The sequence below is a fragment of the Ambystoma mexicanum genome, chromosome 2p (genome assembly GCF_040938575.1).
Source record: "Ambystoma mexicanum isolate Mex_15411 chromosome 2p, UKY_AmexF1_1, whole genome shotgun sequence".
Classification (NCBI taxonomy): Eukaryota; Metazoa; Chordata; class Amphibia; order Caudata; family Ambystomatidae; genus Ambystoma; species Ambystoma mexicanum.
This window is the reverse complement of record NC_090923.1, coordinates 454,509,187-454,581,275: the sequence shown is the minus strand read 5'-3', so window position 1 is coordinate 454,581,275 and position 72,089 is coordinate 454,509,187.

Here is a 72,089-nt window from a genome sequence, read left to right as displayed (position 1 = left end):
ATGTTACAATTACGCCGACGACACACAACTAATTCTAAAATTCCTGAACATGAGTCCTAACTCACGACCAGACCTGGCATCCTGCCTCCTTGACATTGAACGCTGGATGACCCAAAACCACCTCCTGTTAAACCCCTCCAAAACAGAAATCATGGTGTCCGGCAACCCAGATCTTCTCCCACACCCTCTACCCTGGCCAACCACCATGGGCAACTCACCGATACCCTCCAACACAGTGAAAAATCTTGGATGCACCCTTGACTCTGACCTAACACTCTCGCGCCAAGTCAACAATGTCTCAAAGTCCTGCCACTACCACCTCAAAAACCTCAGGCGCGTCTTTCCATATCTATCATTTCCTAACAGAGTCTCTGCGGTACAATCAATCGTCATCTCACGGCTGGACTACGGCAACCCCCTATACCTCGGAATCCATGCCTACCAAATGAACAAACTTCAAAGAGCACAAAACGCAGCGGCCAAAGTGTTACTTGCGCTTGGTCCAAGAGACCACGTATCCCCAGCCCTCAAGACACTGCACTGGCTTCCAGTAGCCCGTAGGGTAGCTTTCAAAACCTTATGCCTCACCCATCGAGCAGTACATAAAACTGGACCGCAATATCTCCAAGAAAAACTAATAGCTTATCACCCCACTCGCACCCTCAGATCAAGCACAGCCGGCCTCCTAGTAATTCCTAAGACTAACTCAGTCAGGTTAGGCGGAGCAACATTCTCAGCCCTAGCCCCAACCCTGTGGAACTCTCTCCCACCCCACATCAGGCTAACCGAGGAGCTAACAGCTTTCCGCAAACTACTGAAAACCTGGCTCTTTCCGTAAACCAACCGGTTCCGTGCTAGCATCATCATAATAACACCGACCCAGCGAAGCACCTAAAACGATACCAAAAGCAAAAAAAAAAAAAAACGGATTGTATCAAATGTTCACAAAAGAAATTAAAACGAGTAATGTAGATCTAAACAGTGAAGTCAATAACACTAATTGATCACTGGACAAAAGAAAAATAGAGTGTGGACGAGCTTGGAAAGCCGATGAGTGGGGTGAACGGATAAGTGAGAAGGGCGAATGAATAAAGATGATTCTAGACAAGTATAAATGAATGTGGAGGATGAAAGCGGTTGACAAGTGCGTCTGGAAGACGGTTGGGTCTGGAGACCCGATGAATAATACGAGCAAAATCAATGGGGGTGACGGATGAGTGTGTAAACCAATTGACTGTAGAAAGCGGTCCGAGTATGGAGAGCGGCTATGTGTAGAAAGTGACTGTGGAGGGCGGATGACTGTGGAGGACGAATGACTGTAGAGAGCGGATGGCTGTGGAGAGCGGATGCCTGTGGAGGGTGTATGCCTGTGGAACATGACTGTGGAGCGCGGATGACTGTGCAGGGCGGATGAATGTGGAAGGTGGATGCCTGTGGAGAGCGGATGTCTGTGGAGAGCGGATGTCTGTGGAGAGCGGATGTCTGTGGAGAGCGGATGCCTGTGGAGGGCGGATGACGGCGGAGGGCGGATGACGGCGGAGGGCGGATGACGGCGGAGGGCGGATGACGGCGGAGGGCGGATGACTGCGGAGGGCGGATGACTGCGGAGGGCGGATGACTGCGGAGGGCGGATGACTGCGGAGGGCAGACGACCATGGAAGGCAGATGACCGTGGAAGGCAGATAACTGTGGAGGGCGGATGACTGCGGAGGGCAGACGACCATGGAAGGCAGATGACCGTGGAATGCAGATAACTGTGGAGGGCGGACGACTGTGGAGGGAGAATGCCTGTGGAAGATGGGTGTGGATGGCGGAAGACTGTGGAGGGCGGATGCCTGTGGAAGATTGAGTGTGGAGGGCGGATGCCTGTGGAAGATGACCGGGGAGGGCGGATGACCGTGGAGGGCGGATGACTGTGGAAGGCGGATAACTGTGGAGGGCGGATGACTGTGGAGGGCGGATGACTGTGGAAGGCGGATAACTGTGGAGGGCGGATGACTGCGGAGGGGCGGATGCCTTTGGAAGATGAGTGTGGATGGCAGATGACCGTGGAAGACGGATGACTATGGAGGGCGGATGACTGTGGAGGGCGGATGACTGTAGAGGGCGGATGACTGTGGAAGGCGGATGACTGTGGAGGGCGGATGACTGCGGAGGGCGGATGACTGCCGAGGGCCGATGACTGCCGAGGGCGGATGACTGCGGAGGGCGGATGACTGCTGAGGGCGGATGACTGCGGAGAGCGGATGACTGCGGAGGGCGCATGACTGCGGAGGGCGGATGACTGCGGAAGGCGGATGACTGTGAAGGGCGGTGAGCGTACAGAGCGAACGAATATGAAGAGCCAATAAATGTGGTGGACAGATGAATGTGGAGAACACACGAGTGTAGAATGCGGCTGAATGAATATGGAGAGCACATGAATGTAGAAAACGGTTGAGTGTAATGAGGGGAAGAACATGGACCGCGGAGGAGCTTAGGGAACGGCTGAGTACAGCTATCGGCTGAATCTGACGAGCGACGGAATGTAGCGAGCGGCTGAGTATCGCAAGCAGCTGAGTATGTCGGGCGACCGAGTGTAGTAAGCGGCTGAGTATGGCAAGAGAACGTGTATGCGTCGATCGAACGAGAAATAAGAGCGAGAAAACGAGTGTACACAAAACAGTTAAGTACATTGTACGGAAGAGTGAACGGAGCTGATGAATGCAGAACTGACAAGTGGCGGATGAGCATCTGATGCGATTGAGTGCGTAACAGATGAGCCTGGGGAGCGGGTGAACGCACGAAACAAATGAATGAATGGACCAGAGCGCATGTTTAGCGTACTCCTCCATGCTAGATGGTGGAGTACGCTATACGGAAGAATTCGCCGACCCGATGAATAGTGCATAAGAGCAGATGAGAAACAAAACACATCGCACGGACCGGACCGGTCTGCGTAATGTGCAGACTTTGATGTGGAACGCAAGGAACCGTTGTAAGAGCATACTTCATTTCACACCCCACGCTTACTCTCTCCTTACACCACCACTCAAGTAGAACACAGAGATACTATGACACCATTCGGTATATCTGTTCTCATATCAACATCCGCCGCTCACTCCCCATCACTCTAAGTAAACACTGCTGGTTTCTCACCCCCAGCTAAGCGTTCTCGTCAGGCCTAATGCTGCCGCACTCGGACTGGATAATCCTGCCAGACCGAACACATACTCCTGATTCCTCAACCACCACACCTATCGCTAGGAAGCAGCTACCACATAAATTCTGCACCAGCTGCACACATACCTGGTGCGCACACGCACCCTTGACCCTCTCTAATCTCTCCACTGACCCGAACCTCGGTTCCCAAGCGCGTTCAACCTACCAGCGCCTTCAGACCATACCAATGGTATATAAGGCGCTATATAAATGCAAAATAACAATAACAATAACAATAATCAACCCCTCCAGCACTCTATAGGAAGATAGTGTGTGCTGGGTCTATGAATTTAAAGAGACTAGTAAAGTCAATTTAACTTTACATTCACTGGGAGACAGTAGTCAGTCCCAGAGAAGGTATTAAAACTTTAGGAAGTCTGAAAGACTTCCCTGTGCCACTGCACTGAGGGTGCTGTGTGACACACATGAAAAAGATGATGCCTATGGAGTTGTCTAAAACTCCATATCCAAAGAACACAACAGTAAATCACACATCAAAATACATGAAAGAGTCGGAAAAAAGGCTCACACTCTTTCCAGGTGAAAATTTAAATCCTAGAAATCCAGCAAAGTCACTGGAGGTCTCAAAAGGTAAGGGAAATTAGCACATTCTCCCTAAAACTCGTCTCCCCCCAGAGTAAGGGACTGGAGGATTTAAACAACTCCTGGATGAATCTCCTTACTCCAGTCGGTCAAACATCCTGGAGGAACCATCAGCATTTTGGTGGTTACACCCAGACCTGTATTCAATGGTAAAATCAAACCCTTGCAGGCTGATTGACCATCTCAGTAGTTTAGGGTTTTCCCCTTTCATTTGCATCAACCAACTCAAGGTTTGGTGGTCAGTCTGATTCACAAAAGTAGATCAATACAAGTATGGTCTAAACTTCTTTAGTGACCACACAATAGCACAACATTCTCTTTCAATGGTTGCCCACCTTGTTTAAGGTTCCTTCAGCTTCCTGCTGATGAAGCCAAGGTGGTGCCCTACCTTTCTCATCAGCTGACTCAGAACTGCACTTATACCTGTATTGGAAGCATCTGTTTGCACAATGAAGGCTTGGTTGTAGTCAGCACCTCTTAAAACTGGAGCTTGACAAAGGGCTTTCTTAAGTCCTTCAAAGGCTTGAATGCACTACTCATTCCATCTGACCTTTTTAGGAAATGTGGGTAAGGAGATCACATTCAAGGGAGAAGCTATGGCCGCATAGTTCTCAATGATGTTCCTATAGTAACCAGTGAGGCCAAGGAAGGCTCTCACTTGGGTTTGAGTAGTAGGGGTGGCCCAGTTTTGTACAGCTTGTACCTTGCTAGGCAATGGCCTGATTTCACCTCCTCCTAACTCATGTCCAAGGTAAACCACTTTACTCTTACCAATTTGACATTTACTTGCCTTTATGGTCAGATGGGCCTGCTCAAGAGCCTGCAAAACATATCCTAAGTGGTCAACATGTTCCTTCCAAGTAGGGCTGAACACTGCAATGTCATCCAAGTATGCCATGCAGAAGTCCTCCATCCCATTCAGAACTTGATTAACCATCCTTTGTAATGTTTCAGGTGCATTCTTTAGTCCAAAGGGCATTACCCTCAACTGGTAGAGGCCTGCTGGGGTTGAGAATGCAGTTCTCTCCTTGGCATGGTCTGTCAGTGCTATTTGCCAATAGCCTGAAGTGAGATGAAATGTACTGAGGTACTTGGCTGAACCAGGTTTGTCCACCAGTTCATCTGTCCTTGGTAAACCAGTTCATCTGTCCTTGGTAAAGGATGGGCATCTGTCTTTGTGACTGCATTAAGAGATCTATAGTCCACACAGAATCTCTGCTCCTTGGATCCTGCCTTTGGCACTAGTACAACTGGACTAGACCATGGACTGGTTGAAGGCTCTATTACCCCGAGATCAATCATCTTGTTGACCTCTTCCTTCATGTGCATTCTTACATGATCTGACATCCTGTAACCTCTGCTTTTAACAGATAAACAGTCACCAGTGAGAATATCATGCTTGCCCCAAGGGGTCAAGCCTGGTGATAGTGAAAACAGGGAGGAAACAGGGAGTAGTGCACGTTTCTGATTTAACAGAAACGTGCACTACTCCTGTTGTTCCAGTGTCAGATTAGAAGAGTGATTGACTTCTTCTATCGTCTCATCTAAAGGCTGTCCTCTGAGTAGGTCAGGTAGAGGTTCACTCTCCTCCTCCGCTTGTGCTGAAGCTAGAAGCAAAGCTCCCACTTCTGGTCTTGAGACATAAGCTTTTAGACAGTTGGTGTGAAAGACTCTGGGAGCCTCCCTAGGATTGCCTAAGTCCACCAGATAGTTGACCTCTCCATGTTTTCCCACAACCTTGAAGGGTCCTATCCATTTGTCCTGGAAGGCCCTCTGCCTTGTAGGCACCATAACTAAAACTTCCTGGTCTTGAGTAAACTTATCCATGTTGGCCTTCTGGTCATGCCAATGCTTCACCAGAGCCTGACCTGCTTTTAAGTTATCTGATGCTTCAGCCATCATGTGTGACATTCTCCTCCAGAGACCTATCACATAGTCAGTAACTCTCACTGGCTTGGGGGAAGAAGCACTCCCCAACCCCTCCTTAATTAGGGCCAATGGACCTCTAACTTGATGGTCATAGAGAGGCTCAAACGTACTAAATCCAACTCCCTTCTGAGGGACCTCTCTATAAGCAAACAGAAGGCATGGCAGTAGAAGGTCCCACTTTCTACTAAGGGGTTCCTCTAAAGCACCTATCATGCTCTTCATTGTTTGGTTAAACCTCTCTACCAATCCATTTGTCTGTGGATGGTAGGCAGTTGAGAACTTGTAAGTACGCACAGTTCTTCCACATGGCCTGCATGTAGTGGGACATAAAATTGGATTCCCTGTAAGAGATGACTTCCTTGGGAAAGCCTGCCCTGGTAAATATACCACGTAGGGCCTTAGCAACAGCCTGAGCTGTAAGAGTCCTCTTAGGTATTGCTTTAGGATACCTAGTAGCATGGTCTACTAAAACCAGAATAAACCTGTTGCCTGAAGAGGTTGGAGGGTCTAAGGGACCAACAATGTCGATTCCTACCCTCTCGAAAAGGGACTCCCACCACTGGGAGAGGCACCAAGGGTGCCACATTCTTGGCTCCAGTCTTGCCAGATGTCTGACAAGTGTGACAGCTCCTACATAATTTACATCTACATCAGACCCCAACCTAGGCCAGTAGAAATACAGAGAAAGCCTTTCCTTAATCTTCTTGAAGCTCAAGTGACCAGCCAAAGGAATCTCATGGGCTAACTGTAGCAACTGGTGTCTGCTTTCCAGAGGTACTACAAGTCTTCTGTAGTCCCCTTGAATATACTCAGTAGGTTCACTGTAAAAGAGGTCATCTTCCCAGTATAACCTGTGCTTCCCTGGCTCTTGCCCTTCCAGCTTGGAAGCAGCCTGTTGGCAAAGACCTTCAAGAGTGGGACACTCCCTTTGACCTTTGCTGAAGTCTCCCTTAAAGGTCCACCTTCTGCCAGTAAAGACTGCAGCTCAGGATGGTCTGCAGGATCCAGATCTCCAACAGGGGCAAGGTCTTCTTCCAGCTCTGATTCCTCAGCAGCTGATTCAACCATACCAGGTTGTTCCTCATACTCAGCCTCAGCTGGTGGAGGAGTCACAGGTGTGACTTTGGACAGTCCTCTCGGGGAAGTCTTTGTAGGTAGCACAGGAGTGCTGGCTGACTTCTTCCTTGAGGTTTTAGGTTTACCCTTTTCCTCCTTGACGTGCTGGAGTGTGTAGCTGTGTCTGGGGTCTCAGCCTGTCGTGCCAGAGCACCCTTCTTCCTCTTCTTTAAAGGTGGAGTGGAGCCAGAGTGCCTTACACCGCTCTGGTCAGTAGGGGCAGAATCACCGGTGGACTCGGTAGTAGGAGTGTGGGAATGCACAACGACCATAGCTCTTGATGCAGGCATTGGTTGCAGGGTAATGTTGGCAGGGGGAACGTCAGTTTGATGGACCTGGACTGACACTGTCCTGGCTGGGAGAGTCAGAGCTGGGGCGGATGGAGCTGCAGCTGCCCCTGCAGCCTCCCCACCCTGCATACTTGGGGCAGCAGATGACATAGCTGCCCCAGATCCACGTGGCTTGGTGACAACAACTTGCACCGCCACATGTGGCCTAGACTTGCTGACCTGGAAGTCAGCCTGGGAATCATCCTCTGCCAGGTCAGGTGCCACAATGGGCTGGTCCAACAGGGGCTGAAATGGGATGGTGTCAGCCACGTTTCCCTCAACAATGGGGAGGCATGGGTGTCCCTGTTTGTTCCTCCACTCATGGGGGCATAGGGGCACCCTGCAAATCCTGGCCACGTCCCCTACCGCGCCCACCACGCCCATCTTTTGAAGGTCAGCCACCTTTGCCTCCCTTACCGCTTGGTCGCCTCCCAACCATGGCACTGATGTTGTTGTGCATATGGGAGTTGCAGTAAACTATTGTCCTGGGCAATTGGGGGTCAAAGGGGTAGGATACTAGATGGAATTTGTACCCTAGTGCTCTAACAAGGCTGTCTGAGACCCCTGGGGGAAGATGAATGGTCACGCAACGCACAGGAAGCCCAAAATCAAAATTAAACGTGCATGCAACCCCTTGTAGACCACGTGCGTGAAAAAATGAACCTACACTACGCTGTGGCACCCAGAAACACAAAAATAGGCGTACGCATAATACACGCAGCCTACAATGACCTCTGAAGGGGAACGCGACACACGGGGCAAGCACAGTTGCTAAGTATGTGCGGAACTCACCGTCTGCCTGGAAAAAGAACGTGAAAAATACGCGTGTGTGCGCGTTGGCAACACCCCCGCCAAAAGAAGAATTGTACGCTGTCTGAGGAGACAGGACAAAAGGAGAAGTGAACTCTGTTTGAGGAAACAAGCCCAACAAAAAATCAGAAAAGAGCTGTCAGAGGTAACAGGGAGCACGAACTACAAACGCTGTGAAGTAATCACGTGTGAACCGACAAGAAGTACAGATTTCACCCACTCGCTCTCCACGAAAAGCACGTACAAAGAAATGGCGTCCTACACGTAGCTTTTACACTGGCCCACACGTACACATCAGATACGCGTGTACACTGGCCCTTTCCTCCAATTACACGCAATGACACTCGGACGTGCAGTTTTTCCATGTGTGCTCTGTAATCACGTGCTATTAGGGAAACGCTGGCGCGCGTAATGTAACTTACGCGCTTACGCGCTAAGGCGATGACACTCATACGTGTAGTTTTTCCACGTGTGCTCTGTCATCACGTGCTATGAGGGAAACGCCCGCGCACGTAATGTAATTGGTCCAATGAAATTGCGTGCGTGTGCTGATGCGCTTACGCGCTAAGGCCGTTCCTCGAATTACACGCTGACGTGCAATTTTTTCACGTGCCAAATCACTCCGTATCAAGCTGGCCTCGTGAAAACACACGGAAGACCACGCTCCTGCCCAGAAGGCCGAATTACTGCCCCCCATTCCCCCGAGCACGCTCCCACCTGCCATCTGCTGCTGCCTGACTGCCTGCTGCCCACGTGCCCTGCCATTTGATGCCTGCACGTCAGCCAGGGGTGTAGTTGCTGTGACCACCCCTGCTGGAACCGAAGACTCCTGACTGGGATTCCATCGCTCCACAGCCCAGCCCCAGGACCCAGTTGCCCACCCACTCCTGCCTCTGGGGTTGCCGTGTCCAGCACAACACCATCTGGCAGCACTGGCAACCCCTCAGCTAGAGAGGCAGAGGGCCACCAGCTTCACTTCCACCGAAGTTGGTGTCCTGGTGGATCAAGTCCTGGGGCAGTATGATGCCCTCTTAGGAAGTGCGCGCACCGACAATGAAGGATGGACCAGGATCTGGATGGACATCGTGACTGCCATCAACGCGGAGGGGGTGGCAGTCCGCGACTTACATCATGTCAAGAAGCGCTGGGAGGACTTCAGGTCCAGGACCCTCAACAAGGCCCGGTGCCTCGCTAAGGCAGCGGATGCCAAGGGGTGCCGGGGCCAGCTGTCGAACCATCAAATGAGGGTCCTGGAACGCATATGCCCACCGCTCTACGTCCAGATCCTTGAGAGGCAGACCTGTCTGGAGTCGAGCGATAAGTGTACATGCATGTTGATAGTACGCTGTGCGTGTCGTGGTGTGCCAGTAGTGTGCAGGTTGCACATTTTTTATGTAGGGCCATGTAGGGATGTGTATGAACATGGGCGTGAGGCTGCCACATGTGAGTCCTCTCAGTTGTGAGACACATTGATGGTGTATGTGTTGGTAAGCATGCTGGGCAAATGCAGGTTTGGGAGCGCACATGTTTGAATTTCTTTGTATGTACATTGGCATGGTTGTGGCATGGATCATGGTTCATAATGCATGTATCTGCACTGTGTACATGTGCATGTATGTGTATCTGACAAGTGTGCAACTGTGATGCAACATGGATGCATGTGACACTGAAATGTAGAAGGATGAATGGCAGATGTGACATGTATGTCGATCTCATCACTGCAACAGTTGGAGGAGATGTAGACATGCATGTAAGTGTGGTGGCGTGTGTGCATGTCTGGTGCACTCCTTCTTTTCATGTGATGTCAGGCTCACCTTTGGCTGTTCATGCTGTTGTATGTGTATGGATGGTGCTGCCTGGTGCAATATTGCTGTTGAAATGTTCATGTGTGTGAGTTAAAATGAAATGTGTGTCGTGGAGTGTGATGCCATGTCTGTAGTTAAACAATGCCACTCATGTGCAACTGTCATGTGTATATCAGTCCATTGTACAGTGCCCTGATGCCTGTGTTTGATCTCTCCCTGTCTGCAGCGTCAACTGAAGAAGAGGGCGGAGAGGGTGCTGTGGAGCAAAGCGGCAGGGATCATCCCACCAGCCAGAGACGCAAGGCCCGGCTCCACTCCCAGGTTGTCATCTTGTCAGGGAGTGAGGAGTCCGGTGCCGCGTCCCAGGCCGCAGCTGCCGAGGGAAGGTCCAAGAGGCGGAGGTCGGAGTTGGACTCCTCAGCAGCAGAAGGGGCAGCTGAGACCCCACAGGGTCCGACGGAGGAAGATGGCACGGAGTCATCCAGGTTGGTGGGGGTTTTGGTGGAGGAGGCCATGCAAGGGACAGACACGGGGTCTGGAGGTGGGGATTCGACTGGCGCTAGTGGTGCAGTGCAGGGGCAGGGACAGGAGGCAGCACAGGCCACCACGGAGGTGCCTGTGTGTAATCCTGTCCCCGACCCTGTGACTGCATCATCCCGCACCAGCAGGGATGCCTATGTCCAGACCCGTTTTCAGGGAGGGGATCTGCTTACAACAACTGGCCTTCCTCTAACCTGCGGACGTGGCTATCCGGGACCGGGTTGAGCCTGTCCTGGGTGGGGTGGCGTTGCGTCAACGGGCCATGCGAGGTGACCTGCAGTCTTTTCATGAGGAGACTGCACGTCATCTCGAATGGCTCATTGACCGCATTGACCTACTGGGATAGCTCAACAGGGCCAGATTATTCCGTTTGCTGGACCTTGTTACGACCCCCTCCTCAACTGAACCTCCTATGCGCCAGTCGTACTCCATGCCATCTTCCCACCCATGTATCACTTGGGTACCCTGTGGAGCTGCCTCTGACCCTGCGGCCAGGCTGGTGGAGGACACATCCCTGCCACAGTTGGGAGTCGGACGTCCAGCAGGGGTGGCCACATCAACAACTGCACCCCAGCCGGTGGAGGATGTGCAGGCAGCAAGAGCCAGGGCAGAGGCAGAGGCACAGCAGCAGTAGCAACAAGGTGGGAGCCATGATGGCTCGGGGCCTTCGTCATCGGAGGGGCAGGCATCGGCCAGAGGGCAGGAGGACCCAGGACTGGAAGTGTCTTCCGTGTGGCAGCGGTTAGGCCATGCTATAGATGCGGAGCAGCAGCGGGCATAAGAGGCACGGCTCACGATGGTCAGGGCGGAGAACTCCATGCGGAGGGCCCTGAGGTGGGCCAAGTGCCTCGAGGCAATTCGCGGGGAGTTGGAGGAGAACATGTCGTTGTCCCTGCGAACCCTCGGGGCCATGGAAGAGGACCGCCTCCAGGACATTGAGCAGAAGTTCAATGATGCCCTGGCCCGGGACATCCAAAAGTGAGCCGTCGGACTAGCCCGCTGCCATTGAAAATAGTTTTTAGAGTTAGGTTTCCTTTTCGTTGTCCTTTTATTTGTGGTCAATGGACAATGCCACACACATTTGTATATAGTTATATTTTTAGGTAGTTTCTTATGTAGGTTTCATTTGTTTAGTTGGGGTCATGGACCCTTTACATCGTTGGACAATGGATTGATTTATTTTTGGGATTTTTGCACATGGATTAATGGATTTTTATTTTGGACAAAGGATTGTATATAGTTACATCATGGATTCATTTGGATTTTTTTTTTCATTATGGACATGGAGTAATGTTTTTTTTTCAGGACAATGTATTGTAAACAGTTGGACTATGGATTGATTTCGCATTTTTATTTAGCATTATGAACATGAAACAATGGATATCTTTTTTTTTTACCTTTTTTTGGATTTGCGTTGGTGGAGGGAGAGTTTGGACTGTTTTTCTTTTAAAAAAATTGCATTGCTTATCATTTTCATTCTTTCATCTTTTTCACATGCTTTTCATTTCATGTTTGATATTTTGTTATGCTTTCATTTAATTTATTTATTTATGTACATAATACATTTTCATATTTTAGTTCCATGTGTGGGATTTGCTCATTGGGTTGATGCATGTGAAATTGTGGGTTTACACAGGCAATGCCAACCAGTGTATGTGTGTGATGGACATGTGTTGATATACATAGTTGAGTTTTGGTTTGTATCTTGAGATAGGCATGTCAGTGTGGGGTGGATTGGGAAATCATTGCGTCTCAAGAATGGGGTGGCGTGATGTGGTATTTTTTGGTGTAGAAGTGGGCCATGACTGTGCATCTTTATTTCGTGTAGGGGGGGACATGAGTGGGACATTAGTGGGGGCCTGCTGGCAGGTGCCCCTGACTGCTGGGGGGGTGGGGGTGCAAAGGGACATGAGTGGGGGCCTGCTGGCAGGTGCCCCTGACTGCTGGGGGGTGGGGGTGCAAAGGGACATGAGTCGGTGATCAGTAGTGCAAGCTGACATGTGGTTTGGCTGGGGGGCATGCCCATGGTAGAAGGGCTGCCTGCGGGACATGACCAGGGGTGCAGGGTAGTCCCCTGTGGTGTGGGCTGCCTGCAGGGGCCGTGGGGGGTGAAGAGGGAACACCTGGGAGGACCCACACTGCCAATTTACGTGTAGGACTCCCAGCGCACCCCCCAAATTCAGTACACCACTCTGACAGCAAAATCGCGTGTGAAACTTCCTGTGCACCCCCGAAATACACGTACCCCGCTCGCACAGGGCCTATCGCGTGTGGAACTTCCCGCGAACCCCAGTAATACACGTACCCCGCTCGCACAGGGCCTATCGCGTGTGAAACTTCCCGCGAACCCCAGTTATACACATACCCCACTCGCACTGGCCCTTTCGCGTGTGAAACTTCCCGCGCACCCCAGGGATACACGTACCCCACTCGCACAGGGCCAATATTCCTGGGGTTCGCGTGAAGTTTTACACGCGTAAGGGGGCAACGCCCGTGCGTGATACGTCACAGACGCGCTTACGCGCTAAGGGCCTTTGGTCCAATGAAATCGCGTACGTGTGCTGACGCGCTTACGCGCTAAGGGCCTTTCCTCTAATTACACACTGACGTGCAATTTCTTCACGTGTCAAATCACTCCGTATCAAGCTGGCCACGCATACACACACGGAAGACCACACTCCTGCCCTGAAGGCCATTTTCCTGCCCCCCAGAGTCCTGAGCATGCTCCCACCTGCCATCTGCTGCTGCCTGACTGTCTGCTGGCCACGTGCCCTGCTATTTGGTGCCTGCAGATCAGCCATCTGCAGGGGTCCAGTTGCTGTGTCCACCCCTGCTGGAACAGAAGACTCCCGACTGGGATACCATCGCTCCACAGCCCAGCCCCAGGACCCAGTTGCCCACCCACTCCTGCCTCTGGGGTTGCCATGTCGGGCACATCTCCATCTGGCACCACTGGCAACCCCCAGCCAGAGAGGCAGAGGGCCACCAGCTTCACTTCCACCGAAGTTGGTGTCCTGGTGGAGCATGTCCTGGGGCATTATGATCCCCTCTTCGGAACATCACGCGCCAACAAGGAAGGACGGGAGAGGATCTGGGACGACGTAGTGGTTGCCATCAACACAGAGGGGGTGGCAACCCGCGACATCAAGCACGTCAGGAAGCGCTGGGAGGACTTCAGGTCCAGGACCTTCCACAAGGCCCAGCGCCTCGCGGAGGGGGGCCGGGCACGCATGAGTAACATCCAGATGAGGGTCCTGGAACGCGTAGGCCCAGCACTCCACGCCCAGATCCTTCGGAGGCATACCCGTCTGGAGTTGAGCGGTAAGTGGCCAAACATTGCCGTGTGAGACAGGGCATGTTGCAGTGTGCTGGTAGTCTGATGCTTGCCTGTATGTGTGACATAGGCCATGTATCGATGTGTGTATGCAGGGACATCATGGTCATGCATGTGAGACCAGTTATGTGTGAACCACATGGTTGGTGCATGTGTTTTAATGCAACATGGGGAGCTCTATGCAGAATGCACACATGAAAGCATGGCTGTCTCTGTTCCTGTGAACCAAGAGATGCCACTAAGAACAGCTACCCGCCTACACACGTACTAGGTGTGTCGAGTTGCAACAAGTGCTATCAATCATGTGAGTCATTAGATCACAACATGAACAATAGAGATCAACATATTTTAATTTGCAAGTATAAAAACACTAAACAAGTTTCTAAAAAAGAGACAAAAATGCATTATGTAGACCCAAAACATCACATAAAAACAATAGTTTTTCAACCGACTAAACCTAACAAAGTCACTAAATCAAGACCATATTGTGAGGTTAGTAGGAAGGTGAGATGAACATATTGCTGTTACATGTATCCTTAATTAATCATTAATTTGTCCTTGACTGTCGACACAGAGAAATGTGTTTCTGTGTTCTGGCAGCAGTTTTTTTAAAACACTCTATAGCTGACTTAAACTGCTATGGGATGTGTGCTGGACCCGTCTTCAGGACGTTAAATAGTAGCATCAGAGATTAGATGACAAGAGGAAATTCATTGATTGCCTTTTCACAGTGTAGTGATCTAAAAAACCAAGACAAAGAGGATTGTGTTGGTCGCATAAGTTAAAAACCAAGTGGAAGTGCTGCGTCTCTATTGGTGTGCACATGCAACTGTTGACACTAACCTTTTCATTGCTTCTGTGTCGTGTGTTGCATCAAATTGGATTGACATCTAACCCAAATACAATTGTTGAAACTGTGGGTTCTCACAGTTTTTTTAATACTGGAAGAAAAATATGGGGTAAGTATTAGCTGCTCATATTGATCGTGTTACTTATTTTATCTTTTTAACGCAACTTGACTATTTCTATTAGAAAAGTTGCTTATTTTTTGCTTTTCTGCACAGTTTTTTACATATTCCTAAAAGCACTGACACAAGGCAAGGCTTTTTGTTCAATGTTGGGAAATGAAAAAATGGGCTGCCGCAATTTCAGATATCATACGCCAAAGAGAGTAGCTGAGCTCTTTTGGCCAACTGAATGGTTTTTAGATTTATGCAATTGCACATAAATAAAGGCAAATTTTACCTTTAAGCGCAGTAGATGGTGTGACTGCATAGGATCTTGATTGCCATAATTTTCTTATATTTTGTTCCACTGTCCAAGCGCTTTTTTAGCTACGAACACCGTCTGTGAATGTAAATGTTTTGAATGATTAATTCAAAACCTCAAAGTGTATCCGAAGGTTTTGTAATGCTGCTCAAGCACTCGCTATGCTTACCTTGTTAGTGTGTCCCTCTCGACAGCTCTCTGTCTGCCGTGTTGTGAATTGATTGCGGCGACTGCGTTTACCGGCCGGATCTAACTGCTCGGACTTGCTTTAGCGACTAGAGCGTTGTTGGAAACACAAATGAGATCTTATCTGTACGCCATCTTAGGAGGAAAAATGGCGGATCACGCAAATGCATTTTTTGTTTAAAGCAAGGTGCAGGCTTGCCTAAGTATAATAATTTCAGCTGGGAGCCCCTGCAAAGGGATTGCTCATTCAGCTATGGGAGAGATGTTTTAAATTAGTGGAACAGACATGTAGAACATGTTGAAATGTATATAAATAGAATAAATGGCCGGAGATGGTTTCGACTAGTGGAGCAAACATGCAGAAGATCTTACATAGTTTTAATGAAAAATGCTCACATGTATGAAAAAATGACGGCAAATATTGTTGGAATTGTTAAACATTTGAAGAATTTTAGATGGATCATTTATGCAAAAAAAGGCTCCATTCGATTCCAATGTTTAGGCCAGCTTAGACACTATTTAGATAATAAATCCATTTTTGCTCAAGCTGTCTCAGTTTGCGGTCTCTATCTCCTCCACGAGGGTGGGCTGGAACTGTTTGTATTATAAACCACTGTATATCTTTAGCGGTATGTTTAGCTTTTACAAAGTGAGCTACTAGTGGTTTGTCGGGCACTGAGTTTTTTATGCAGGAGCGATGCTCACAAATCCTCTGCTTAATGGGTCTTTTGGTTTTGCCAATATATATGAGCCCACATGGGCAGGTGATGGCATATATTGCCCATGGTGTGTTACAGTTTGTGAAGCTTTTTAGATGCCAAGTGAGACCGTTTAAATCAACGGATTTAAGGTTTTTCGTCAAGTCACATACCGAGCAATTGCCGCATTTGAAGTGCCCACTCACTGATGGTAAATGCCATAGTGTCCTTTGTTGTGAAGTGGATGGTGTCTTTGAAACTTTGTACGTATGTACCAATTTGTCACGTAAATTGGGCATACGTCTAAATGCAAAGCGTGGTTTCTGAATTGCAAAGTCTTCAGTTTGAATGAGAGGCCAGTTTTTTAAGATACAGCGACATAGGTCGTTGCTAATTGGAGAATAGGTGGAGACACATGTGATTTTGTCTTCACAAACTCTCTCTTGTTTCTCCAAACTTTGAGGTCTATTAATGTTGCGTGCTCTTTTCATTGATTGTCTAATGATATATAGTGGATATCCCCGTTCTTTTAATTTCTGGGACAGATTTTCACTATTGCTGTCGAAATCTTCCTTTGTTGAACAATTACACCTGATTCTTAAGAATTGGCCAAAGGGAAGGTTTTCTCGCAGAGATTGAGGGTGAAAACTTTTGAAAGACAGCAATGTGTTTTCGTCTGTTGGCTTCTTATATAGAGTGGTATTTAATTTTCCCAAAGATGTTTTGTAGATCTCAAGATCTAGGAAACCTATTTTTTGATGGTTGAAGTTCATAGTGAATTTTATGCATGGATCTTGTGACTTTAACCACACAAGGAATTCTGTTAAAGATGTTGTGCTACCATGCCATAGCATGAACACATCATCTATATAACGATGCCAAGCTTTAATTTGCGTTTTGAAGGGGTTTTCCTCATGATCTTTGTTCTAAATTGTCCATGAATAAATTTACTAAATCGGGAGCAAAGGTAGCACCCATGCTTGTCCCGTGTAGCTGTTGGTAAAAGGTGTTTTCCACCATGAAGAAGTTGTTGACCAATGCTATCTTGATGCATTCGCATATAAAGTCTGATGGAACTGGCAGGTCTTGTCTTTGTTCGAGATATGTGTGTATAATCTCGATACATTGTATTTGTGGGATGCTAGTATATAACGCTTCCACATCTAATGTGACCAAAAGTTCCCCGGGGTCAATTGCAAGGTCGTTGACAATTTTGATCATATTAGTAGTGTCTTGGACATATGACTTAATTTTTAGTACAAATGGTCTAAGGAAAAAATCTGTATAAATGGACAGAGGTTCCAACACAGAACCAATCGCAGCTACAATGGGGCGTCCAGGTGGATTGAGGGCGTCTTTATGAATTTTTGGAAGACAATGTAGAACCGGAATTGTGGGATGACTTGTTGTGAGAAAACCCTTTTCATCGTCATCAATCCAGCCTTCATTAGATGCATGTGACAAAAAGACTATTAATTTCATCTTGTATATTGTTAGTTGGATTGCCATTGAGCTGTCTGTAGAATTTTTTTATTGTCCAATTGTGCATTCACTACAGCTTTGTACTTTTGAGTGTCCCATAACACTACTCCTCTGCCTTTATCTACTGGTTTAATAACAAATAAATCGTTGTTTTCTAAACCAGTGAGGGCTATTTTTTTCTTCTTTTGAGAGATTGTCAACGCATCTGTTCTTGGTTTTAATTAGAGTTTTCATCTCTCTTAGCACCTTGTTTTCAAAGCTGATGATCTCGGGCGAGACAATCGAAACCAGGGGGTTGAAGGAGGAGGGTGGCTTAAGACCTGTTGTGCTAGTTGTTATATGTGCTGCAGAGTCTTTGTCCGGAAAGAAATATTTTAGTCTTACGATGCAGAAGAAATTTCACATCTCAATTTCAGTTTGAAATAGATTGGCACTGTCAGTCGGTACAAAAGACAGACCTTTACTCAAAAGGTTGATTTCAATTGGAGTTAGATTGTGTTGACTCAAGTTAAAGATTGGAGTTCCTAGCTGTGGATCTACCAATTCTGTGGAGGGGGTTGCCATTGGCGAGTGCGCATTCCGTGGTTGCTCGGCTGTCGCATTTTGCCTCTTTTGCCCCGTCCTTGAAAAAACTGGCCTCGAGAGGAATTGCCTCCTCTGTTGTTGGGAGCATTATTGGCAGAACCTGAATCACTGCTATTACTCGAATTCAAAAACGAGACACATTTTTTGTAAGGTTTTGGCCCATTAGGACCTCACGGGGGCCCTTGATTAGCATTCATTGATTGGAAAAAACCCGGGGACCAAGTATGGATAAGTGGTCTCTTCTTTATAATATTGTATGTCTTTTTTTAGCTTCCAATTTTTTTTGTCTATGGTGAATGTTTTAAATTTCACCATTTCTTCTTGTAATTTTTCAAGCAGTGTTTTAGTCTCTGGAATAACAGATTCATCTAAAATCTTTATTTCTAGGATGGCAAGTTCTTTTTTTTGCTGTTTTGCCTCCTCTTCTGCCGTGTAGATGACCAGAATGACCCAATCCCTGGAGCATTTGTTGCCCACCCCACTGAATCCTACCATGAATTTCGGATTTTCTAAAAAGACTTGAGGGATATTTTTCACCTGGAGACCTTCAGGAATAACTCCTGCCTTCAGATATTCGACCATAAATTGACCGTGTGATTCAGTTCGAATACGTTTCTTTTTCTTTTGTGTTAACAGGTCCAGGTCATTGGTGGTAGGGGGTGGTGCAGCAGTTGCACCCGGTGTTGGTGCATCCTTAATTAATCATTCATTTGTCCTTGACTCCGTCGACACAGAGAAATGTGTTTCTGGGTTCTGGCAGCGTTAAAAAGATAAAATAAGTAACACGATCAATATGAGCAGCTAATAATTACCCCATATTTTTCTTCCAGTTTTCAAAAAACTGTGAGAACCCACAGTTTCAACAATTGAATTTGGGTTAGATGTCAATCCAATTCGATGCCACACACGACACAGAAGCAATGAAAAGGTTAGTGTCAACAGTTGCATGTGCACACCAATAGAGACGCAACACTTCCACTTGGTTTTTAACTTATGCGACCAACACAATCCTCTTTGTCTTGGTTTTTTAGATCACTACACTGTGAAAAGGCAATCAATGAATTTCCTCTTGTCATCTAATCTCTGATGCTACTATTTAACGTCCTGTAAACGGGTCCAGCACACATCCCATAGCAGTTTAAGTCAGCTATAGAGTGTTTACAAAAAACTGCTGCCAGAACCCAGAAACACATTTCTCTGTGTCGACATAGTCAAGGACATATGAATGATTCATTAAGGATACATGTAACAGCAATATGTTCATCTCGCCTTCCTACTAACCTCACAATATGGTCTTGATTTAGTGACTTTGTTAGGTTTAGTCAGTTGAAAAACTATTATTTTTATGTGATGTTTTGTGTCTACATAATGCATTTTTGTCTCTTTTTTAGAAACTTGTTGAGTGTTTTTATACTTGCAAATTAAAATATGTTGATTTCTATTGTTCATGTTGTGATCTAATGACTCACATGATTGATAGCACTTGTTGCAACTAGACACACCTAGTACGTGTGTAGGCGGGTAGCTGTTCTTAGTGGCATCTCTTTGTTCACATGTGTACACCTGGTCCTCAGCCACACAGCCCCACTAAAAAAGAGGACCTCCTAGCTCTAATTGCTTTTTTCACTGTCTCTGTTCCTGGACATGAAGGGGGGTGAGGAATGCGTGCTGATGTCATGTACATGTATGGTGCACATGTGTGTGTGTGTGCCTGAGAAGTGTGTGTGTGTGACTTTGAAACTCCATGGATGCATGTGACTTTGAAGGCAACATCTTGGTTTACAGGGGCCCTTCTACATGGATGTTGATGTTGATTGCAGGCGCCGGGACTGTTTCTGCATGTGTGTTGTGTGCATTCACCCATGTGTTGTGGAATGACAGGATGGAAGTGACATTTGACAGTGCCACTCTTGTGTTATTGCTTCCTGTCTAGGGTATTTTGTACTGTACCCTGATGCTTGTGTTCTATGTCTCCCTCTACGCAGCGTCAAGTGAAGAAGATGGCAGAGACGATGCTGTGGAGCCAAGCGGCGGGGATGCCTCCACTGGGCGGTGACGCAAGGCCCAGCCACCCTCCCAGGAATTACCATCATCCGGGAGCGAGGGGGCTGGTGCTGCGTCAGCCACAACGGCTGTGGCAGAAGGGCCGGGTGAGCCCTCACGGGGGCTTCCAATGGCGGAAGACGGTGTGGAGACATCCAGGTTGGTGGTCTCCACAGAGGAGGAGGAGCCCGCTACTGAGCCGCACATGGGGCCTGGTGGGGTAGCACCACTGGTGCAAGTGTTGCAGTCGAGGGCCAGGGTCAGGAGGCAGCACAGGTCACCGCAGAGGGTATTTTGAGTTCGGGCCATTTTCAACCAAGGTCAATAATCCTCAGCACAAGTGTCTTCAATTATTATTTACCAATGTGCGGCTTCCAATATAATTCAGAATAGCCCAGTACTCACTCCTAGTTTTTCACTGCATGTAGTTGCCTGTAGTTGCTGGCTCCCTCCTTCTTGGACCACTGACCGTGGATCGTAGACCGCTCCACTTTGACACCACTTTGTACCTGCTTTGCGGATCCCATGAGATTTTGCAGAATGAGAGATGAAAACAGGGAGGAGTTAGAGCCTGTGCAAACTCAGGTGAGAAACAAATGCACGCCCAACCTCCAATGCAGACCGCAACACTTTTCCACCACTTTGTGGCCGCTTCCTGGATCCTACAAGATTTTGTAGAATGAGAGATGAAAACAGGGAGCAGTCGGAGTCTGTCCACCATCAAAGCTCAAGCTCAGGGGAGAAACAAATGCATGTCAAACCTCCACCGCAGACTGCTACACTTTGCCACCTAGTCCATTTAATAGTGGAGAAGCCCAATGCACTAAAAATATTGCATGTATTGTGGAGGGGTAGCAGAAAGCCAAATTATAGAGAACCATGCATGTTTTTACTCAGGGGGTCAGAAGGCAAAAGCACTGAGAACCCAGCATGCATTTACTAGGCAGAGGAGTAGGCCAGATCACTCAGCATAGCAAATCAATTTAGTAAGCATAGGAGAAAACCCAGTTTCTGAGAATCCCAGGAACATTTAGTGGGCACAGGAGAAAGCAAAGCACTGAGAATATCATTTGCTTTTTGTAGCCAGAAGAGAAGACCAAAGAATTGAAAATCCCAGGAGCATTTAGTGAGCACAGGAGAAAGCAAAGAACTGAGAATATCGTGAGATTTGTGGAGGTAGGAGAAGACCAAAGCATTGAAAACCATACTTGCGTTTAGCAGGCAGAGGAGAAGGCTGAAGCACTGAGAATTCCACATACATTTTGTAGGCATAGGAGAAGGCCACATTCTGGAACAGTTCACATTTATTTACTAGGCAACGGAGAAGGCCAAAGCACTGATAGTCTGTCTTGCATTGTGTAGTCATATGAGATAGACAAAGAACTAAAAAGTGGATAAAGACCAAAGGAATGACAACCCTTTGTACACTTACTAGGCAGAGGAGAAGGCCAAGGATCTGAGAACCGAATGTGCTTTTTGTAGGCAGAGTTGAAACCAAAAGCAATGATAAATCAACATGCACATTCTAGGCAGAGAAGAAGTCCATGTTCTGTGGACTCCATGTAGTAGTCATAGGAGCAACCATTGAGAATTCATACATCTGATGGGTGAGAAGGCAAAATCACTGACAACCCCAAGTGCATATTGCATGGGACAGCCAGAGAACTTAGACCCCCACAAGCATTTAATAAGCGAAGAAGGGAAAACACTGAGATCAACATATGTATTTTGTTTGCAGAGGAGATGGCCAAAGCTCTTAAAACCCCATGAGGAATTTCTAGGCAGAGGAGACACTACAAGCACTGAGAACCTCACATGCATTTATTATGCAAAGTATGACAAATCACTGGAAACCCTTTTTGCATTTTGTAGGCATTGGAGAATGAACAATAAGTACTGCATGTGCATGTAATAGGTGAAGAAGAAATACAATGTACTGAGATGTGCATATGAATGGTAGATGGAGAAAGCCAAAGCACTGATAAACCCATGTGTATTTAGTAAGCAGAGAAGAAGGCCAAGTACTGAGAACCCCATGTACATTTAGTAGTCATAGTAGAAAACATTGAGAATCCATGCACCCGATGGATGTGAAGGACAAATCACTGAGTATACCATGTGCATATTGTAAGCATCGGAGCCAGCCAAAGCATTGAGAGCCCCACATGCATTTTATTTGTTGAGGAGAAGGGTAACACACTGTGAAACCATATGCATTTTTTCGGCAGAAGAGTAAGCCAAAGCATTGATAACCACACAGGTATTTTGTAGATGGAGAAGAAGGGAAAAACACTAAGTCCATTTATAAGGGTAAGGCCAAAGCATACAAAATATCCACTTGCATTTAGTAGTTGGAATAATAGGGCAAAGCATTTTGAACCCCATCTGTATTTACTAGGCGAAGGCCAAAGTACTAATTTCTTCAAATGCATTTTGTTGGCATAGGAGTGTGTTTTAAGTACTGATAACTCAATTGTATTTAGTAAAGTTGGAGAGAGCCAGAGCACTGAAAATCCGGCTAGCATTTACTAGGCAGAGGAGAACATTGAATCAATGACACCCAAAGCCAAAGCAGGTGGATACTCATATGCATTTTGAAGTGGTAGCAGAAGGATAAAACACTGATTATGTCATGTGCATTTACTAGGTAGTATAGAAGGCCAACGCACTCAGAATCACAATGAAATGTACTAGACAGAGGAGAAATATCCAAAGCACTAAGAACACCATGAGCATTTATTAAGCATAGGAGAATGACAAATCACTGAGATCCACATGTGCATATAGCAGACAAAGGAAAAGGGCAAATCACTGAGAACACTGCATCCATTTGTTAAGCAGCGATAGATGTACAAACTCCTGAGGCCCCATGCACATTTTTATGGCAGAGAAGGACACCAAAACACTGAGAGCCCTGCACATGTTTTGTAGAAGTGTGAGTATGCACTGAGAACTTCATGAACATTTGCTATGCAGAAGAGAATGTTGAAGCACTGAAAGCGCTATGTTCTTTATGTAAGGTGCATGAAAAAGACAAAGCACTGAGGACCCCATCTGCATTTATGAAGGCATGGGAAAAGTCCAAAGCATTGATAAAATCTTGTATATTAGTAGTCAGAGCAGAAGGCTAAAGCACTAAGAACACCAATTGCATTTAGTAGTCATAGGTTAAGGGCCAAGAAGTGAGATATCCTTATTAATTTGGTATGCAGGAGAAGGAAAAAGCACCAAGAACATCATAAACATATACTAGGTCAAGATGCCAAAGCACTGAGAACTCCATGTAGATTTAATAAGTATAGGAGAAAGACCATTTAATGGGTAAGGGAGAACGGAAAGCAGCAAAACAAAAGAGGTGATGGTTGGAAGGTTTGGAATTAATCCTAACCTCTGGCATTGCTCTGGGCAACCCTACAGACCATTGTTCTTCACCTGCCAAGCAATTAAAAAGGGGAAAGGCATATGCAAATCAGGCTTGGTCCCACCCCAAAAGGGGCAATCCTGCCCAAACTGCTTGGTCACATCCCTTCTGCACAAGACCACACACATCCCCAAACATGTTTCAGCCTTGGGGGGACCAATGCAACTTGCGATCACAAAAAACTCCTCCCGCCCCCCACCAAACATCAATAAACTTTCTGATGTGCAATGGTGTTACGCTCACCTGGTATCCACAGGGATGCCACCCAGCCGGGTTACTCGCTGGTATGCTTCTCAGCTTTGCCCTGATGTGGTCTGCGGGGAAGGTTCTGCCTTGTGGTAGAATTAGGCGTGCTCTCCGTCCTGTCTTCTTTGCAGGGGCGCGTTGTCTTTCATGGGCGAGTGCGGTCCAGTTACTTCACTGATGCCGGCCCGTTTGATATTGTTCAGGTAGGTCTTATTGCTGTTCTTTTGTTTTGTTGCTATCCTGCATGCCTTTCTTTGTTTAAAATGTCTCTTTTTTCTCCCTTAGGTATGCGGAGCTTCAGCGCGGCAAACTGGCTTGGTTGAGCCCCGCTGGTAAATGATGGCCCATTAAGAGTGCTATGATGCGGTAAGTAAGCGCTATGCACAGCGCTGCGAAGTCTTGCCTTTGCTAACCTGTGTTTTCCTTCATTGTAGGTCGCGGTGTTCTTCAGCGCGAGTAGAATGTCTGGAGCGGTGCCAGCCGAGAGGCGACCAGCCAGGTAAGCCTTTTGAGCAGTTCGTAATTTGTAAATGTCTCTATAGCTTTCTTTAGTGTTGCCTCTATCTTCCTCTTTCAGGTTGTTCTGTCCGGGAGGCGTGCAGACTCAAGGATTCGAGGAAGCTGTTCTCAGTAGCTGCGAGTGTTTAAATATGAAGACTGCAGGTAAGATGCTGCTGCTAATGATGTTCCTTTTGTCTCCTTGCAGGTTCTGCTTCTCCGAGGTTCGAGGGAATAGCTAGACACGATGAGCGTCAAGTTGCAAGCTGCAAAGTAACACGAAGCATGTTCTGCAGTCAGGGTGTGGTTTATTTAGCCCAGGTAAAGTAGTACCAGGCAAAGTAGTTCCAGGCCTGCCATATCCAAAACACTAGAATGCATAGCTTGGATCTTAGGGGACCAAGCTATGTGGATGCCTCCATGTTGGCTGACAATACAATAAAGTAGTTCCCAAGCACATTGTTGTTCATGGTGTATGAGCCTGGCGCCAGGACTCGCCCCATGAGGGCTTTTGAAGAGGATGCCAGGTTCTAGAGGCCTTAGTCCTGACTCCACCTGGCCAATGGGTTTGCCAGAGGGGGTTTTGGGCGAGGGTCATGGCAGCGGCCAATGAACATGTGAAACTTGTCAAATCGTGTAGTATAAAGCATTCCACCACACCATTCCGCATAATCATTGCTGGAGTGGACTACTATGGATGCCCCTACTACAGATGCATATGTAACCTGCTGGCTTGTAACCTGTGACCATGACAGCTGCAATGATATATAATAAGGCACATTGTGCCTTTGGCCAGATTTCAGTACATAGGCAACACACGAAATGTGAATAGGTTCACAAAATGACACGAGGTACACAAGTCATATGCACAATAGGACCACAACTCATCAACAAGTGTGTTACCCATTGCACCTGGAAACATAGCACTCATGTGTCCAGGCATGGGATGTGATTTTAGCATACTCTGTGCCACACCCAACAGTAACTGTGACTCAATCCTTCATGCACTGTGCATCAAAAACTGACACTTGCAATACCTGTGTGAATGTGATGAGTAAATTGCTACCACTTATCTCACAAAGAGATAACCCTCTGTGATTGGGAGGCCTGATTAACTGTCAGCAAGCAGAATCGCTCTGTGATGAAACCATCAACATGCCTTTAGATCTGGCCTCACCTTCTCAACTCTATTTTCTCTCCCAAACCAACCTCCTGTTTGATGCCACAGAGCCAGTGTGGTGATGGAGGTGGGAATAGGGAAAGGGGAAAGGTGAAGGAAGCCCATAAGCAAACCTGCAACATGCCTATAGACTCTCATGGAAAATGGGAAAAATAGCACATCAGCAGCATTTCCAACATTCTTTGGCGTCATGTAGACAGACAATAAGTGGCATGCATTAGCACCACATTAAAGAGCACAACAAAAGAGATGATGGCTGGAAGATTTAGAATGGGCAACCCTCCAGACCATTGATCTTCGCCTGCCCAACCATTACAAAAGGGGAAAGACCATATGCAAATCAGTCATGGTGCCACCCTCAAAAGGGGCTGTCCATCCCAAACTGCTTGGTCACATCCCTTCTGCAAGAGACCACAAGCATCCCCAGACATCATTTTTAGGACTCGTTGGGCCGCATCAGTGAAGAGTGGCTTGGGTCTCTAGGCCCAGCAGGCACGGGACCCATGTCTGGGAATACCTGACACACTTGGGGTGACTAAGCAAAACAAAAGAGGTGATGGCTGGAAGGTTTAGAATTAATCTTAACCTCTGGCATTGCTCGGGGGAACCCTTCAGACCATCGTTCTTTGCCTGCCAAGCCATCCAAAAGGGGTTTTACTGCCACACTAAAAAGACCAAAAATGACTTTATATAGGTTATTCATAATCATATGATATGATATGATATGTTTATTTATATAGTGCCTATACATAATGTGTTTCAAAGCGCTTCAAGGCAAAGGAGGGAACAAGGGAAAATACAATGACATTCTTACAGGCCTTGAACAGTAAGGATGTAAAACTAACCATTGTACTCAGCCTGATGACATTTCAGATAGTGCAAGTGCTAAGACATAGAAAAGGAAGGGAGGGGGGGAGTGGGAAGGAAATGGAAACAGACAGGCGATTACCATACTAGGCCTGATGACATTTCTGGTAGAGCCGGAGAAAAACAAAAGGTGAGCGAGAGGGGTGGAGAAAGGGAGGGGAGGTACAAAACAAGCAGCTATCGTACTAGGCTTGACGACATTTCAGATAGTGCTGGGGGGAACAAATAAGGGGAAGGGAGGAGACAGATGAGGTTGCTATAATACTAGGTCGAGTGACAATTCTGATAAAGTAAGTGCATTGAAGAAAGTTAGGGGAGGTGGGGAGGAGATAGGAAAAGGGAGAAAGGCAGAGGAGGAGAGAACAGAGAGTAAGCAGTCAAAAAGAGTGGAGAAGCAAGAGGGGAGAGTGAATACAATTGCAGAAGTCAGTAGTAACACATAATGTTGCAAGCCAGGATACAGATGAAGATGGGAACAGCATTCAGGGCCACCATGAGTACAAGATGCAAAGGAAGTCCAGCATGAGAGTTGAGAAAGGGTGAAACAATGAAGTCCATAAAAGTCAAGTAAAGCATTGGCCTCAAGACGGTGATGGTCAGACCAGAATGTATCAGGACAGACTCCTGCAGAAGTAGGCTGGAGGGGGAGGTGGGGGAGCAGGGTAGAAGAATCACGCAAAAAAGCAAAACCTGTGCGCGAGAAGGGTGGGGGGCACAAGGGAACATGTGCTAAAACACAACATGGCAACTGTGACCTCTCACTGTCTTGTCAAAGGCAGACAAGTTAAGGTGTATGCATCATCTGAGACAGTAGGACATGGCAGATCGCCCATGCCACAACCTCATTGCACTGCTTGGTATCAAAGTCAACAATTTCACAGGTGTTCAAAGGAATGATTCTTCTGCTCAGGGCTGGGGGCAGGAACAAGTGTTGACAAAGTTTGCATATGGTATGCAGACTCCTCATGGCTTATATGAAGGTGTTAATGCAGGGGGGCGGGAATATTTATCACATGAATATGTCCCCAAAACACCTACTATAAGGGGACACAAACTGTAGCAGACATGGCCCTCCTTTTGGATTCCCAGTGATGCTTCAATGCCACTAAATGGCAAGGCCACATTAGTGCCATAGCACAAAGTAGTGATCTGTATACAGTACAACGGATGTACAAAAATCCATCAAAATCCCAGACCATGAAATGGGAATTCCTATGGCCAATGTTTACTCGTGCAACCTTAACAGTTCATGAAGTATTCCATTCATGAATGTACAGCATATACTGTTGGCAATGTAGATTTGCATGTACAATACACCTAGAGAATGCACCACCACTAAATGTATGTTTGCCCCATCAGTAGTGCATAAGCACACTCCTGAGGGGGGAGATCATGGAGATGATAATGGCACACACACAGTGGATCAAGTTACCAAAAGAAGAATGTTTAATATCTTTCTGAATCTCCAGGGGACTGCGTTTCACCATCAAGCCCCCACATGGAGCCCCAGTTCACATCCTGCAGGAGACAGCAGCTGGACAGCCACAGTGACCGGGATACACACCTGAGAGTTCCAGCTACACAGGACAATATCACTACGGCTGTGACAAAATGACTACTGCTCTGCTACTGATCGGCATGCGTACAGGGGTGAGCAGTGGCTAAAACGCTTACTCAGTCCTCACACTGTGTAGAACGAACATTAAAGTGAAAACACTCTGTATACTACTGCATAAGGTGTAAAGAGGTAATACATTGTAACAGCGTCACCTTTGCAAAGAAGGTCTTTGTAAAAATGTGCAAAAGGGTGGCTTATCTGACACTATAGTGCCAAAAGTTGACCAGGGGGTCTGGGCCTCTTAAATGAACCAAACTCTATTCTTAAGTAACCCGAAGGTATTTATTACTGGGAACTTCAATCTCCAATATGAGCCAATGACATTGACCAATGGCATCTGCGAGGAAGAGGACAGACTCTGGAATGTGGAGAGCCTCAATGATGCACTCCTCAGATGGCCAAAAAATAATTCTATTGTGTTCACAAGTACTTGTATGTCTTTGAACATGCTAGCATATAACGGGAGGTCTGGTTGGAGTGCAAAAACATGGATCAAGGAAAACCTCCGGTGTAACGAAGTAAGCAGACTCTTTGCTGACTCTGTAAGCAATGGGAGGGAAGGGAACTATTGGGATCTGAAGCAGACCTTTGGATATGAAAGGTATTTAGATGTTGTTTCTCCAAAATGTTCTGGGGCCCTATATCTCAAGCTTAGGTTTGGTACGTTACCCCTGGCTGAATTATTGCATAAATGGACCTGTGACCTCCCCAGAAAATACCACTCATGTGATAACGAGACTGAGGACGTAATGCATTTTTTTTTTATTCTGCCCCTTATGCTATTACACTGGGAAGAGATATCTGAAGCTGCTTTTCAGGCGTAGATCAATTAGAACTGTAATTAATGCCATAGCACTGTGTGTATCAACTCAAAAGATGCTTTAGCAGTACATTTGGTTGTGAATTATGTGATGAGTGCATGGAGGGCACAATCACGTTGTATTATTTAAACTTGTTAGCTGTATATCAATGGGGTGGAAACAGTGTGTTTTCTAGTCAAAACTGCTCCACTCCAGACTCATATTATTATTCCGTTCATTACTCCTAAATTATGCTCTTTTTGCTTCTATACATAAGTGATTTTATAAAAACTATATGAACATTGTTATGATCATGCTTTATCTTTCCAATCTTTGAAAACATATTTGTGAAATAATAAATAGTTATGAAAATGTATTATGAATCTGTTTGTGGTTGTGATTGTTATTCTTTTTGTGTTGCTTATATGGGCTGTTGCCCGAAAAAAGCTACACTGACTGTTCTTAATAGTTCAAGAGTGTCAACCCTGGCGTTCTGGTGCTGTTCTTGCAGGATCAGACCAGATTCGAGTGCAGTGAGGCACAATGATCCAGGCAGAATGTTTGCATTGATCATATTTTGATGCAAAGTTGTGTGCAGTTCAATGCATTATCAGAATGGTGCAATTTGAAGAGACCACCAGGTTAGATTCGAAGGTCCAGCGGTTCAAGGCGATGAGTACCACTGGAGTGAATCTATAGTGACACAATGCTTCCAGCGGCTGGAGAAAGTGTTGGGTCATTTCAATCAGAAAATCCTGAAGATTGAGGTACAGTTCAAATGCATGGCAGTTCAAAGACTTCCTAAGTGGGGAGCATCAGTTTAAGCAAAATCAGTGATGAATGCGACTGGTAAGATGTGGCGCTGAACTGGTTTGACTGATGCAAGCAGTGGTTTGAGGTTCACTGAGAATGCCAGAGGCAACTCAGTGGCTCCTGATTAGTTCAAAGGTTTTGAACATGGTCAACAAGGTTTCTGGACAGTTTTAATCATAGCAATCACGAATCCAACTGCATTGGTCTTCTCAATCGAAGGGCTCTGGGACAAGGTTATTCAGTTTCCCCTTTGCTCCAAGTCCAGGGAGCTTTCCTGGAACCTGCAGTAATCCTTCACCTCCAGTGAGGAGCATGGGTACTGGTGCATCTGAAAGAGTGCAGGCCCAATATTTCCTGGATATGGTTTGTGTTTGATTAAAGCTCAACAAAATAATTATCTGCAAATTGTCCAGCAATAACATCTCTAGATATTTTATGGCATCATTGTGATTTTGTACATTGAACATGTCTTGATTCAACCTTTCAAAGATCTGCCATCAACTGGCAGAATCAACTGGGATTTCCCCATTTTATTTTGTTTCAGATAGCTGTGCAAATGCATGAATGCTCTTTATAATTTGGGGAAACTCCAAACCTGAATTATTCAGGCATTGGAGAATGTCATCAACATACATCATTCCCTTTACCTCCAAATGGGTTTATATGTAGTCCTGCACATACATATTGCCTCAATTTAGTCATAGGCGAGTATCCCTAAAATTACACTGAACAAAAGGAGTGACATTGGGCAGCCATGCAATAAGAGAATATTGACCCTCAAACTAACCTGGCGCGCAATGCAAAGATAAAGCTTATCATTCTAATCTTTAACATATACATGGCATCAATCATTACATTCTACAAATGGCATGGACTTAACAGCATCAGTTATGCAGTTGAGATGCAAATAATATTTGAAATTGTTACCAACAAAGATACAAGCAGCATCATCACCAATTGCCTTGTTCAATTCTAACACTAATCATAAACTAAACCTGTACATGAGGAAAATCAAGTTATTTTCGCACCATGTCACACTACAAGCAACTATACTCTGGCTCACAAACATGGGTACCTGCCAAACCACCTCAACGTTGATCAAGAACTTTAAGGTTCAGATTAAGGATAGAGTGATTTGGGACAGTGAAGTTGAGTTGTGGTTGTTGAGTCTTGTGAGAGACTAAGGTCATCCATTATGACCAGAAGGAATCCAATGTGGAAGAATCAAGTAGAAGAGAAGAACAGGTTATGGGTGTCCAGGTGGGCTATAAATTAGGAGAATGGTGAGAGAGGTGAGGTCAGAGATCCAGACAGAAATGTGTTCTAAGGAGGAGGACTGAAGTTAATGTGGGGAAGTGAAGTTGGTGGTGAGCTCTTTCTGCTCATAAGGCTGACACCACTACCGCTTTTGAAAAATAAAGGTGTTGTACCCCCAAAGATATAAAATATAGTGACTTCAACTCTAATTTAGAAATCTAGGTAGCATTTTTATTTATTCTAACATATGAATCCTATAAATATATCACATTCATAAGGCAATGTGTGCTTCTCCATATGCCTCTTCACCCACTTGGTCAAGAGTGGGAATGGGTTGTATCACCTGCCATCACTTGCACTGTGAAATGGTGTAGAATGGAAATATCTAGCAATACCTTAGCTGTTTCTCCCGCTATTGCATGTTCACTTGAACTATGGACATGCTTAGGGTTCGGGATCAGCCTTCCTGCTAGTTTATCAATGGCTTTGGCTACTAAGGCTGGGTCTGTAGTGAGCACTTGTCTTGGCAAAGTAGTAGTTATCCAAGCTAGGCAAGGGGGTCCACGGATGGTGCACCTAAGTGTATTGTTGATGGTAGAACACTCAAATTTGCCCACTCTGACATCCAAACCATGAACCCCTCCACCTCCTTCCTGCTCACGTATTACTATTACCTTTTTACTGAGTCTAGGCCAAGCTTGTCATTTCTGTAAGGCCTGGTCTGTTACGCATCATGAGGAAGAAATGAATCAACTATCAGTGGACGCAAATGAAATATCCTATAATCTATACACGTGACGACTCCCCAGGTTTGTTGAGGAGATCATTATTTCACAAGTTTCTTCTCCCCAAAAACCTTGCCCTATTGTTTAGTGGAATGTAATCTGTAAAAAAAGAAATTGAACATGAATTTCTATACCCATACAATATACGTTGGGTCTCTTTCAATTACACTTCTCTGTTATTCACAGGATACCAATACACCAGTCAGAGGCCCAGCATGACAGTTGATGTGCCACACACGCTATTCCACTAGACTTCCGAAATATACAAGGATTGGCACTGGCTAAATACTAATAACAATTGTGCTGTTTTCAGGACAGCTAATCATCAATGCTATTACTGCCAAACATTGTCTGAAGGTATCAAACTTAATACAAAGCATCATATACAGAACCAGTGTTGCTGCATTCCCTATCTCCTAACTTACAGAAAGCAAATGAGCTGCATGAGTAATGCAATGCTCTGTCATCAGGCTAAGAGCAAAAATGCACATCTTCGGTTGCCATGCCTTATATGACTAGGATTTCCATTCTGATGTGTGCGTTTTTGGAAAATGAAGTTTTGAAGTACAACCCTGCTAAAGCAGCATTGGTAAAAGCTGATAGACGTTATGTTTCTTAAGTGCTGGTGGGGACATTAATGTCGCCCTCATGCTATTTTCTTAGACTGATATTCTGTCACATTAAAGATTTTGTATTTGAGGCTCACATATATCTCCTGCTATCAGATCTTCGGATCTACTCTGGCAGCTTTAATAAGACACCATGAGCAATCATGCCTTCATTTGGAATCAACTCACTGTCATCATGGGTGGTGTTTCTTTAGCGGCTTAGCATCTTCCCCCTCGCTTTTTGCCAGAGCGGCATCACTTCATTGTACATGATTCCCATGTACTTTGTGAAATGTCTGAATTCATGGACGTTACATGATTTGTCCCGCAAAGCTGCCACTCCCAGATAGGCAGTTGATTCACCTTCTCCACTAGCGGGAATGTTGCTGACTCATTGATGATTACACGCAGGTAGAGGACTGTCCCTTGCTGTGCGCTGGCACTCTACTCTGGAATTCATAATGAACTCCCCAGTCACATCCTTGCTCATGAACCGTATATGACTGTCACATCTTCTTCAGGTTATCCCTTATTGTGTCTCTCATTAGCAACACCTCACTAGACGCTCCTAGTTCTGCATGTACATTTCCCACACTCCTGAGGATGAAATCCCCCAGTTGTAGTTCCCATCAGCTATCTAACAACATTACATTTTGTGTTTATTGTCTGGGATCCTGCTCAATGGCATCCCAGATTTCTTCTGTTGAGATAAGTGGCGGCAAGGAATGGGGTGTCATTTCCCCCCAATGTGGTCCTGCTTGATCTTGGAGGGTATGGGAAATATAGTCCACGGGGTTCAATTCCGTTCCCGGATTGTTTTCTTACTATGAAAAGAGCTTGCTTCACCCCAAAAGAAACTCTTTTCCAAAAACTGGAATGGGTGGTCAATCAAAAAGGATAGGATAGCATGTGTGTTTACATTTTGTCGATATACACCACATTAAAACGCATAATTAAAAAATAATGGCCACTTGTTCAATTGAAACTCCATGATGAGGCTATACCCATGTTTTCTCTAGAGTACCACCTGAATATTGTGGCCTGTACGTGCCGCAAAAAACTGCCATTTAATATCAGGCTTTTTAACGGATGCCCTACTTTAATATTAAAATATCATGTTCCATTCATGCATATGGTAAAAACCTCGATAGTGGTGTACACGTGCCACCGGTGATGATACAATCCATTACTAGTTATCAAAAATTTGATCCCAATTCAAAATGGTGGCTTGTATATACCGCACATTGCCTCGTAACTCTTGATGCTTTGACTGTCAGCTCCACTTCAGTGCATTGTCATCATTGTGCTACATGCATAAATACGGTAAGAACCAATATAACAGCCTACATGAGCTACACACACTCTCTATGTGAATTCCATAGAGTTTCACTGAGGACTTTGGGTAAGAGCACATTTTGCTTGCCCTTTTTGGAAACATTTTGACCTAAACTTGCAGGAAGATATATTTGTTTGTTTTAAATTTGAGAGGAAATCAAGAAACAATATGAATCCTCGCTGACGTGCTAAATCATGACAAGGCCACTGGCCAGGTATAAAGCTTAAGGGAATGTACGAAATGTTGAGCCACTTTTCGATAGACGCCCAAAATCTGGTCATGGAAACTCTCATCAAAATCAATAGCCATGATGCTTGGAGGCTGAAGACTCTTGCGTATTTCTCTCTTGGAATACAAGAGGTTTCAGCACCTATTTAATGAATCTTCGTTGTGCTTAAAAAATAATCTTGCCATCTGTCTTCAAGAAACGTGGCTGAGAGAGGTCCCTACCAAAGATAGCTACTCGATGTACTTAACCCTGCTGGGAAAAATGATTTGGGTCGCCCTTTCTCTGGGCTCTTAACCATGATAAAAATAAACAACTGTTGGTCCGTATTAGAGTCAAGAAATCCAAACATGTTCGTTCAGGGCATGATCCTAGAGTCCAGAGATTCAGAGCCTTCTGAGTGATCATATTTTTTGTTAATACATTCTTATTGGAACCCTACCATGATCAGTACTGCAAAGTTCATCAACTCAGTTACAATGCTGATCGACGATTGTCTGTTCTCCTTCAAAAATGTATCAATAATTATTTGTGGAGCCCTGAATTGCACATGGTTCAAGGAGGATCCAATTTCTCATACCAACGTTCCCATCCCATGTGATACACTCACGCAGTGAGGACAATGTTGCAAATCTGCTTTAGAGAGTCAAAATTGTACAATGTTAAATGCGAATGTCAAAGGTGACTTGACCCCAAAGTTCACCTGGCATTGTGACCACAGTCTAAAAATATTGGATTATATTTGGGCATCTCACAATCTAATTGACAAAATAGAGGAGCTTTGCGTTCTTCCGGCGCAAAACAGTGACCATGATGTATTGAAACTTTGTTGGCTCATGAAAAAGGTCGCATTCAACAAGACATATGATCACATAGTGATGTTAATGCTGGAGGCAACAGGTTACGAATTCATAGCACACAAATTCAAGAGCTAAGTGCAAATCTTTTATCAACAAGTCAAAGTAAGGAAATTGACTATGCTCCTCTGCTGATGCAATTTCTGGTCAAAACAACGGCAACAAAGTTTGTATTTGTATTTGTATTTATTTTATTTGTATAGCGCAAACAAGGCCCGAGGGCAACCAGGCGCATATCTTAGCAGAACGTTACAGCAATGATATACATTCACAATAGTCCTAACAGATGTAACAAAGTTTACAGTTGACGTTACAAGAATCAAGACAGCGACAAAGCAGCAGAGTGCAGGTGCAAAGCAGAACAGAGTCCCAGCAGGGCCGCACAGCCAAGAGGGAGGTTGTTAGTGTGAGGTAGCTAGCCAGAGCTTAGCTTTGTGTTTGAATAGGCTGAATGTAGGTAGAATTCTGATGGAGAGTGGTAGGGTGTTCCAAAGCTTAGCTGCCAGGACTGGGAAGCTGGCGCCGCCAGCAGTTTGAAGCTTGTATCTAGGGATCACGAGACCTTGGGATTGTGCAGATCTAAGTACTCGCGATGGTATGTGCTGAGTAAATCGCGAGGCTAGATATATAGGGGCCTGATTGTTTACACATTTGTATGTGAGGGCCAGCGCTTTCACAGAGATCCTTTGGGCGACTGAGAGCCAATTGTGGTTCTTCCTAGTTTCTGAGATGTGGGCAGATCGGGCGATATTGAGGGCAGCTTTAATGCTGTTTTTTTGGGTAGTCTGAAGTTTGTTGAGATTACCCTGGTTAGTGCCTTGGTACATTGCATTGCAAAAGTCCAGTTTGGACATAACCACGGTCCTGGCCAAGGTGATGCAGTTCTGGGTGGTGAGGAATGGGCGACAAGCTGTGATCAATGTGCAGGTGTAAGCAGATGCAGCGGCCACTGCATTGGTTTGTCTAGTGAGGGTAAGAGAGGAGTCAAGGTAGATACCTAAAGTGTTGGTATCTTTGGAGACTTTCATTAGATTTCCATCAATATTAAAGGAGCCGAAAAATGGACTCAGTTTGTTTAGTCTCTGTTGCGTACCTAAGATCAGAAGCTCTGTCTTCTCATCGTTGAGGCACAACTCGTGCTGGGTCATCCAGGCTTGTAGGCCATATGCACAAGCACACATTTAGCCATGCTGTGCACAAAGATCTAAGCCTTCTGAAAAAAACATTTGCCAATGGTTGAAGTAGCCAAAGCTATAAAACTTCGTCGCCAACAATTTAGCAATTGGCTAAAATCTAATTGAATAATTCGAGACCAAGAAAGGGGAGAACTAATACTGGAGCTCCTTGTGAAACACAATTTAAGAGGAATGTGGGCAATCTTGAACAAAGACCGCTCAAAATGCAATCCAACCATCTTAAATGAAATCTCTGCCGCTGAATGGGAAAAACATGGTGCCCTTGTGTACAAAAAATCAGAGCAAATACAACCAATAAGTACGATCATTTGCAACAAAGTCTGGAACATCCAAGAATCTCCTGTCGCTATCAAAGTAGCAATTGAACACCCGATGAAGTCTCGGGCTGCTGGTCCAGAAAGGTGTCACTAATGTGATGCTAAAGAAGAACAAAGAAAGTTGGGCACAGTTTATCAAAGCACTATTTGCAAAGATTTCTTCGATAAAGATTATCCCGGACTCCTGGCTAAAAGCTGTGGTTGTGCCAATACACATGAAGGGCAGTCGGGCTGACCCATCAAACTATCGCCCGATTGGGAACATGTGCTTCTTTTCTACAGCAGAAACTAGCCAATCGGGCCATCAAAGCTGTTATTTGCGACTGTAGGCAGACAGGGTTTACCAAGGGTGCAGGGACTGAGGTAAATTTACTTATACTAAATGCACTTAAACTCGAAGCATTGAAAGGGAAAAAAACTGCTCCTTGCATTTGTAGACATGAGACAAGCCTTCGATAGCATCAATCGGGATTTGCTGTAGCTAAAGTTAACTCGTTGGCAATGTCCTATAGACCTACTGGCCCTGGTGAAAGCCCTACACAATGATACAACAATCCATATCCATGTGAATAGGAGTGGTGAATTATCAAATGAGATAAAAACGCAGAAAAGCGTAAAACAAGGATGTCCTTTGGCAGCACAGCTGTTCGAATTGTTTATCGCTGAATTTCCAGTGGCACTGGACGAGGTTCAATGCTTGCACCCAAAATTAAATAACCAGCCAATTAGCTGTGTTACATATGCTGATGATCTAGTGCTGTTTGATTGCACGCAGATAGGATTACAGCGATTGATAACAAAGCTTCACGAGTACTTACTAACCAATCTCAAAATAAATACGGCAAAAACCAAAATCATGATGAGTGGACCCCAAGCTGGAGCAAAAAATAGAAGGTTTACGTGGTCCGTTGCAGGAGATAGAATTTGCACAACAACATCAATAAGATACCTAGGGGTGTTATTTAACACCTTGATCTGCGAACACCCCTGGCAACTGGATCTAATAGATTGAATGATTATGTTTACCCTCCAAGGAGCAAAAGTGCATAATGAGTATGGAAATGTATCTCTACAGCAGATTTTGACCTTTTATTTGCAAAAAGTCGTACCAGCCATCACATTTGGAGCTGAAGCAGGGTGGAAGTTCTTGAAGGAAAATGTTGGCACAAGGCGCTTAGATTTCCAAGATATATCTCAATGACATCATCGCGCCATAAATTAGCGATAAATTCCTTATGTGGTTCAGTAGTGTGGAAATCGCTGGTGGCAATGAGGAAACTGTCCTTGGAGAATCCTGCTCCAGTTTATCAAGTCTTTCCTTGTTCAAAGAAGATGTGCCAACTGGATCTGCTAAAGTGTTGGCTAAATAAATTGGAACAAGTGTTAATTTCAGCAGACATAAAAAAAGACTCGCTGGTGGCTCACCTGCAAATTGCAAAGAGGAAACTGGAAAAATGGAGTTGGATTGTCAACTTAAAATATCTGCTTCTCTGCCCATCACAACTTCATCGCGACCAGTTCATTAGATTAGGATTTATATGCTCTAAAGACCAAAGAGATGATGTAGTTAAGACGCGATAAGGACATAAAAGAAAATGTATGCAGATACTGTAATCAAGAAATTGAATCCTTAAAGCATCTGTTGGCTGAATGGTCAGAATCGGCTGTCTCGAGATCCTTCTTTCTAGGAAAATGTGTGCCATTGAATGGCAACATGGAAGAGTGGTGGAGTAATGCTATTTCAAGAAATAACGTCAAACTAATATGTGCTGTGGTCGATTATATGGACAAAATACTTGAGCATGTTGTTTAAGTATCCATCGTCTGAATTTGATAAACAGCAAAGAAGGGGGGATGTTAAAGACATGACCATTCAATTGAGTGAGTGGTATTATCCATGTTGGGCGCAGCGATGTGGATGAGTCAAATCTCAGCTTAACAGACAAGAAGTCAGTTGAATGAGCGTGACCATAATTGTTTCTCGGTTCTTGTTTTTTTTTTTTCTCTTTTTGTACCCCGTCTTTGTTATCTTCTTTTTTTCCTTGCCCTAAATCTGCAGGGAATAAGGATGGTTTTAGTTTCCCTGTATGTAATAAAAGTTTGTATAAACTAATGTTACGATATAAAAAATATATATATGTACCTTAAGATACCTCTTACAATGTATTTAATAATTGTTTGAGAGCTACTCATTTTCACTCTCTCTTCTTTGTAGGGCTACACTTCTTATTCAAATCATCTTAATTGTGGATTGATGAACAACTAACACTTTAACTCAACATGCATGGGACTTTTCTAAAATGAGGAACCTTGAATGGTGAGCTGAATCCTCTCTGCATTTTGGTAATCAAAAATGACAAATCAAATATTGTTAATTAGGTTATATATGATCATCCCCTGTAATTTTTAATTAACATGTTCCTTACTAAATATCAGTTTTTGGTCCCTGAAGATGGCAATAAAATGGGAAATCACCAAAATGTCAACTGACATTCTCCGTGATCTCTAAACTATTCACATGGAAGATTTACTACCCAGATATGTTGGTCTATGATGAACTCTTTTTCATGAACTATGCACAGACTCCAGAATGATGACACTTTTAAAGTTCTGTCTATACATTTTTAAAACATTTAAATACATTTTCAGCATAAAAGTGTGTGCAAACAACAAACAAGCATATACAGCTACGATGAATGTCCCGTTCCTTGCAGCAGTGATTGTGGGACACCGCAGGAGGAGGAGAATAGCCAGGCCCCGAACATTTTTGCCCAGGACCAGCCTTTTTGGGATGCCTGATGACCAGGTCTATGGTAGGTATAGGTTTCCACCTCATATCAACCTAGAGCTGGACAGGGAGTGGGAGAATGAACTCACATCGCCCACCATGTGCTCCCAAGCATTGAGCCCCTTGGAGAAGGTGCTCAAAGTACTGTATTTTTTGGCCACTGGGTCATGTAGGGTATTTTGTGTAGATTTGGGGTCTGGCGGTATTTTCTTACCACCAAAAGAAGATTGGTAATTTGGTGATAACTTATCCTTGCATTTAGATTGGGTTTGGCCTTACCTCATTCCAGTGACCATATTTTGTTATACTATATTGGAGAAGTTAGTAATATACACTATTGGCGGTATTTTCTGGTGGTAAATTACTTAGTATTGAGAATAGTCTTCCTCCCCTATTCAGAGCCCCATCATACACAAAACCTTCCTTATTCTTATAATACTCTTGTGAGCTTTAGAGAGCCTTGGACCTACGTTCAGGAACACCACACTTTCACATAGAGTGCCTCTTGTGGCGGTTATCACTGATTTATCTACACCAGTGAACTATTCGTCCATAGGCTTCATTTCTGATTCATTACTGGTTCATGGACCCCCAGTAATCTATATATTGTATTAGATTTCACCCAGACAACATGCCTGGGGAAACACACGCATACAGCTATTTATCACCGCTAAGTCTCATTTTAGTACAGCTTATTCTGTCTGTTGTTTCATCTACATGGGAAAAATGACAAACGTACTACCTAAAAAAAAATCTTCCCGTGTCATAAATGCTATTCCAAATGCACCAAGAAAAGAGAACAACAAAAACTCTCTAAACGTTCTGCTTTCATATTGTGGATATTATAAACAGTTGCAATTCAAATCAATATCTTGCCATGTACATCGCATTATTTTCTGTAATAGAAAACAAGAAAAGAAACAATACAAAGACAGAGCAATATTCACTTTGCAACATTATCATATGACAAACTGAATGCAGGGGATTTCTTTTAGCTGCTCTACCTACATGACATTTTAGATTGCTACTGTTCATTCAAACAAAAGTACACAGCGACCCCCTCACTTAACTTTGGCTGCTTACCAAATGATTTGTGGTTTCCTCCTCCAAACGACCTCCTTCAGAAGAGCGTGCCCAGTTGGCAGCGGTTGCCTTTGTAATCTCAGTGTCTGATATGCACAGTGAAAATTCCAGGCCAGTGCCAAGACACCAAGATCATCCGTCTCTCGAGCCCAGCAAAAGCAAACTGCCTCTCCTTCTGTCAGACTTTCCCCACCAAAACTCTGCACCGTCCCATTCTGCCTACGTGGCACAACTGCAGATACACTTCCTTCCAATCATATTAGGGAAAATGTATTCTGTTAACACCCTCATGTCCCAAACAATGGTAGCTTCAGATTATAATAACTGTATCTTTTTGGATTTCCTGCTGCCTTCCTGATTTCTGCATTCAACACAGCAAGAGAAAAGAAGAGAGAAAAATCCAGTGCACGTTTAAAAACAAATTTCAAAATTTGTATTTTCACCTCACTTTATACATGGAACTACATTATAATGTTAATGAGTTGGCATTAGTGATTAGTACTTGTTAATTAAATCAGTCAGTTATATAAATAATGTTCAATAATGTAGTCCTCTATGCATGAGGAGATCCAGAGAAACAGAAAAAAAATGATGCACTTTTACTCTCTGTAGAAAGAAAAAAAATGATGCACTTTTACTCTCTGTAGTTTTACATTGGGCATTTGCTGCATTATGAATTCCATAACTTGCATGCCTCCAGCCACATATTCACCTGTTACACTGGCAACATAGGACTGGCTATATGTGTATGCCACATTATTGCTGGTGACAAGCTCCCATCACATTCAGTGAGTTGCTATAAACTTCAAGGCGCTATATATTATACTACATTAATTTCAGCAGACAACTGCCATAGTGGGGGGGGGGTCTCACAAGCCACGCAGTCACTCTGCCTACACCAGGTGTTGGCAATCATCACTGCGCGCCCCTCAGTCCACAGGTACATATACATGCCCAGAACAGCCGCAGGAAGGCAGGCCGTGGTCCTGGACTTCTACAGGGTGGCACACTTCCCCAAAGCGCTCGGTGCCATAGATTGCACCCATGTGGCCCTACGTCCACCTCGGACCACAGAGCACATCTATTGAAACCGCAAGCACTGGCATTCCATCAATGTGCAGGTGGTATGTGATTTATTTATTTATTTATTTTATTTATTACATTTGTTACTCGTCCAGACCCGCGGGTATCACAGCGAAAATTTCAATAAATAGTAGCATTTTTATACAGGGTTACAGTTACCATCACATAGTACATATTTTATACTGAATTCCAAGTAAATCATGTGATCATATTTCTTATACTCAGTTACAAATGGTCACGGTAGCAGGTCACATTTTGTTTAAAACACTAGTTGCAGATCTAGAGGTACATGCGCGCCGTAGGGGCTACATTTACTGTTTAGGTTCAAAGAAAGGCGGTAAACCAGAGGCATTCTAGTACTAAGGTGGAGTAGGACTAGTTGAGGTTAATATTTGTTAAATAACCAAGTTTTCAGTGCTTTTTTGAATTTTAGTAGGGAGTCCTCATTTTTTATACTAATGGGTAGTGCGTTCCAGTGCGATGGGGCTAAGACTTTGAAGCTGCTTCCTCCTGCTCTACTGTATTTGTATTGAGGAACTTCCAAGAGGGCCAGTTTATTAGATCTCAGTGTCCTACAGGAGATTTTTTTCTTGATAGTCTTGTTGAGGTAGCTAGGCGCTTTGTTGGTGATGCATTTATAAACGGTGCTGAGTGTTTTGAAAACGATTCTTGCTTCAATAGGCAGCCAGTGGTTTTTTCTTCTGATGCTAGATATATGTTCAGATTTCTTTATACCTAGAGCCGCTCTAGGGGCTTTGTTTTGTAATAGTTGGATTTTATTTAAATTGGTTTTGGAGGTCCCTAGGAATAGGATATTACAGTAATCCAATTTCGTTAGAATCAGCGCTCTGGCTAACGTGATGCAATTTGTTGGTGTAAGAAATTGGCGGCTGAGTGATATAAGTTTTGCTGTGTAGGCTGTGGACGAGGAGAGGGTTGCTATTTGTTTGTGCATAGTGAGGTTGACATCTATATATACAGCAAGATTTTAACTTGTTTGAGTACTGGGATCTGTGTACCATCAATGTTGATATGAGAGTAATTAGAGTGGAGGGTGCTTATTCTTTTTTGGGAGCCCACGATGAGGACCTCCGTTTTCTCGTCGTTAAGGCAGAGACTCTTTAGGGCCATCCAATTTTGAATTATAGAGTATACTTTATTGATGGTGTCGGTGTCTTGAGTGTAGTCACCTGTAATGGGGATGAGGATCTGGGTGGGGATCATGAAGGGGATCATCACCTCTGTATATGAAAACTTTCCTGGGTCCACCCATGATAGTTTCATATTCAGAATGTCTGCCCTGAGCCGGGCCCTGGAAGCTGGGAAGGATGGAGACACATGGCTCCTAGATGAGTACAAATGCCTGTGCACATGCATACATGTCACACAGTGACAAATACAAAAGCCCCATTAATGACAACTATTATCACCTTACCAGGGGACAATGCCTACCCTCTGAGCACCTACATGATGACGTCCATACAGAACCCCACCACACCACCCCAGGTAAGATACAATGCAGCCGATATTGCAACTAGGGCCATAGTGGAGCGCACATTCGGAGTGCTCAAGTCACGCTTTCGCACCCTTGACCGCTCTGGTGGCCAGCTACTATATGCAACCCCAGTAGTGTGCAGGATCATTGTGGCAACATGCGTCCTGCACAACGTTGCAACACGGCATGGTGTACCGGTGGACATGGTGGTGCCCCCACATCCCCAACGGCCGCTGCGCATGGGAGGGGAATGGGCATGTGATGAGGCAGCCTGTACCAAGCTTGTGGCCACATTTTTCACCTAAACTCCAACCCCTGTGGAGTGCACACAGGCCTGGCACATACCAGGTCACAATCGATGATGACAAAGGGACAGTTAAATGTCACTACCTTACCAACCTGAGAATGTGTCCACGGAAGTGCCACATTGTGTGCAACCCTAGATACTTAAACACAACCAATCCCATGTGACCAAAGGGAACACACTGAAGGCATTTCCCACCCCCCTTGCTAAACAGGGCATGAAAGGACTGGCATGCCACCCAAACCCTCCCAACACTCCTCGACCCTAACTGCCACACCATACCATGGCATGCAACGTGAAAACATCCAACCATATGCACAACACATGACACAATAGTCATGAAGTGCCATGTGAGAAATGTAAGTAGTCACCAGACAATTATACCTCACATGGAATCGGAAGAAAGAAGTGACCAAAACCTCACACCCTGAAAACGGTGTCACAAATGATGCTTGCCACCAGTCGTTCAAGCAACAAAAGTCTGAATACCTTTCGACATGCACACTGGACAATAGCAAATGGCCATATCAAATACTGCACACTGCACAGTGAGTGTGCATTGCATTCATGAAAACACCTCTGCACCATTTCAAAAAATGGCATACAACCAAATATCACTGCATCATGCATGTCCACGAATAATGACTCAGAAGTGAACATGGATTGTCGTGACACAACATGCATGAGGAGGCAATCTGGGTGCAATGTATCTGGAGGCGGTGTTGCCTAAGTGTATTCGTCCATATGGACATGTCTAAAATACATGCATGTGAAATTAAATGAATGCCAATGTTCTGTACACAGCACATATGAACATAGCACCAAGGACCCCCTGTGTCTCAAACCTCACCCATCCCCTAACACATCAAAATAAATCACTACATTGCATCATCCATTGACCAGCAGAACATATCATGTACAGAGTACACCACATCGGCAATGGCAGACAGTGACCCATCACTGAATCATTGAAATCGATGAAATGAACAACACACAAACTTCATCAAAGTGCATCAATGAGGGTGTGAATAAGGGAGAAGAACATACATTCCTACATGTCCTTCAAACATTCCACAGTGTGTGAATGAACTGGAAAAGCAAAGTACATATAATAAATGCCAGGACCAATAAGGGAGAGCCTAGGGACCGATTGGAGGATGACATAACTAGCATCAACATTCCCATGCCTGCCGGGAAGAGTCACATAAGGAGGGGAGTGACGGAAGAGGATGGAAGAGGTGAGGAGAGTAACAAAACAAGTGACAAACTATGGTAGGTCTACAAAGATTCAACATAGTGCTGGGGAGGCGGAGAAGAAAGACAGAAGGGAAAGGGGGAAGAGATGACCTGTAATCAGTGGTGGAGGGACTAATGCTCAAATAAGCAGTCACAATAATACTTAAAATGGTGAAGGTGGGGGGTGGAAGGACGGAGGCAGAGGGGCAAATGTGTGCAAAGAACAAGCACCTATGTATCACCATGATCAATGGAAATTGGGCTAGTGGTTGAAAATTACAGCCAGAGTACAAGGAGGGGGCCAAAGGGGGGTGGAGAGGGAGAGGTAGGAGAGAAGGGAGGAGGGGGCAAGGCTCAAAATGACCAATGGGGGAGATGGTGAAAAAAGCACACACAGGGGGCAGAGGGAAACCTGCCGGTAAGGAGAGTAGGGGATGTGATGATGAAGGGGGGGAGACAGAGGGACACTAACAGGGGCAGGGGAGACAGGGCGGTCTTCAAGTGACTGAGAAGGCATGTGGACATGTCTAGACAGGAGCACCTTAGTGGGCTTTTGATAGTGGTGGCAGGCTCAAACATCCTGATTGGCCGGATTGGCACAAGGGCCAAGTGCAAACAATGGGAGGGGGGCATGGGGGTATCAGGTCCAGGACACAAACTGATAATTAAAATGACAAACAATGTAGTCATAACTCAGATGTCACATCCAAACACCAGCCAGGGCTGGGAAATGTCCAAAGTGGTGCTAGCAAGGAATGGGTGGTTGTTGAAATGCTTGGTGACAGGGGTAACTCAGCGTGCAGCCTTCATGTGGCATATCAAGATCACAGTGAGAAAACTGTTCCAATTCCACATTCTCAGCACATGGACCCCTCCCACCATCAGTGTATAGTATGCAGACAAAGGGTGTATGGTAGCAGCTACAGCAGGAAATGCATCAACATACACATTCAATACATAACAAACATCTCAAGCAACATGATGAAATGCACAGTATGCTTAATACTCACCAAAGTGAACTGCAGACATGCATTGGAGAACCCATCTGGAATACCCACTAGGGGTGTACACACAAGTAGAACTGCAGGCTTACCACAGATATGACGGAAGCCCAATGCCCATTTGTGATATGCTGTTACACTGAGCCATCCTCGCGAGCCCATGGAAAAGGGAAGCAGGAGTAGCATATGTGTCAGGACCCCAAGCAAAACACATACACAAGACAAGCCTGAATGAGCCCAGCAGGAACATACAGTGGATGCCTTCCGATGCCACAAAGCACCACAATGTCACATGTATGCACAATAGACAAAATAAAATTGAAAAAATAGAATTCTAAAGAAAATACAAATAAATTCAAATAATGTATTGAAAGAAATAAAATGAAAAGAGTAATGAATTAAACAAAAGCAAAATCAATAAACTAGAAGAAAACCTGAAAGAAACCTAACAAAAATAAAACTAAGTGAAATAATTGAAAAATAACAGCAAAATAACGGAAATTTTAAATCAAATGAAAAATTTAAATGAAAAGATAACATACTTGCCAAAAACCATACAAATATGATGAAAATTCAGAAATATATTCAGATTAAAAACTGCTGGAAAAAAGATTTTAAAAAATGTGCAGAAAGAAAATGGCCATATATCACCCAGGCAGTGGGGTGGCACCCAGGAGGGGGGAGGTACAGGGTGCACCTCTACACCCACATGTGTAGATTTCGAGGTAAAAAAAAAAGCTCCCTGGCTCAGCGCCTGCGCGGGCCGACCTATGTGGGAGATAGGTTGTCATCGTCACCCTCTGGATCTGAATGAGAAGGTGGAGGTTGTGCAGTTGACTCACCACGCCTAGCCACACCTTACCCCTCAACGGCAGCAAGTATGCGGGTCTGGTAAGCCAGGTCCTGGCGGGCAATGAGACTGAGGCCAGCATGCATTACCTCACGTGTCACACATATTTCCTCCTGCAGGGACTGACGTGTGAGACAGAGTTCTGCTTGCATGGCCTCACATGACAAACGGAGTAACTCCCGACTTGCGCAGAGTTCAGCCGAGATGGTTCTTTCAAGCTGTTCAAACCCGTCTTCTGTCCGCCTACTCTGATCCATCATGAGGTCAGCTAGAGTAGATCGGAGGGCTTGTTGTTCCACCCTCAGGGCCTCACGGTGTGCCTCTGCTTGAGCATTAAGTGCTTCATGCAGTGCTGCCATTTCAGCCCGACGCGCCCTGTCATACGCCGCCATGCCCAGCCTGAGTGAGCGGCACATGGACTGCGTAGTCTGCTGATGGAGCACCATTTGCCTAACAGAAGGGAGGATGGAATGGGCCACACTTTCCATACCTTGAGCAATCATCTGAACTGCTCCCCCATGTTGCTGTGCAATCATGGAACGCTCCCACTCAGTTGACCCCGGTGCCACACGTCCACCGCGTTGCTGGACACCACACCTGCTGGGACGAAGGAGACATGGTCCTTGCTGGGTAGGAGCCGCCTGCGGCTGCAGGACTGCATCCCTCCTTCGCCCTGATGCCCCAGGAATATGGCCAACTGGTGTCGAGTGTGACCGTGCACCCGTATCCACCACAGGTGGACATTCCAACCCTGCCTGGCCCCCTACTGCAGGTGTTGCAGACAGAAGACCATCCGAGACATGATCACCCACCGGTGAGGACACTTCATGATGCAGATCCGGCTCAACATAGTGGTCAGGGGATACATCAGAGCCTGACTCAGAGTCAGCTCTGGACGCGATGGCCTGGAGCACCTGTGGGTTCTCGTGGGCTGCCACCCCACGACCACCACTGGTGCCTGGTTGGTCATATGAACTGACCACCGTGTCTGGGATGACATCTTCATCCTCTGCCGCCAGTGCGTCATCACCTGCAACATAAAAAGAAAAACAAGAACACGCACGCCAGTAGCACATACCACACACATACAGTTCACAACATTGACAGACAAATAATGAAACAGCCATATTACAGGCAAATCAAACCCCAGCATGCATCCAGTAGCATTGCAATGCAGGGCCATTCCAAAAGCAGTAAAGGATGTGTGCAAAATGTTAATGCAACACATGTATTGCATGTTGCACATCACCTTCATCACACACAACTTCTAGAGGGCATACATGCAAATCAAAAATGAGAGATGGTAACAAATAGTCGGCGCCTAGCATAAGAATGTGTTACCACACATATAGACACAGCTAGAAATGTAACCGAACACACCATGATACATGTAACATGCATGTTCATGTTCAGCACTCAACTACAATCAACTATGCACAGTACATGTGTCATAGGAGGCATCTACGCTAGTGCATTTCCAAACTGTGATGGGAGGGACATGGTTACATACATGTCAGGTCAACATCACACAGCACCATCATGATTGCACATGTACACAAGTGGCTCAGAGTGCAAACATGCAAAGGGAGGAGAACAAGGGAGAAAAGGAAATCAAAACAACTATCAAACTGGACACAAGGGCATTCAGAACATGCTAGTGCATGGAGAAGGGATAAAGGGTTGAAGACCCAGGAAGGGGGAGAAGGGGAATGTGCCAAGCAGAACAGACCAAAGAAGGCAAATGAAGTGCAATGATAGAATGTCCATTCAAATAGTGGTAGTGCAACCAGCAAGTGGCAAGTGCAAGATGATTTGGACAGGGCAAATCTGATGAGTGCAGACAAAGAGTGCTGGACTGTATGGGGACAAGCACTGGAGCCATTGCTATGGGACGCCTGTAGGCAGTGCAGCAGGGAGGCAGGGTGAGCAGGTACCTGATCCGATGGTCAAAGTGTGTGCAGGGGCACAATGCCAACAGAGGAAACTGTTCAGCTGGGTAGAAGAGGGGCTAATGCAGGAGCAAGAAGGAAGGTGTTGAGGTGCTACTAGAAGCAGATATATCTCCCCTCAAGATTCAACGTGGCCAGTTGGCAGTTCAAAAGTGAGCTCCCAGCTGTACACACAGATCTGCTTCTACCTCATTCATTAAATTTAACGACTGAGCTTGAGGGAGTGTGGGGTAGAGGATGAAAGGACTCAAGGGGGGAGGAATTGGTAGAGGGATTGTCAAAGGTATTTTCTATCCAGCCCCAAAGAAACCTTGTGCACAATGCAGAGGGTCTGAAGTAATATCCTTGCATCCACTAGTAGCCAGTGTAGGGGTCACATAGCTGGAATGATGGGATCCCAGGTCTTGGGGCCAAGGACAAGTCTTGCCATCCTGTACCACATTAGTGGTGGAGGGTGGAGGCCGGTCAATTATTGAATGAGACTGTCACAGTACCCCAACCTTGAATGAACCAGAGCTTGACAGACTGTGTGCATGTAGGAGAATGTTAGGGAGGGCACAGTACCCTTGAGGTGGTGGAGAAATGAGTTCATCCATTCCAAGATACATCACAAATGTGTGTGTAAAAGGGATGTGTTGAGTCAAATGTGACCCAGAGGTTCATGGCCTTGCAGGTGGAGGCAGGAGGGGGGCCAAGTGGGGCTGGCCAGAGATTGATTGCAAAGGATGGAAAAGGTGCATCAATGAGGAGGATGTCAGTCTTGCTGGCATTCAGACAGAAACTGTTGGTAGTACACCAAATGCAAATGGCAATGAGGCTATCTGAAATAAGGGAGGGACAAGAGGTGGCGAAGGGCAACCAGGAAATGAGTTGGTTGTCATCAGCATAGCACCAGAACTCGTACAAAAAAATTATAATGCAGTAGTTAAGAGCTGCCAGGTGCTCTTTTTGAAATGAGGCCGAAAGTTCAGACCCCTAGTGAACAACACAGGTGGAGAGGGACATTGAAGATAGGTAAGAGCCAACTTGTAACTGGGCAGATCACACATGCCAAACACACTTGTCATTGAGTTGCACACATCAATACTCACCAGATGATGCATCATAGTCCATCCTCTCTCCCACTCCACAGATTTGTTCCTCTGGGATGAACTCTGAAGTGATCTCCTCATGCTGAGTGAGTTCATCCTTCTCTGATGGTGGCCCACCACCAGTCACCAGAGACATGGAGTAATTGGAGGCACGCTTTTGCTTAGCTCTGCGTTTGAGGTCATTCCAGCGCTTGTAGCAGTCCTGAGCTGTGTGCACCTGGAATCCCATGGATGTCACACCATCCACAACATGCTGCCAGTGGACCCAACGCTGGTGGTGTATTGGATGGCACTGTGGGCCCACAAGCATATCGCGTTGGTGTTCCGACACGTAGCCCACAAGGAAGTCCAGTTCCTGATTGCAGAAAGGCTTCTTCCTTGACGTGCCGGAGGCCGGAGCCATGTCTGGGGTCGCAGCCTCTTGTGCAGGAGCACACTTCCTCCTTTTGGACGGTGGTACTGACCCTGAGGGGGCAATGTGGCCCTGATCAGTGGGGGCAGTGGTGCTGGTGGACTGGACCAAAGCAGTGGGTGTTGTATGTTGACGGAAGGTCTTGCTTGGGTCTGAGTCACTGCCGGGTAGTGTTGGCTGCATCTGCACATGCAGTTACCACCACCCGGCTGCTTGGGGCAGTAGATGTCAGTACTGCCCCAGATATGTGTGCCACAGTCACAGCCACAGTGGACACACATGAGCCCACCTTCCGGACAAGATGGAAATCATCCTGGGAGTCCTCCTCACACAACGAAACATGCGTTGCCTGACCCAGAGCCCGGGTGGAGGTGTCCACAGCTGCACCTGCAGCTACCACCACCGGTGGGCCTGTGACAGCAGATGTAAATTGCTGTTGGGTGATATGGGCACCAGGTTGTGATGCAACAGCTGCATCACCAGGAACAACAGGGGGTGGTGGCATGTCTGCACCAGCACATGGCTATGCATCCTATCCCAGAGCGTCACCCCTGCCTCTTCCACCCCTGTAGCCAACCTGGCCACCCTGGACTCCCCGTCCTCCCTGGCCTCCGCGCCCACGTGCCTGACCATGTCCAGCCCTTGGAGGACAGCCAGCTTTGCCACCACTAGCCTTCGGTGGCCTCGGTGGCCTCCCAACCATTGCACCAATGGAAAATGGGCTATGGGAGGTTCATTCAACAATTGTCCTGGGCAATTGGCTAGAAGGAGGCAGGATACTTGATGGTATAGGTACTCAAGTGCCCCTGCAAGGCTGTCTGTGACCCCTAGGGAGAAATGATGGGTCACGCAACGCTTAGGCACCCCTGAAAAAAAAATATCAAAACATCATAAATGAAAATGAATTTAAGCTCATGAAATTAGAATGAAAAGAAAAATTCATGCACGCGACCCCGGTAGCCCACATGCATGAATATTACCTCCAGCAGTACGGTGTGGCACCCAGGAACACAAAAACACATATGCATGGAACACGCGCGCTACAATGACCTCTAAATGGTACGCATGCACAGGGGGAACCACAGTGGGAAAAAAGCATATGCGACTCAAAAAAAGAAAAATACACGCGCTTGTGCGCGTAGGCAACACCCGACCTAAAGAAGAGGTACGGGCTTCAGATGCTGTGAAGTAATCGTGTGTGATTCCAGCAGAATAAACACACACGTCGGTCTCCACGAACAGCACGTACAGTGTTTTGCTGGCCCGCGCTCACCTTAAACCCGTGCAGAGAGCAACACCTGCGCGCATAACGTCACATACGCGCTTACGCACTTGGGCCCTTTCCTCGAATTACACGGATTCACACGCGGCCGGGCTAATTTTTCACGTGCTATATCACTATGCTCCTTTCACGAGGGCAACGCCCATGCGTGTAATGTCACAGACGTGCTTACGCGCTAAGGGCCTTTCCTCGAATTACACACTGACTTGCAGTGTTTTCATGTGCCAAATCACTCCGTATCAAGCTGCCCACGCGACAACACACGGAAGACCACGCTCCTGCCCAGTAGGCCATTTTCCTGCCCCCCATATCCCCAAGCATGCTCCCACCTGCCATCTGCTGGTTCCTGCCTGCCTGCTGGCCACGTGCCCTGCTGTTTGGTGCCTGCACGTCAGCCATCTGCAGGGGTCCATTTGCTGTGACCACCCCTGCTGGAACAGAAGACTCCCGACTGGAATTCCATTGCTCCACAGCCCAGCCGCAGGACCCAGTTGCCCACCCACACCTGCCTCGGGGGTTGCCATGTCTGACACAACACCATCTGGCACCAGTGGCAACCCCCAGAAGAGAGGCAGAGGGCTACCAGCTTCAGTACCAATGAAGTTGGTATCCTGGTGGAGCAAGTCCTGGGGCAGTATGATGCCCTTTTTTGAAGTTCACGTGCCGACAATGAAGGATGGAAGAGGATCTGGATGGACAGGGCCATCACGTGTGATACTCCCCGCGTACCCCACGAATACACGTACCCCACTCGCACAGGGCCTATAGCGTGTGAAACTCCCCGCGTACCCCACAAATACATGTACCCCGCTCGCACAGGGCCTATCGCGTGTGATACTCCCTGCGTGCGCCACGATTACACGTACACTGCTCTCACAGGGCCTATCGCGTGTAAAACTCCCCACGCACACCTCAGAATACATGTACCCCTCTCGCGCTACCGAAATCGCATGGGAATTGACCCCCTGTGGTGTTGGCTGCCTGTGGGGCATGCACTGGGGTGATGGGCTGCCTGTGGGGCATGCACTGGGAGGATGGGCTGCCTGCGGGGCATGGGGAGGTTGGATGGGCTGCATGCATGTATTCTGAGGGGTGCGTGGGGAGTTTTACACGCATTTTTGTGGGTGGGGGGCTGTATGCTGGTCCACTGGCCTTTGCGCCATGTACTGGATTTGTGTGCTGCTCATGGCGCACGGGGTGGGGTTGGGGGCGTAACTGGCGCTGCTGCAGGGTCGCTACGCCACTCTACGCCATGGCTGGTTATGGATGTTGAAATCCATGAATACGCTGTGCGCTGATGTGGGTTTTGTTGCACGTGGCTGGCGCAGGCTGCCGCACGTGCACACTGTGCGCCAGCCGCTTGCGCCACTTGTGCGCCACTTGTGTGCCGAATTCTATGAATTACCCCCATTAGGAGTAGTGGAGTAGCCTGCAGCATGAGTGATGATTGGGCATGGCCGCAGGGAATATTCCGTGGGATCAACTGCTAGCAAAATACCAAATAATAACGGCTAGAAAAATGTTATATTAAACCTTACCTTTCAAATCCTTTACAATTTAGTTGAGGGTACTTTACAATAAAAAAATACTTTCAATATTTGGTTAAGAGGAAGTTATGATTGCAGCGGAAACAAAACGCATACATGTGACAGTAACAAGTAAACATAGATAAGGAAAATCAGTAGCACCCTAGCCTAGTAATGCTCACTTTTGAAGCACAACAAAAACTAAGTACACGTGGACTTTAACATTTATTTTCAAAAGATAATATTTCATTACAATGAGCATGTCATAGTGACTATGGAATTGTTACTTGTAGTACCACAATTCACAGGTTTTGCAGGAAGAGGGTGATTGTTTGCCCTTGCAACAATAACCATTATTTAATCAATGCCTTTTCACTGATATAGCTATGAATCATTCATGGCAAGCACAGAATAGAAAACAATACACCTTCCCACTTCATATTTTTATGAGCAAGCTCTAAAATACGATCCCCTCTTCTTTTGCAGCTTCATTGGATAACATATTCGGTGACAATTGCCGAAAAGATGCCCTGTTTAAGGAGCACACAGCGAAGAGTTAAATGCGAATCCCTTGCCTCTTTGAACTGTTTTCTGAGTATTGCATGTACACAGATGCACTTTTGATGTGATAACTAGAAAAACTGTCTGAAATAGAACAAAGGAGCTGTCACTGTAAGGAAGACACTGACGAAGAACCACACAGTCTTTTATTGAAGAACTGTCAAGACTGATCCTACAGCATTCAGGTTGTCTGTAGTATTTATCAAAGACCTAGATCCAAATGCAAAAAATAATAAAAAAAGGAACATTTTATCTACTGGACATTATTTATGGGATCAGAGAGAATATCACATTAAAAGCCATACGGTGAGAACCTTTATCGTTGGGGCTTGGCAAAATGCCTGTCTAATACTTCAATCAGCCACTCATCACAGTTAAGCAAACCTGCTGAAGTCTGATCAACATTGATGAGATGCCGGAGCCTTTCATTTTTCAACACTACTACAACATTCGAGAATTCTTTTCAGCCTACAAGAAGAATCATGTTTGAAAAAACGAATTTTAAACTTCACTGTGCATTCTTCTGCAATAAGAAAACATATGGAATTCAAGCAGCCACCATTCCAAGCACACTAGATTGGTGTTTTCTGTTTGTGATTTATATACAATGAATAAAGTTAATGTGGGCAACAGGAGCCCATTTGTTCTTTACCTTTAATAAATTACAACTTGGTGGTAAGATATTACACTTCAACAACTTTTGATTTGTAAACACGATGGTATAATTTTGTGGTTATGTCACATATTTTTCGCTTTAAGTTACACAAAACGTTTAATTTTTTATATATTAAAGACATTTAAAACGGGCATATATAGCGCAAATTCGGCAGTTGTTTAGTTGCTTGGCACATGGTTCTGGGAAAGAGGGAGAAACAGATGACAATACTCAGGATGGAACAAAAAACACATTTTTGGTGGTGCTATTTTTTGGGGTGCGGTAATTTCGAGTATTTGCACGTTTTACATCACATAACATGTATATCACACTGCTCTTATCCTGCACAGAGGACCTTACATTGGACACCTGCCCCTGAACAATCGCTCGTGTCAGTTTTTCCTTCTTATCAATCTAACGTTCTCTTCCCTTCTCTCAGTCTCAAAGAAATAAAGGGAACAAGAAAAAGGAAGGAGGGAAGAACATGGAAAATGAAAGGCGAGAAAAGAGAGGCGTTGGCGCATGGAAAGAAAGTGTGAATGAAGAAACAGTGATCTATAGATAGGAAGAGAGATGAACGGTTGGTACAGACTAGGGTCCCTGGACAAGTCCATGGTGCAGGCAAACTAAAAAAAATAATTAAAAAAAAATGGGTACACTGCCTGAACGATGGCATCTACCGTCGTATGCAGTTGCACTGCTTAAATTATGTATGGGCAACAACTTTATGTGATCCAGAATGGTGCTAATTCATACAAAGTAAGTGTTTAATAATACTGTAACTTGTGCAGTTTTGTGGTCAGGCGCCTGAAGTGTTGATGAGTGCAGACTGGAAGGATCAACATTCTGTGTACTAGTATACTTTAGAGAGATTCCTGATTATCACACTTGAGGAGTGTGTGTGTGTTCAGAGGGGAGCCCCAAGTGAAAGTGTTCTGATTGATTAACTACCAGGGGTACCTGGCAGGACAGCGGATGGAGCTGTGGGTTTTGATATACTTGAACAGTGGTACGGTGTATGTGTTGCATCATAACACAAGGTACGCTGTGCACAGCTGTGTTGGAATAAGTGCTAGCTGCTCAGGTGGGACAAGCAGGCTTTGTTATGGTAGACATGGTATGGTATTCTTTATTTATATAGCGCCTATACACAGGCAAGTGTTTCAAAGCACTCAAGGAGGGTGGCAACATGGGGAAAAACAACAGTCGCTCAGGGCCCTTGAAATCCTGAGGTAATAATCGTCTGCGCAGGCAGTGTACTACGTATAATACATTTGACAAGTTGAGACACAGCAAATAGGCCTGATGGCGATTCTGCAGACAATCTTCATGCACAGTGCATTCGAATGATGCAAGTGCACAGGACGTGACAAGGAAAGGGAGGTCCAAGTGCACCCGGTCAGTGGAGACTGGGGTAAGTGCAGAGAGCGCCACTCTCCTGGGTTCTTCAAAAGTGAAGCAAAGGAGGTGGGTGGGGTGTGGGGCCCTGAGGCAAGTGTGAGAGAGGACTGGCTGGGGAGTCTGGGACCGGTGAGACTCTGAGGTAGACCAGGCATCCAGTCAGCAAGCTGTTAGCGGGAGGAGGGAGAGAGGGAAAAAGTAGATAGGTAAGTTAGCAGAGAAGATGGAGGGAGAAGGTAGAGAAGAAAGGGAAGGTCTTGAGGAGTTTCCAAAACTTAAGAAGATCAGGCTCAAGATGGAGGGTGGCAGGGAGGCCGTTCCAAAGAAAGGCACTTGCTGAGGATAAGTATTTCTCTCAATATCTCTGCTTGGGGAACCGGCTCACTCGCAGAGGTTGGAGGTAGATGAACGGAGGGCTTGTGAGGGACAGTATTTAGGCAGGCAGCATTGAAGGTAGGTAGGGCCCAGGCCCCTGAAAGCATTGTGGACAATGTAGAGGGTCTTGAACGTGATCCTTGCAGCCACAGAGAGCCAGTGAAGGGATTTCAGCGCAATAGAGATGCGGTCCCTGGGCTTGAGGCCAAGGATAAGTCTTGCAGTTCTGTTCTCGAAGAGTTGCTGAGAGCACAGGGCAGAGGAAGCAAGATTGAGGAAGATGCTGTTGCAGTAGTCCAGCCTATAGAGAACCAGGGCTATGGAGATAGTGAGGCGCTGGGGGGAAGTAAGAAAGGTAGAGTACCTCTGAGGAGGTGTAGCTGATAGACTTTTTAGAGATGTCAGAAATGTGAGAGGAGAAGGCGAGAGTGGATTCAAAGATGACCCCAAAGTTTTTTGCCTCGCCGGTGGGTGCGGACGCAGGGCCAAGGGAGGCCGGGCAAAGTGATGGATGAAAGCGGGAGCGCGGGGGTCCCAATGCAAATGATCTCAGTCTTACTGGCATTGAGGGCGAGGTTGTTTGCAGCACACCATGACTGAATAGCAGACAGACAGTCAGAAATGAGTGAGGAGGAGGGGAAGGCTGAGAGTAGCCTGAACGATAGTTGTGTGTCAGCTACGTAACACTGTAAATTAGAGGTGAAAGTGTAAATCACACACAGGGCAGCCATATAGACGTTGAAGAACCAGGGGGATAGATTAGATCCCTGGGGAACTCCGCAGTACTGAGAAAGGCTCTGAGTTCCACCTGAGATGGGCGGTCGGAGAGAAAGGAGGCTAACCACGACAGGGCTTGACCTGTAATTCCCAGGGTATCACAGAGACGTGCAATCAGAATGTTGTGGTTAACCATGTCAAAGGCAGAGGAGAGGACAAGGAGAATGAGGGAAGAGGGAGTGTTAGTGTCAAGATTTGAGAGCAGATCTTCACAGGTGTTTAGAAGAGCGGTTTATGTGCTTCTGGATGCTCTAAAGCGAGACTGATGGTCATGGAAGCAACCAATAGATTCAATGTGGATGGTCTGCTGAGAGATAGCCAACTTCTTGAGGCATTTACCGGGAAAGGGGTTATAGAGATAAGGCAGTAGTTTGCCAGAATGACGGGGTCAGTAGAGGGTTTCTTGAGTAGTGGGTGCACAAGGGAGTGCACAAGGGCATTTGGAAAAACTCCAGTGGAAAATAATAGATTGCAGAGATCAGCCCAGACTGGGATGAGGGAGTCAATATTGTCCTTAATGGTTTTTGTGGGGCAGCGGTCCACCTGTTTGGATGAGGCCTTCATAGACTGGACTTGTCTAGTGAATGGTGAGAGAGGAGAGGGTAAGCGTAGGGGGGATGCAAGGGAGGCTCCGGTGTTGGTGTATGCTGTGTTGTGGAAGAGAGGGAGGAAAAGATGTCTTGAGTTTTTATGATGAAGTGTGAAGCCTGGGCCGAGCAAAGGTTTTGGTGGGTGTGACAGAGGAAGAGGCTGCTACAGGATTGGCTGGTTCCTTTTAGACTTTGAAGAGTTTGGCTGTGTTGTCGGATGTCGTGCAGATGCAGGCTTGAATAAAGACTCTTTTTTTGGAATGGATGCATAGTTGGTATTGCCTTTGAAGGAGGTGGCAGGCCAGTTTGTCAGATGGTCTGCCTGACAAAGTCCATTTCCGCTCAGCTGCCCTAAACTTGCGTTTAAGGATAGCTAAATCAGAGTTGTACCAAGAGTTACACTTTTTGGAGGGCTTCAGTCGGACTATCATGACAGGGAAAGTGTGTCAATAGTGTTGGAGATAGGTAGATTGAGGATAGCAATGGCTGTGTCAGCATGGGAGTCAGCCACAGGATTGTTAGGAGGAGAGTAGGTAGAGCCAAAGGCAGCCACTGTCACTTTTTTCATGGGTCTGGTGACTTTGAAACCTGGTGGCCATGCCTGGTGTGTTGTTATAAGAGGAGAGGAGAGCTTTAGGTGTGTTGACAGGAGAGAGTGGTCCGTCCAAAAGAGAGAGGTAGTGAGAGGGATAGAGAGGGATGTCGGTGGAGATGAGAGCATCCACAGTGTGCGAGGGGGCAGAAGGAAGGATAGCGAGGGAGAAAGAGTTGCATACGTTACGGAAAGCTCTTGAGGAATCAGGAGACTCCAGGTGGATGTTGAGATCACCCAATAGGAGGAGCTGAGAGGAGGCAGGAGTAGAGAGAAGGCCAGGTCATCCCATTCTGAGAGGAAGAAAGTGGACTGTCCTGGTGGTCGATCGAAGGTGGCCACAGCGAGAGAAGATTTAGGAGAGAGTGGTAGCCTGCAGACAAGGCATTCAAAGGGGCAGTAGGCCTGAGTAGGGATGATGGACACAGGAATCCATTCTGGGAAGTTCAGTGCCACTCCCCCCTTGCTTTCAGCCACAATATGTAGAGAACGGTGAGTGTAGCGTTAGGTGGGAAGAACAAATAGCAGATTAGAGTGGAAGTAAATCCACTAAGAACTGAAATTAGGTTGTTCATCAGAACAGGGGTTCCTAGCTGTTCTTTATCTATTCCTTTGCTGAGCGGGTCTGAGTGTATGTGCCAGATTGAGCCTGTGCTGGTAGAAAGGTGTCAGAGTTCCTGTTCATAATTTGGAAGTTGTGGGCAAGACGGACCCCATTGGGTCAGGACCATAGTCTATGCAGAGATTACACAGTGAGATGTGTTAAGCACAAAATAAGTGTTAATGGGGGTCTGTGTTTTATTTGGTGTGCTTATGGTATTCAATAAGCTATAGGGGATACCCAAGCCATTTCTGAAACTGACTTACCTATTTCCAGAAGCATTAGCATTATTCTAACTCTGGTGTACAGCCTTATGGTCATATTTACTTTCTAGTTGAATTCACTGTCAGGAAGCTAGAAATGCCAATTGAATTGACTGCATGGTTTCATTGAGAGTGTAGCCATCAGGGTTTCTGTGGAGACTTGACATGCGGGCACTGATAGAACCACTGAGCATTTGGGGAATGGGAGAAGTTGCTTGACAATGCGCATTTCGGGGTGCAAAGCATAAATTATGCAAATTTAACTTGAGAAATGGGGGACGGGAGAAAATCATACGGGTAGCTGAGAAAGGGGAGTTGACAGAGGCCTCCTTGTGTGAGAGGAAGTGCATGTAATGCAGTGATTTTGTGGAGCAAAGGGGGAGGGAGGCCATAAGTGTCAAGTGTGTCTTCCCTTGACATAAATGGCAACAGGTTAAGCACTCAAGTGGCACATAGACATACTTACATGTTGCTTTTTTAGATTGTTAATTAGTTTAGATGGCTCAGATATTTTGCTCCTATGCAGTAGACTAGAAATGTTGTGTTGTTCTGTACAGCTAAATCTGTGCATGTGTAGACATTGTCCTGAAACACACTGTCTCTCACACACACGATGGACATTATAAAACGTGCAGCAAGAGCTGTAAAATGCTAAACAATACTTCCTGAATCATCTGTGCACTTTTCTGAGTGGTGGCAGATCCTTTCATCTAGCGAATTTAACACAGGAAATACAATGAACTTCCACACCATCTTTGGCCGGGGACAGTGCTTATGTTTTTGTATCACATTTGAAAGATGAATGTGTCTGTCATCTTTAAAAACATGAATGAAGATGTTAAGAAAAGGCTCTTCTTTTCTCACATTCGGACGGTCACATGATGACTGCCATGCTGATACAACAAAGCACAATGGGCATAAACCTTTGGCTTATTACAGTGGCATGTTAGACTCTGTCATGCAAGGGCAGTTCCTGTGTGAACAAGCATTAGCTGCTGCTGCATTTTCTATTGAAAAGTCTGTGACTGTTGTAATGGGGTGTTCATTGACACTATACATGGAGCATGCAGTTTTTCGCAATATTTGAAAGGTCCAAAGTTCCCTGACCACACAGAGCACTACTGCATATGAAGTAATACTATCTAGCCCATCCATTTACATTGCTCATTGTGAGACACTGAACCCAGCTACTTTCTTGACTGACTCTATTACAGATGAGGACGCGGTACATGAGTTGTGTCACATATGATGGGCCAGAGGATGGAATTCCTAAGGCACATGACTCTGCCCTAAATGAAGGTGAAGTATATTTTGTTGATGATTCATCAACAATTGACCAGGAGACAGGTCAGAGACACTCTGGAGTGGCAATGATATGTCTGATTGATGTAGAATTTGAGCTTGTGTTACAGCAGAGGCTGCCTGGGCATTATTCCGCACAAACAGCATCTTTGATTGCTCTCCTCAAAGCACTTGAGGCAGCTCTGGGGTGCCGAGTGATGATATATTCACACTCAGTATATGTTATGACAACTGTTCATTCTGGGTTGTCTAGATGGATGAGAAGGGGGTTTCGGCGTGCAGATGGATCCCCTGTACAGCACATGGCATTGTTGGACAGGTTGATTGCTGTGCTTGTGGAACCTACACTTGCTGCAATAGTAAATTGCACCGCTCACACAAATTGTGCAGATGTTGTCTCCCTTGGGAACTCAGCGGCGGACACAGTGGTGAAGGAGGCCGCATATTTACCAGTACTAGATATACCTGAGCATCCAGCATTTGTGAATATGCAGTTACAGATAAAGGTTCCATAAACAGCCCTTCCTGTTACAGAAATCATTGAGATACAAGGTCAGGCCCTGCAAAATGAGAAATTAGTAGGGCGAAAGAGGTGGTGTGCGCAGTGCCAAACTGATTTGGTGTGGAGACAGATAAGTACAGGGAAGGTCGTGATGCCTCAAGCATTAGCTGCGGTGGTGTCCGACCAGCTTCATTAACCATCCCATGTCTCTTTTTGAGTTTAAAAGATTTCTATTATAAGAAATGAATATACATGGCATTTAATATTTATCAAAGATATGTGAAATACATAACAAATATATGGAAGAGGTATGAAAGAATACTTGCTAACAGATATGTGATGCATATACAAGCCAAGTATATATAAATATCACTGAGTAAAGAAGATTAAAAGCTTTTAAATAAAAAGGATGGGGTGACAATACAATAACAAACAATACAAATAACAGACAAGGCTACAAACAAGACATGACACACAGGAGGGAGCAACGAAAAGGATGAGGGGGTACAGAATAATCATGACAAAATGACATTAATGAGAGTCAGCATTACATGGGAAATCAAGAAAGGGTTGCCATCTCAAACGATGTTTACAGTATAGATCAGGAGAGGAGGCATTGCAACTTTCTAATCTATGGATATTACAGATAGAGTTCCACCAGAAATTATAATGAATATGATTTAAGTTTTTCCAATTAATAGTGATGGATTGAATTGCAACCATTAAACATAAATCAAATAGAAAGTCTGTATGTTTGTTAGAGGTAGTAGCATGTAAAAGAGAAGTACCAAAAATAAGGAAGTCAAAGCAAACATCTTGATGAAGTTTGAAAATAGATTTTTTTGGTATGCCATACAGAGTTGCAGAAAGGTTAGACATGTTGACATTCTACAAACATATGCTCAAATGAGCCTTGGAAGTGTAAACAGCTCCAACAATTGCCATCTGGCATTAGTCCACACTTGAAGAGAGAGACAGGGGTGATGAAGGCTCTATGGTGGAAAAATAAAAGGGTTTGGGTTAGGCTGGCAGAAGCGGTAATCTTAGAAATGCATTTCCATTGCGGGGGGCAGCATAGTTGAAGATTCGGTAGTAGGCAGTCATTTGTCAGTCGCTATGAAGAAGGTCAACCATTGATGTAGGAGAAGTTGACATTAAAATGTTGTAATATGTAAAGGCAGTAGTATCAGAATTCAGCATGTGTAGTAGGCTTTGCACATCAGAAATATTAGAGTAATACATAAACGATTCATAATTTTCATAAATTACAGCAATGATATGAAGATATTGCTTCAGGAAGGAGGTGGGCATGTGGAACTTGATAGCAAAATCATTAAAGATAATAGGAACACCCTGTGAAAATAATTGATTACAACATTTGATGAACAAGGTCTGCTTAATTAAGGATGGGTACATATATACGTTAAGGTAGAGTGTAGATTGACGAATACAGGAGTATTTAGTAACTTTATTCTTACCTTTGATAAGGTAAATATCTGCCAGGGAGATTGGAGAAACCATGGCTCTTTCCAGACATACCCAATTAGGTACACATGCTGACTTGTCATGGGCAAACCACAGCTGTGCTTGTTTAATGACGAAGACCCTGTGATATTTTTTTAAATCAGGGTAGTTAACACTACCCAGAGAGCGGGGCTTTTTTAGTTTACTAAGTGAAATACTGTGCTTCTTTTTCTCCATAGAAATGTAATCAAGCAGGAGTCTATGGATTTGAAAAGGAAAGGAGGAAGGGGAATTGGAAGTATATAGAGGAGATAGAGGATGGTGAGGGAGATCATCATGTTAATAGACTCTAGGCAGCCCCACCAGGAGAGAAATAGGGGAGACCATGAGGATACTAGTTCTTTCAGCCTAGCCAAAAAGATTTCTGAGTTTTGTTTGCGAATTTCATTTCTGGAAACTGAGACATGAACACCAAGATATTTGAGGCCCTTTGGACACCATTTCATTCCTTAGGAAAGAGTATGATGTGGTGTGCAAAGTATGTTTAGGGGGATAATTTCAGACTTATCTATATTAAGTTTGTAGCCAGATGCTTTAGAGAACATTGAAATAATGTCGAATAAATGTTGGGCACTTTGTTCTGGGTTTAATAAAAAAGAACACCATCAGCTCATGCTGCCGTTTTGATATGGAAATGTTTATATTGAATTCCTAAAATGTTGTCATTTTGCCTAATAGCTTCCAAAAAGGGTTCAAGTGCTAAGATAAGGGATTGGAGAGAGAGGGCATCCTTGGTCTGTCCCTCTGGATAAGGGGAAAAAAGAGGATAGTTGTCCATTTACAAAGATTGAAGTTTTGGGTTCAGAGTAGAGGAAGGGGCGACCAAAGCCATGCCACTTTAGAGTTTCAAATATAAAATATCCCATTCAACTTTATCGAAAGATTTTTCTGCATCGAGAGCAACTGTAGCATGGGATCTTTCGAGTTATGTATTAGATCTATGATATCTAAAAAGAGTCTAATGTTGGAGGAGGACACCCTACCTTTCACATATCCCATTTGATCTTGTTTAATGAGGTTGGGTAAAAAGGGAGGAGTCTGCTGGCCAGGATCTTAGCATACATTTTACAATCGGTATTGATAAGGTATATGGGACGATAGCTTTGAGGGAGTTCAGGGTCTTTATTGGGCTTTGGGAAAACAATAAACATGGCCTCTAGAAATGAGCCTTGAGACATATTTTCTGAAATAAAATGAGAATAGAGTTCACTAAATGGGCAAACAAATCAGTAGGGAAGCCATCCGGTCCTGGAGCTTTGCCATTTTTAAGAAGTTTAATAGCTATAAGTATTTCAGAAGGGGTAACTGGAGCATTAATTGATTGACTATCTATGTGAGGATAGGAGTCTCTTGATATATTATGCAGAAAATCATTAACAAAAGCATTGTTAGGAGGAGCTTCAGAAGTATACGGATTAGAGTAGAATTTTGGGAACATTTTGAAGATTTCTTTATCTGAGGGTTTTCTGTTTCCTAAATAATCTCTAATAACAACAATCTTAGTTCTTTCTTTCTTAAATGTAAGGTAAGATTCCAAAGATTTGCTGGCTTTGTTGGAGAATTGATAAATCATAGCCTTATATTTGAGCAGGTTGTTGGTACAAGAGTATTGTGTGATGATTTTGTTATATTGAAATCTTAACTTCAGAATATCTTTGAAAATAGAGGAAGAGTTAGTCCTAGCAAATTGGGCTTCCAAAGGTTTAAGCTGTCTGAGAATGGAGTCCGACTCCTGTTTAAGTTTTTTCTTTTTGTTGGAAACAACTGATATGATATGACCCCTTAGAAACGCTTTATAACAGTCCCAATTATTAGTAATGGATGTGTCATGACTTTTATTCTCAGCAAAGCAATTATTATGTTGAGCTATAAAGGGTGCACAGGATTCATCACTTAACAGACTAGTATTGAATCTCCATCTGTTTGAGTTCACAGAGTTTATTGGGGATGCAAGTGGGATATATACTGGGGCATGATCAGAAATTGTGATGGATTCAATTTGGGCTGTGAGAAAGAGACTAACCATGGAATTGGGAATGAAAATATAGTCAAGTCGTGAGAAGGAATTATGGGTTGTTGGGTAAAAGGTGAAATCAGAATCAGTAGGATGAATCATGTGCCATGCATCTATCGCACACTGGACTTCCTATATAGGAAGGGATCCATAACCTGATTACAATCTCCTCATACAATCATATTTTGAGGAATGCATTGAAGCATATGATTTCTAAATTGTCGCCAAAAGGTAGGGTCTGGAGATGGTGGCCCATAAATGTTGAGTTTAGAGTATTCTTTGGAGTCTATTAGTATCTTGAGTTGAGCCCATCTGCCCAGGTTATCAGATTCATTTGATAGTACTTTTCATTTGAGAGCTTTATTAATCAATGTAATAATTCCATTTTTTTAACCATTTGCAGCGCTAGAGAAAACCAAACCTACCCAGTGTCGCTTCAGTTTTGTTGCTTCTTCGTTTGAAAGATGTGACTCTTGAATGCAGGCAATGGAGGGTTCCAATCTATTAAGGTGAGATAATACTTTTAGTCTCTTGATCGGATTATGTAATCCTTTAACATTCCAAGAGACTATGTTAAGTGGCATATGCATGGTGGGTGAAACCATAAATCATAGAATGTAAGTAAAAGACATTTTTAACAGTACTACAAAAATGATGATACCAATTGAAAAAAACGAAAGAGCATATTAGCTTAGGGTATAATAATGTACCCAACAGATGAAGGCACAAAAGGAGAGAAACATAAGGGAGAGGATATGACCAACAATAAAAACATGGAAGTTGGTAAAAATAAGACATATCTTAGAACTATAATAAGAAAAGTAGCTAACAAGAACAAGCCACACCAATCCATGCTATAAAAGTAATGTAGTGAGGGGAGGAGAGCCAGGAAAAAAGAGAAAAAAATAGCTCACCAAAACCCTGCTCCGGTGGAGAAAGTCAAAGCTCAAAGAAAAAAGACAAGTAGCTCAACAAGGTATTGGTTATTCTTCAAGTGATGGGGTTTGATGTATCCATGTCATTCCTTTTATGAGATTGAATGTACTGTCTTAAGTCTGCTGAGTTCTGGAACGTCGAAGTCTGCCATTTAGGGTAACTTTTAGGATGTCTGGATGAATAATACAATATCTGGCATTCAACTGCCTGAGGGCTGGTCTAAAGGTCAGGAGTTATTTCCTTCTTGTCACAGTTGCTTTGGAGATATCTTGTGTAATCAATATTTTCTTTCCCTCCCATTTCAGATGTTTAATTTGCCTAACCTTTTCCATAATGAGGGTAACATGGGGAAAGTCAAGGAGGCCAAGTATAAAGGTCCTGGGTGAGTCAATAGAGCTTCGGATGACCTGATGGGGCCAATTCGATGTGCTCTTTGTATGTGGAACTGCACAGATGCCGGCAAGTTAAGAATTCAAGGTAGGAACACACATAAGAAGGCAGTAGGGTTATCTTTTTCAATTCCTACCGGAAGGTCAATATTGCAAAGGTTATTCCTTCTGTTCCTATTTTTGAGATTCTAAGCCTGTTGCTATAGAGCGGCAACTGTAGCTTCTAGGTTGGTAACCTTCTTAGAGATATCTTCTGCATCTCCAACTCATCTCTCAACCTCATTCATTCTAGCTTCAAAGATGGTCCACTTTTTATCAAGCTGCTGCAATTTAGCATTCATGTCTTCCATGAAGGGTTCAAGGGGCCTTATTTCTGATGAAAATGTTTGCATGACGGGGTCAATTGTGTCTTCATAGGTGTATGAGACTCACGCGTTTGCCTCTTGAGGGAAGTATGGGACGATAAGGATGCCTCCTTTGTCTGTCCCTTTTTGGAGGCCTTGATGCCACAAAAGATTGTGTAAAGGTAGCAAAAATTCAGTCCTTCCCTTTTTCTTTCTTTTTTTTTATTTTCCAGCAAAAATAGCAGGAAAATATCAAATATTTAGAATTTAGAGACAAGTCCATGAAATAGTGTTCAAATGCTGACCAGTAATTAGCTTATTTGAGGAATAAAATTATAGAGGATACAGATATTTTGTGAGACAAGGTAATAAAGGAAAAAGTAGCAGTATCCCCAAAAAAACAGTTGATATACAGGTCATCCTTTCACAAAGGGAAGAAACTGATAATAAAGCCTTAAAGGTAACTTAGTATCCTTAAATAGTTGAGGAATTATTTTTAGAAAAGGCTTATTTGTATGAGGAAAGGTGTTTTACCAGGTGTAAGGTGAGCTTCCCACATTGCAATGCCTGCTCAGCTGACAGGAGACACCAGCAGGTTTTGTACGGGATGATGCAGCTTTAGGCCCAACCACCGGAGGCTTCATGGGGCAAAATTGAGCCGTGGTGCATCTTCATAAAAATGGCTCCGGGCACTCAAAAAGCTTGCCGGAGGACCAACGGGCTGCTAAGGAGGTAAAATATGAGGAGGGGGAAGAGATATTAAGACAATAATGCTCCACCGGAGCGGAGCGCTAAAGCTAGGCGACCATTCTTGTCGGTGCCAAGCCACGCCCTCCAGCCCATGCCTCTATTGCTGGAGATATTCAAGTGGATTGGTATGTATCTAATATTCAATAATTGTTATCCTTGTTTACATCCAAATGCATAGTGTGCTAGACCTATAGTATGGGAGAGACTTTGAAGGCATTAAAAGGCACTCAACCACTCCAAATTGGACCATTTTGTGATTTGCATATAGACTTTGCTGACACAGGACAGAGATATAATTCCTTTTGCTACTTCATAGTGGTTGATTGTCCCTTCTCTCGTTGGATTGAGGCTGGTCCATGTGCACATCCTGATGCCAAATTGGCCACCAAGTTCTTGCTGAAAGAAGTGTTTCCCTGATGGAGAGTATGGAATACTTTGAGAAGTGACAATGGCACCCACTTCTTTAATGAGTTGTTTAAAGAAATTGCAGCTCTTTTAGGAACAAATCACAAGCTGTGTTCTATTTCCCACCTTCAAGCCAATGGGGTCATAGAACGGATGAAACATCTGTTAAAAACAAAATTGTCCAAGCTGTGTGCAACCCTGAAGAGGAATTGGGTGCACTGTCTCCCTTTGCCCTTTTTCATTTTCAGGACCCAGCCCTGTAAGGATCATCACATCTCTCTATATATTGTGACAGGGAGACATATGCACACACCATTAGTTCCTGAGTGGGGTGGCTAAGATGCTCACAGGGCTGCGTCGATCGTGGAGGATGCATTCCATTCGTATTTAACACAGTTAACAAATTGTATCAAATACCTTTCTCAACAGATCACTCCTCGATGTTCATAAGAGGTCGATAACAGCACTGCACCAGATTCTGCAAACTCACTGCCATTACAGTTGAAAGAACCTTGTTAGAATGGCCCCTACACTCTAGTATATGCCAACCCCTTGTTGTCAAAGTAAAATAATTACATTATTGGGTACATCTATCTGATGTAAGAAAAGCATGGCAAACAGAGCCCCCACCTACAAGTATTTCAAAAGTGTATTTGAATTGGTGTTGCAGCCTGAAGATTTTGGTCTTTTCATATTAACAGAAGTGTGTATTCCATTATTTGGTTTTAAGGAGCTATTTTTGTTGTTTAGTTAAAGATATTTTTGGGATCTTTTTAAAAGTTTTCAAAGGATTTTTGGTGCAACATGTTTCTTCAGATGAGTAAAGTTTTGACAGATGGCAGAAACATGTGTTCTATGCATTATTGTAGTGTTATATTGTATGCACTCATGTGTGGGATTGATTTTGGGTTGTTTATATTTCTATTTGGTGTTCTTATAATGGTAGGCTATATAAAGGGGGGGTTGTTGGGAATGTAGTAGTAGTGTTTCAAAGAAATGTACATATTTTTTTAAGCCACACCTCCAAATGACGAATACTTACCTACAGTGGCAGAATTTAAGTGAATGAAGATTCAGAATACTTTATCATGGGATACGAACACACGAGTGAGAAGGGGCTATGAGGAAGAAAAAGAGTGATGACCAGTAAAAATGAGCCATATTTGATACAAGGTCCAATGTGCACAATCCAGAGTTTAATAACATATGGTATAGGTACATGAACTCAGTGGGGAAACAGAGGTACAATGGGAAATGTTATATATAATGTTGGTACCTAATGATATATCGCCCTTGGAGGCTCAGTGTCTAGTGCACTTAGTGCTGTGTTGGGTTCAAAGTTTGCTCCAGGTGCACAAAGTACTATTGGACAAAGAGGAAGAGATGTGGAAAGGACAACCGTGCCCCACATTGCAAGCCCTGGCCCATGATGAAATTGAATGAAGTATTGTTCATATGAAACAGATGGGAGAAAGCAGTGGTGAGCTGTGCGGCGGGGGGTTGACAGGGTTTGGAGAAGAAGTTATATGGAACATTAACAAGAACTGTTTCAATGTATGGTCTGCACATATAAACAAACTAACAGGTATTTAAACAAGTGAAACACCAGCAATCCCAGATAAATATTGATTGTACACCAAAACAGAAGTATTTTTCAGATCCCTCCTGACTCCAGGAATCCATGCTGCTGTGAATGTGTCGTGGCTGCGGATTGTGCGTTTGCAGGTGATTCAGTTGCCTAATGACACTGAACAAGGCCTCAATGCAATTAAGAGTGGGCTGAGAGTGATACAGTTGATGACACTCCAGAACAGATATGTTTTGGACCTCCTAACGGTGATGGAAGGGGGCATGTGTAAGAAATTGGATTTTCATGTTGCAAATACCTACTCCTAAATGAGGCAGAAAACCAGTCCCTGATGCATCTCACAGGGGCCCTGCAATAACTGAAGACTGGAATGGAAAATGAAGCAGGGGTGTAATCTGAAGAGTGGTTTGACACGTTGTTCTCATGGGTACTGTCCTGGCTTGGGGCACTGGTGAGGATATTGGTTCCGATCATGGTGTTCCTGTTGCTGGTGTTTTGCACGTGCCAGATGATGCTGTGTCAAGAATATCACTAATAGCGCAAAAATGATGATTAGTATTGGGACAAGAATGGCTTTCGCGGGCACAAAAAAGGTGCCAGCCCAAACTGAGGATTTGAATAAGCCACATATGGTTAGGATTGAACAACTTCTCCACCCCCATGGATAGTAACATCACCTCCTCCAGATCCTGATAATTACACTGAACATTGGGTAGATCTAGCTGGTGATGGGAATTGCATGTGTCTCACATGTACCCCAGAATAGTATGCACGATATGGGGCAGTCTGCACCATGTGTGTAGGGCATGGGTCCCTAACGATAAGTTAGTTAATGAAAGATCAACTAAAGGGGACAATGTTGGGTTGCACATCCAGACCACCGCCCTCCTAAATGATTTAGATTGCAAAAAATATATCAATATAATGAAATAAGTATGGGACATGGACAGTGTGGGGGGGGTGTTTTGGGTGGAGACAATTGGCACGCGTGGGGAATCATACAGGGGAAGGTTTTCTGCAATTGTATTATGTAGAATGTAGTTTACATATGTACACGACAGTCATAATCTGATCTAACACTCTATCTACGAGTAGGCCTGAATCCTTGCAGGCTGTGTTTTCACAGAAAAACAGAACAAGGTGGCCATATCCCTCAATTTACCATTGCATCCTGATTCTCAGGTGCCACAAATGAACATGCATAAGCACCTACCTCAGTTAGGCCATTGATCTAATAAAGTAGGAATGTATGCAGCCGAAGAAGTGAACGGCTGCAGCCTAGCACCAAGGTGGTGTTCCTGGGAGTGAAGGCAGAGGTCTTAGGATGCCAAAACATGAACCAAGTTTTAAGACACTAGCACTCCCCAGAACAATAGTCCTTCTTCTTGAATTACCAGATGTGCAGGGAAATGGGCTCTAAATCCTTTGTGAACTGGATTGATTAGTGGGACACTGGGTTTACCCTTGGGGAGGGAAACTGATCAATGGGAAAACAGAGAACAATATGATCTATGTTTTGTGCCAGGGAAAGCTAAGAATGATGCCCATGCAGTGGGAGGGCATGATGGGGATGCCAACATGTCTGGGATGTGAAAATAGCTGCTTTGCTCGAAAGGACCAGACTGATCTTGAAATTGCCCACTGACCGCACAGTGATAAGCAGGTTCATGTCACGTGGCTAGGATCGAATGTAGGGTGGTGCTAGATGATGTTAACCAATTGTTTTTCAGCATCCCTTGATGGATAAAGACGTTACCCATGTGTGGTAAAGAGGATTGAGAAGACGGCAGAACCAATTGGAGGATGGGCTATATGTAATCATTAGCATGTACATAGGTGGCAGCCAATGATTGCGGTGGATTAACACTGTATATTGTTTGCATCATGAGTAATGATGTGTGCACTTATAATGTGAAGTTTGTACAAAAGATGGCAGAGAGGTCTCCGGCCATGAATTTATAATATCCTTTCATTTTTTCCTTTTTGTATAAGAAATAAAGCTCTCATCTTTCTCAAAAAAGGGTGCACCTAACCTTTTTCCCTAGCGGGTTGCATTTTCTCAGTCTGATCGCTGGGAGTTGCCCTACGTTTTTCCAATGGAAGCATTTTCATGTGATATACAAACATTTTTGGTTGCAGTTACAGTAGGCATTCCACAACGGAAACATTTTCATGTGATATACAGAAATGTTGGTCTTGGTCCCAGTATTCAATGTACAATAGAAGAATTTTCATGTGATATGCACAGATGTTGGTGTCAGTTGAAGGTGCATGTGAAAAGGGCCTACCTGTCATTACCAAAGGAAAAGCAGCATTGTTTATTCACAAATCAAGAAGAAATTCAAGGGTCCCTTTCACATGAAAAACAGGTTTTTAAATACAGACACAAAAACGTCCTTTTATGTGTGTTTGCAAGTTAAAGCAGTTTAAACGTGAAATATGTACCCCTGCTAACAGGCACACAGGTAAATTGTGCTTTGTGTGGTGCTAGCCAGGTACCGGTTATGCACCAGGTTTTGTGCTCGCGTATTTCACTCAATAGAGCTGGTAAACGAGTGTTTGAAATGTGGCACCGTGACTATGATGCGGCGCTGATCCTTGCGTGCACCAGGTTATACAGTGGGCACACTACACCGGACAGATTCGGGTTTGGGGAACATAAAGATACGTTCGCAATGTAGATACATTTAATCAATGATCTGCACACATTATTTTTCAGTAGAAGCCACGGAATGCAATCTTTAGCATTACATATTGGAAAGAAGGTCTGAATCTATTTGGAATATCGTGTACCTTTGTGTTTGCCCTTGGCGGGACTCCCCCATAACTCACATATGTGCCGGCGGCGTCGCTTATTAATTGTGAGAGTTAGTCACCTTTGAAAATGTGGATGCACAATTATTTTAAAATAAGTTCGACGTGTACCTCACGTATTGATAAGCACCCAAGTGTAATGTTGTAAAAAGTGCGAATAATAAAAATCTAAATACAGCATTGACATCTAACTCCACGATTCAGTCATCTTTAATGTGCTACATTATGCTAATATTTGACAATTACTAAATCTAGATATCAGTCAGTGTTTTTTAAAGTTTAATTTAAAGCAATTTGGCACAGAAGGATTATTACTTTAATTGCCAATAAAAGCTGTCTGTACTTTTAACATAAGTGTACACCAGACCCCAGGGTACGTTACTATTATCCATTTTGCCATTATGAGGTATTCTAGTGCAATGATAAAAAAAAACTAGAGCCAGAATAACAGAAGTACTAACTTTGCTATAATAGCAATGTAAAATAAATATCAAAGAAAAAACGGGAATAGCCTGGAGCAGAGGCACATTGTAGGTTGAGGGTTCCCCCTAGAGGGCATAGTAAGTACTGGTAGACTGGCATTCCACTTGCAGATCGTCGAGAGCACACTTCAAGGATGAGAATAGGCAGTTAGGACACATTCACGCCTATGGTTGATAGATGCATTGCAATGGGCCAGCTACTACTGTCGTGGCTGGATTTGCACCAGTATATCAAGGGCAATTTTTTTCTTTAAACCTCGTTTGCTGGAAGCTTCTTCTACTAGTGTAGACAAGAAATTCCCACCAGAACATTCCCATTGTGAACAGACAGAGTTGTGTCAATGTTCAAAATGGAGCATAGCTTTGTTCACTATTGTTGCTCTCTAAAAAAGAAATGTAGGAATTGATTTCAGCTTCATTTTATTCTTGTGAAGGAATATGTTATGTTGTCAGGTAATATGCGCCACTGAGGCAAAACATTCTTTGAGGCACCTGTGATTCATTAGTCCTGATTTACAAGCGCTTATTTTTTTCAATGGGAAAACTCCATTGAAAAACGTTTTGTAAATCATTGTCTTCTTTTTTTTTGTTTACTTCTGACTGGTGCATATGGTCATTGTAAAAGAACATCAAGAGCTTAATAAAATAATGCATGCCCTGGTACCTGTGCCAATAACAGAACACTCAGCGCTACGGCATCATTATGCAATTTTCGCCGCGGCTATTTTCACCTTTGTGTTTTCACCCCGCCGCCACTTTTGCCCATGTTTTGTCTCTTGTGGCACACCGTACAGTAATAGACGCAACTGCGTGGCTGTGATGCGGCTTAACGCAGTAGAATACAAAGCAAGTGAGTAATTACGAGATGGGTGTGTATCGTAAACATGTTTAGCGTTTGCCAAATACCACCCTTCATACTGACCACCCCAAAGAGGGACATCCCTTCGGAGGGAATACTATGGAATAGGATCGTAGATAGTACAAGTTCAGTTAACCGAGCGGGGAAAAAAAAACACGTTTGAACTCCAACTCCAACAAGGGTGGAGGGAAACCCTTTACATTTGAACCAAAACATTTTATTTGGTGTACAGCTTACCATTAACACAGGGATAGATTGTGCCATTTTAAGTGGGTGAAAAGGTAGACCTCTCTTAAGCCCCACTTTCAAC